Genomic DNA, 60,948 nt, shown 5'->3' on the forward strand with positions numbered 1-60,948 from the left:
ATGGTTCAGCCTTGAGCAAAAAAGCTAAGAGAAATGGGAGGCCCTGATTTCAACCCTAGTACCAGCACACACACAAAAAAATTTTTTCCTCTAGAGGAAAACCCTGTTAATGGACAAATTCTACGTATGCTGATCAAGGAAAGTTCCTTTCCTGTACTACTTACTACTAAATTACCTATCATACCTAGGCCAGGCGCCAGTGGCTCACGCCTGTAATCCTAGCTACTCAGAAGGCTGAGGTCTGAGGATCACGGTTCAAAGCCAGCCTGGGCAGGAAAGTCCATGAGACTCTTATCTCCAATAAACCATTAGAAAACAAAGTGGCATTATGGCTCAGGTGCTAGAGTACTTGCCTTGACCTGAAGAGTACAGACAGTGCCCAAGCCCAGAATTCAAGCCCCACAACCAACAACAACAACAAAAAAACAGATCATACTCAGAATAAGACTAGGAATATCAGCATCTATACTTAAAATGAGAGGGCTTTTAAGAAATGCATGTTCCAGAGCCTCACCTCAGATCTACTATATTGTAATATGCACTATAAGAAGTTAATTTGGAGATGCATTCAAATTCTTAAGAAGCCATGCTTGTACAGTCAGATATCCTTTCCTATTCCTAAATTGCTACAAATTGTATCCACAAAGTATGGCTGAGATACAGCTTCTATTATGAAATATGGGTTCTTATCCAAGTTATACTTAAGATACTTGAACAAAATATGATCAGGTCACTTAACCAAATTTTATATAAAATGAAAAATAAGCCACTTTGTAAAGTGAATACAACAGGTATCTGGCCAAAGCCATGAAAAAAAAAAATAACACATGGCTGATGACACAATGGTTTTACAATAACTTAATGGAGCCAAACAAAATTATATGGTTAAGGCTGAAAATGAAGACTTGACTGTTATTCCTACTATATGGGATTTTGTTTTATTTAAGACAACTTACCTTTGAAAGATTTACTAGACTACAAAAAGGAGCAGACTTTCTGGGGTCTGAAGGGATTTGTACTTGAAGATACTCCAGTCAGCAGTGGATCATGTTGAGCATTCTGCAGACAGAATTGTTTCAAGTCTGCAGCTGCCTGAGAAACCTATACATAAGAGAAGGGAAATACCAGTTGGTAAAGTTTAATGGTTTCCCCAAGTACTTTCAATAAGACTTGAGTTATAGTATGTTTTCTTTTCTCATTAGAAGCCATCATGTGATTCAGTACAAAGTACTATTATTACATTTATCTACACAGCACAGCAACATCTTGCTTAATAGGCTATTCAAGTGCATCTTGTTTTTTGATTTTTTTTTATCTTAAAGATGCTGTACCGAACGGTTATAGTTACATCTTTTTTTTCATCAAAAGCAGTACATGATAGTAGAGGTTAAACAAAAAATGTTAAATTCCAGTAAACTTGCTTCAAAGTAATATTGTGATGTTGCTACTGTGAATAACTAATGTAGAATTTAGAATTCTTAACACTGAAATAATCCAATTATACTCTTCTTCAAATTTATACAAACTCAAGCAGTCATTCACATAAACATCTATTATTTGTATACATTCTGGTTAGATTATGCAGGTTACAAGCAAGATAACCAGAAGACCATAGCAATGCCTTAAGATCCTACGTAAATAGCAATGCATACATATGTGAACATCACTGAATCACAGTTAGGCAAGTACAGTTTCTGAAAGACAGTCTTGATCACCCAGAAAGGGTCTTAAGATTTGCTAATTAACCTTTCAAGAATGTGACATGCTACTCAGGAAGCCGAGATCTGAGGATCAAGATTCAAAGCCAGCCTAGGCAAGCAAGGAGACTCTTATCTCCAATAAACCACCAGAAAACCGGAAGTAGTGATGTGGCTCGAGCTGTAGAGCTGAGGGGCCCAGAGTTCAAGCTCCACAAACAACCAAAAAATAGAAAGAGAAAAGAATGTAACACGGAGTAGACAGCTGTCACTGTTTACAGTTTTGTAAACAGATGATGGTACCTTAATACCAAAACAATGAATTCAGTGATTTGATGTTTACCATGAATGACTTAAAAATATACCAATGACATCAAATATCTTCATCATTTGCTTTAATATTAGCCATCCCTAAAAGAGAATCACCACATATTTACAAACCCCTGCCTACTATATGGACTTCTTACAAGAATATTTTCTATTAGTATTATTTTCCAGACTTAATAAAAGAATCTTGCTACCCTGAGATGAATGTAACTATATGTAACTCTTGAAACTATGTGTTTAGCTCATACAGCAGTCAATTTCCACAGGTTAGTTAACTGTGGAAGGTCCCTGTATTTCAATACTTTTTTTTTTTGGTTTGTTTTTGGGTCCGATCGTGGGGCCTGAACTCTGGGCCTGGGCACTATCCCTCAGCTCTTTAGCTCAAGGCTAGCGCTCTACCACCTGAGCCACAGCACCACTTCCGGCTTTTTTTTTCTTTTTGCTTATGTGGTGCTGAGGAATCGAACACAGGGCCTCAGGCATGCAAGGCAAGCGCTCTACCACTGAGCCACCTTCCCAGCCCTGTATTTCAATACTTGTACTCAGGAATTTTACAAAAACCTGGTCTCTAAAGACAGGGCCTAGTAGGAAATACTAGTTTTCATGATGTTGCAGTATTTTGTTCATTTACATTAACTGGCAATTTAAAAAATGCCTGTTAACTTTTTCCTTAAAATGTAAGCAATGCCCAAATGGAATCATTTTCCACAGACTTCTCAAATACCATTATGTGCCAGTTATCCTTTTAGGCACTAAGAATAAGGTAAAATGACTGCTGCTTAGTAGCTGGCAGTGCCTGCAAGAAGAGCAATTAGTTAAATAATGACTGACTAGGTGGCAACGTCAGAGAAAATGTCCGAGTTGACATTTTTAATGTTTTGGTACTGGTACTGCGGCCTGGGTGCTATTCCTGAGCTTTTTTTGCTCAAGGATGACACTCTACTACTTTATCGACAGCTCCATTTCCAGCTTTTTGCTGACTGTAGATAAGTCTCACAGACTTTCCTGACTACTGAATTTGAATTGCAACCCGCAGACCTCAGCCTCCTGAGTAGCTAGGATTACAGACATGAACCACCCAAACCGTTTGAGTTGACATTTTTGCTGGGATCACAATGACCAACATCTAGGGAAATAACTACCACTGAAAAACAGCAGGAAAACGGGACTCAAACAGGCTTAGCCACCATCCACAAGGTTGAATTTGTAACCTTGCACAGGTATTAATGACACTTTTCACTTAACTGCCCTGCCCATTTTTTTAAAAATCAGCAGTACTCAAACATAGTATAAACATAAGTGTGTAAGAGTGTGCTAATTTAAAAATACCTCAAAAAGCAGCTAGCACAAAGGCGTAAGTGAAATGGTACCTAACCATATCATAAGTGTGTGCAGACAAAACTCATTTAAAAACCCAAGTGGGATAGGATATCCTGTCCCTCTTACCTCAGCCCTAACATCAGGCAAATTCAGAGCTCGAAAGGTCAGGTCACTTATGATCATTTTAACCATCCCAACCAGAAGCCTAGAGAAGAGAGCTGGAGAAGAAAACAGTGTTTTCAAGGTGAAGGAAATCTAATGAGTCTTAGGCTTCAACTCATTTTCTTTGGCAACCCAGGAAAGCTAAATACCACCATAATTGTAATCACTGCTCTCATCATCATCCTAAACAGCCATTCTTTTTTTTCCTCTCCTAGCTTGCTTAAATCTACACTAGTGTCACTGTACGATAGAATAATGGTTAAGAAAAAGATTTCAAGTTGCACAGGTAAATCCAGCCAAGGCTGGACTTAGCCACTAGGATAAGGCAAGAATTTGTAGATTATAGAAATAGATTCCAAACCAAGACTGATAGGAATTTCCCTCTGGGGCACAATTAAGTTGGCTAGGTCCTACACACTACTAGTTAAGGAAGCTAAATCGGAGTTGTTACTCCACAAAACATTTCAAGAATTGAGACTAACCTGGGGAAGGTAAAATCAAAATCATCTTGGAGCATGGCTGCTTGTAGCAAAATTTGTGATTCACAGTTTCCTTTCACTTGTAACCTGACCTATTGCATCAGAAAGAAGCCAATCCTAAACAGACTTTGCAAGGTAAATCCAATCACTTGGAAAGGCGCTTGACTGAAGCTGTCATATCAATACCCACAAATGGCTTTCCCCCCAAAGTATCCCAAAGCAAGCGTAATCTTAACCAAACGCCAAAATGGGACCAAGATCGGCCAACCCCAATCACTTTCTCGAACGTGCGCGTCAGTAAATGGCCATCCTTGGGGTCAGTCGGAGCAAACAGTGCCCAGCTAAGTATGAAAGGCAGGCTTTGTTCTAGGCGCACGGGGCACTGGAAGGACCCCGCGGCTCCGGGACTTTCGCAAAAAGGTGCTTCTCGACGGAGTAAGTTATCCCAGAATCGCAAGTCGGTGTTCCGGGGCGACGGGAACGGAAGAATCGAGTCGTGGGAGAAGGTTCGGGAACGATCGGGTGACACGGAGAAACTCGTCGGTTCCGAATCGAAAGTTGGCGCTCACGCCGGGGGCAAGGACTTGGAAAGGTGCGGGCCGCGGGCGGGGCCGGAGGGGAAGGGCGTGACCCGCGCGCGGGCGGCGGGGCCGCGCCGGCCGAGCCCGGCCGAGGGAGGGGCGGCCCGGGCCAGGGGAGCGGGCCGCGGCTCAGCCCCGACGCCGGCCCGCCCAGGAAAGCCCGGAGGGGGGGGGGACGGAAGGGCGATGGCGCCCCCCGCCCCAGCCGCGGCGCCGTCCCGCGCGACAGTGATTCCAAAGCGGACGGCTCCGGGGCGGCGGCGGGCCTCGCGACGCGCGTCCTCCAGAAAAGCCAGGGCCGCCACGGGCCGCCGGACGGGTCCCGCCGTCCCCCCCAGCCCCCTCACCTTCACGCGGTTGAGCCCGGCCTCCATCCGGAGCTGCTGAACCACCTTCTTCATCGCGGCGACGCTGGAGGACCCAGACATGGCGCACGGGAGCCGAGGCTGACGCGTCGGAGCGAGGGGCGGCGGGCGGCGGAGCGGCGGGGCCAGACGAAGGGGCAGCGCGCGGCGGGGGCGGGGCTCCCAACTTTGTCTCTAAGTTTCCGGCCCGGTGTCTGGGACTCCACCCTGGGTGCGCATGCGCGCCGCTGCCGCCCCCGTCGGAGCTCGGGCCGGGGAAAGAGGAGGGTGAAGTGAAGGAGAGAGAGGGGCGGAGCTGTCGGTGGGGGCGGAGCCGTCGGTGAGCGCGGCGGCGGCAGAGGCAGTGGGCGTGTGCGGCCGCTCGCCGGTCCTCTCCGTCCTGGTGAGATGCTGGTTTGGGAGAGGTAAGGAAGGACCCTGGCGTCGTCCGCCCACCTCCGAGCGGGGCTTTGAAGGAAGACCTCGAAAGGAAATGAGATGCTCGAGGGAGTCGGGCTCCGGTGTCCGAGGGGTGGGGCGGCGGCGGGACGGCCGGCTGGACGGGGAGGACCCGGTCTGGTGAGTCACCCGCCCCCTGGAGGTTGGGACCAACCGGCGTCCTGCGGTGCGGGGCGCGGAGTGGAGGTAACGGCCCGGGGGGAGCGGGCCCGCGGGGCCGGCGAGGTCGCCTCGGGCCTCCCGGAGACGCCGTGCGGGAGTCGGTGTCGGCCGGCGGGGGCACCGCGTCCTGTGCGGGCGGAGCCCTCGCCGTACTTGTGTAAATGAAACCGTGTGTGTGTGTGTGTGTGTGTGTGTGTGTGTGTGTGTGTGTGTGTGTGTGTGTGTGTGTGTGTGTGTTTCGGGCACGTTGATTGGCGCGCTGGGGCGGTAGTGATTGTTTTGGAAGCCCGAAGCGGGTGTTGAGGCTCGGCAGGCTCTGGGATGTGATCCGGAGTGATGGAGGCCCAGCCAGTGTGTCTTTGACCCGCAGACACGCACCTTGAATCACAGTGCTGAAGTTTCCCGTGGCTGTTAGGTGAGTCCCGCCTCCCAATACCTTGGAGTTGTCCATGAGCTGCAATCATTTCATCGTAAATCATTTCAACAAACAAATGCATTATAAGAGGTTTGTGCAGTGGGGAAATCGCGCGATTTGCCCTGGATCCGCAAATCCCATTTACAGAACCGTTTCTATGAACTTACAAAAAAAAAAGGTGAACTTTAGTCATTCATCGGGTGGTTATAACGACTGGGATGAGAAAGCAGGGATTGAATTCTGGTCCTACTAATTCCTTGAATAGCCTTGAACACGCCCTTTAAAACTGTTAAACGTCTGCTTCCTCATTTCAAAATAAAATTTCAAAAACTTCCTGAAATTGTTTTTGAGATGAAATTCTGAGCGTAAAGAATATGAAAGAAAGCTCAATAAATATTTTTTTGTTTCCCCCGTAGTAATTTGAATTATTTCCTATCAGTGCTTTGACTATTTAAAATATGCTAAAACCTTGCTCATAATTTATATATTTGTAATTTTAAACACAAGTAGCTTTAGTAAAAGATTGTCTATTTTATAGTAGTTGTAGAATATACCCATAAACTCCTAAGGTGTTAACTGGGAATATCAAGGCTAGAAAGGAGTTAAAGGAATACATGGTCCAACCCTTCACCTCCCCTTTTGTGAGGAAAAGTATTGTTTTAAAGTTTTGTATTAGTTTTAAATAGTCTCAAAAATTGTTTTTATTTTTAAGTTTTATGGAATATATTGCTATCTTCAACACCAGATATTTTCATTTTTGTACCTGTGTGTCTTATAAAGGATGTGACTTGGGGTAAGAAAAAAAAGAAAATCTACAAAATGGGAGATAAATCTGCCAGTTATAAAATGAATAACAATAATCATACCCAAAATACACAAGAATCGCAGAACAACGGTCAATTGACAAATTGGACAGTCTTAGAAAAAGAAATACACATGGCTAATAAATACATGAAGAAATGCTAAATAAATAAAACAGAGCCCCTTTAATTTCAGTTGTGTCTGAAATGCTTAGTAACAAATGTAGTTCATGAATTACATATTTCCTAAATAAGCAAGTTTGGTTCTTTGACTTTCCACAATCTAAAACATTCCAAAGGTCTTATCAGAGTTCAGACCTTAAAGGAGTTAAAGACCTATAGACCATGCTATAAAGACAATTTGACACCAAGAGGATGTAAAATAATGGATAGCAAGAAAGAAATGTCATTATTTTTTGTCAGTTTAAATTTAAAATTTTCCTGAGATCTTCACCTTATTCAATTAGTACTCTGCTTTGTTAGTTCATAAGGTCTATGTTAGTATTTGAATTCAGAATGTATATGCCTTACTTTGTCATTTAACTAAAACCCAGATCTGTAGGGTAAAATTTAAAACAGAACTTCATGTTAATAACTCCTCTCTCAAATAGTGAAGTTATATTTTTTTCTTTTCGGGTCTGGTCGTGGGCCCGAACTCTGTGCCTGGGTGCTGTCCCTCAGCTCTTCAGCTCAAGGCTAGCGCTCTACCACTTGAGCCACAGCGCCACTTCCAGCTTTTTTTTTCTGCTTAAGTGGTGCTGAGGAATCGAACCCAAGGCCTCATGCATGCAAGGCAAGCACTCTACCACTGAGCCACCTTCCAAGCCCTTTTATAGTTGCTAAGGAAATTGAGGTTTGAAGAGAATGAATGACTTGCTTATGTCTATCACCTAGTTTTGGCAGAAGAGAAACTAAATTAATATTTACATCTCTTTTATTCTATTACATATACACTATGTTCTTTCCATGACACTGATCATATAACATAATAATAGTTTCCACATGTGAATGTAGAACTAGAAGGAAATCCAATTTGATGATACTGCAAAAAGTCAAGATATGCAACAATAGTATAGGTCATGTGACTTCATTGCATTTTTAGCTCAATAACCTATTTTTAGGCAATAAGCTAAATATCCTTACTAAATATCCTTACTCTAAAATATTATTCATTTACTGTATTAGTTCCCCAAAGGCCCATATACTAAAGACATGGTTATCATCCTATGATGTTATTTGAAGGTGGTAAAATCTGTAGTCAGGGGGCCTAGAAGAGTGACCTCAAAGAGGATATTATAAACCTAGTACTTTGTCTTTTACTTCCTACCTCCTCTGGCTTGCACTACTGTCAAGGAATACTGTGCTGCCACTGGCCCAACACAGCTGGCTAAGTAACTATAGATGGAAACCTTTGATATTGAACCAAAATAAATCTTATAAGTCGATTATCTCAGATTTCTTGTCATAATCAGAGAAAGCAGATTAACTCAGCTCAGTACTTATAACTCTTACAATCCCTTCCAAAAGGCTTCTCAAAAATTACATGAAGTGGTAAAAGTCAGTCACCAAACATGCTTCAAAAACTATATTCCTTCATAAGGAAATATGTTCTGTTTCAAGCAATAGAAGAATAAGATTAGGTTGGTTTTCTGTGTTCAAATGTATCCCTGAAGCTGATTTTCTTTCTTTCTTTTTGTTGATCACAGGGATTGATCTCAGGGCCTGTCCCAGAGCTCTTTTTGCTCAAGGCTAATGCTCTACCACTCTGAGCCCCAGCACTACTTCCTGAAGCTGATTTTCAGTCTTAAGCGTTTTCCATTTTTGGAATACAGACTTTGAGATACTCTTTTTTTAATTTAATTTTATTTTGTTGTAAAGGTAATGTATAGAGGAGTTACAGTTATATAAGTAAGTTAATGAGTACATTTCTTGTCGAAAATTGTAAGCTACCCTCCCCCCCCAGACATGCTTGTAACTAGGCATTCAAATACCTTTTAGGAAGCAGAGCATTATTGTAATGTGTGTTTGAGATTTCCTCAGGATATATTAAGACACTTTAGATGAAAGAGTGTCTCACAGCATAAAACAGGCTTTATGCAGAGCAAGATACTTCTGTCCCTTTAAAAACATAATTTTTTGTACTTAGGTGAACAGAAATTTGCTGAAAATATTCTCTTGATATTTTAGAATTATGAAAAACATTCTTAGTCAAAAGGTCTTGATGGCATATACCAAAAAATTCTAGTTCCTTTCTAACATAAATTCTAATTTTATACCTTTGTGTTATTCTCTATGAGACCCCGTTTTATCTAAAATTCCTTTTATATCCTGAGAAGATCCTAAGTCCAGCATGCCATTTTTGTCTACAATGAGACTTGTTTCAAGACAAATATGCCATTTTTGTTCACACTGGTATTTATATGAGAAATAGACTTATTTCTTCAATTGGTCTACAAGTCTTAAGACCCAAATATATGCAGGCTCTGCAGTGCCTGCAGGCATTTAAGGCAGTTCACCTAAAACCACCCTTTTCATGAATTAGAACTTTACTCATAGGTTAGCCATGACCTTGACAAAACAAATCTTTCAAGGCATAAGTAACCATTTATCTGATCAGACCTCTTTAATGATTTAAGAATCAGGATTATGAGCTAGGATGTAGCTCAGTGGCAAAGTGCTTCACAAGCAAATACAACTGTCTGGGTTCGATCCCCAGTTCCAAAAAAAAAAACAAACCAAATAGCTAAATCAGGATTATGTCAAGATCTACTCCTATCATCTGGTATCAAGTCGACTGTATTCTAATTTCTTTTTTCCCTATAATAAATAAATAAATAAAGACTATCCTTATCACTACTTTTCCATTCCCTGGCCAATCAAGCAATCGAAAATTTTAGAGCTGTAAAACATCAAGGTTGTTTTCTTGACAAAGCAATTGAATCAGTGACTTTTAGGGTACATAGGACTAGAAATCTGCTTTTCTGCTTCCCAAACCATATGATTAATATATATGAGATTCTACTATATTTGTAGGCTTAAATACAGACAATGTCAGGTTCCCAATTGAAATAATTATTTGGGATTTCAAAAGTTTATTAACCATCTCTTTGTATGCTCTATTATCAAATAAGGCAGGAACAAAATTAGCAGAATTTTTATTTCTAGGAAACAACATAATATCAAATATTCTTTTCTTTTCCTTTTGGTTGCTGGTACTAGGGCTTGAACTCAGGGCCTGGGTGATGTCCTTCAGCTTGTTTCCTCAGGCTAGTTGCCACATGAGCCACATCTCTACTTTGGCTTTTTGATGGTTAATTGGAGATGAATCTCACAGACTTTCCTACAGGGACTGGCTTTGAACCACAAAGCTCAGATCTCAGCTTTCTGAGTAGTTGGATTACAAGCATGAGCCGTTGGTGCTCAGCTCAAAATATTCTTAAATTTGATAGTTAGCTGTGCTACTGACCCTCAAACTCATCTTCACAAACCCATAGTTCATTATGATAAGCAAATGTGGCCTTGGAATCTGTGGTAGTTGATTTTTAGCATCAACTTAATTGGATTGAGAAGCATCTAGGAAATTAGATTAGGTACACCTATGGATATATCTGTGAGAATGTCTCCAGGGAACTTTAAGGGGGGTAGGGGAGCTCTTAATGTGGGTGGTCCCTTCCCACAGGCTGGTGATGTAGCTTACTGAATAGTGTAACTTATAACAGCACAGTCTACTAGAATATCAGCTATATACTCTTATAACTGAGTGTTATGGCCGCTATTGTTCCCCAGCATTACAAGGGTTATTAAATCACATATTTCTAGCCCTGGAAAAGTGAAAGTGAAGTCTGGTTTTGCTTTTATACTTATCATAAGTTGAGGATTACTTGTGGATTTATGTTCATTTTATTTCAATCACCAGCCTCCCCCAAGTTAATTCTTTTATTTCATTATTGTAAGATTCTATACATTCCAAAGTTTTTGTTCTGAGTCTTTTTAAAAATTTTATGTTTCTTTTCTTGAACAAATTACAGGTCAGAAATAAAGAGAATGCTATCTTAAGTAAAAAAAAAATCTATTACAACATTTGTTTAATACCACTTAAATGAAGAGAGAGAAAAAAACAACCAAAATTCCAATTGGTAATTATTCCATTCAGACACTGGAGACAATGTTACTCAATCCAAGTCGACCTTCCTCATCAGAGGTGAGAAAAAAATATTTTACTAGTTTTGAAAAGTTTTAATAAAGTGGTTTATTGTAACACTGTATGTATAGTGTTAGATGTTGGTCCCATCATTCTCTTCACCTTCTTTATCCTATCACCTGACTTACTACTTATATCTCTTGCACTCTTTCTTTGCTACTATATTTAGACTGCCAGTAAACTGATCTTTTCACTTAAAAAAAAAACTATCAACTGACTTTTCCATCTTGACTTAGGTTAAATCAATATTCCTTTGCTCTTATTCTCATTGCTTCATTGTACCCCTCTTTAAAACAGCAATCTTGGTTAATTCATTCTTCCTCCTATTCTGCTCTCCTGAGCAGCTGAATGTGGCTGGAGAAAAAGACATCAGCATAAGGACTTTCTTTAAATTCATCATTATCATTCTCAAGCAAAATCTTTGTTAGGCAGTCATATTAACTGTCACCTTTGCATATTCTTCCCCTTTCCAACACAAATATTTCATACCTTGTCACACTCCAAATACCTTTTCCCAATTCTGTCTTAAACTAGTTCCTATCAAGCTTTCATAGTTCATACAACTGCTGTTCTTAAACTCACCTCTTCATTACTCTGTTAGTTAATTCTTTCCCTAACTGTTCACCACAGTTGATACAGTCAACTTTTTTTCTTGATATAATTCTTTCACTTTGCAAATTGACTTGGATTTCTTTGTATATTCACTCTCAGTCTTTTTTTGCTGAATTGTTATCTTCCTAATTTCCCCTCCCTCTCTTTTATTGGTTATGGTGCCTGAACTCTGTGTCTGAGTGCTGTTCTTCATAAGGCAAGCGCTCTACCACTTGGGCCACAACACCACTTCTGGCTTCTTCTGCATAAGCAGGTGCTGAGGAATTGAAACCAGGGCCTCATGCATGCAAGACAAGCACTCTACCACTGAGCCACCTTCCCAGCCCTCATCTTCCTAATCACTTTATATTCAGGGTTCAGGTTTTTGCTTTTCTCTCTTTACTCATTCCTCAGGGATCTTCTAATAGATCCAGTCTAATAGATCTAAATACCAACTTTATGGTATTTCCACACTTTTATCCCAATCTCAGTCCTTTTTTCCAAACTCCAGATTCATATGTATATATCTATGTATGTATATATCTACATATATACATTTATATCTATATTTTGTCAACTGATATTTGACATCTCCATTTAGATGATCAATAAACTTCTCAAACTTAATATGAAATTGGGTTTTTCCCCTTTTCCAGAAAAGCTGTGGCTGTGATTTTTCCAGTTTCAGACAATGATAAATCTATCTTAAAGGTCAGATGCTTTAGAGTCAAGCTTGATTTTATTTTTTGTGAGTATGCTGGTCCTTAGGGCCTGGTCGCTGTCCCTGAGAACCTTTGTTCAAGGCTACTGCTCTACCACTTGAACCACAGCTCCACTTCCAACTTTTGTGGTGCTTAATTGGAGATAAGACTCTTACAGACTTTCTGCCTTAGGCTGATTTCAAACCTTGATCCTCGGGTCTCATCCTCCTGAATAGCTAGGATTATAGGCATGAACCACCAACACCTGGCTCATACTTGGATAATTTTTTGTATACTTGAGTCTTCTTATAAACTTCACTTCCAATACATTGATGTAGTTTTAGCATACAAAATAATGATTACTTCATATCATATCTACTATAGTCCACTGGTCTGAATCATTATCTCATACTTCAGTTATTCCAAAGCTTCATAGAAGTTTCTCTTTTCTGCTTTTTATAGTCTTTTCTTACAAGAGATATTTTGGTTCACATGTACGTATGTGAAAGCTATATAGACATATTCGTGTATGCATACATATACCTATGTACATTATTATGTATATCTATGTGCATAGAACACAAGACTAACTAAGGAACTCAAGAAGGGGAAGGCAAAAGGAAACAAGAAGATAGAAGACAAATAGTTGTGAGATATACACAACCATATATTAAAAACTGCAGAAAGACCCTCAATTAAAGCTATTGATCATTGGGAAGATGGGAGAGAAGGAATGTGACAGGTTTTGTTGTGGGCATGGATACTAGCAAGAGGGTGAAAAAGGATGAACTATCATTTAAATAGATGATCAGTATATGAAAATAAAACAAACCTGTTGAGATAGTTTTAGGAAGGAAGAGCAGATAAGAGAATAAAAAGGGGAGATCGATTGGATTACATTATATACATTCATGGAAATGTCCCAATGAACTCCCCTCTTGTATGATATATACTAATAAAAACATTTAAAAATTGTAATGATGTTAGAAAAATCCTTATTTTTAGAAGATGCATGTCAAAGTATTTAAGGTTATGTTATCATAATATGTGATTTACTTTGAATGTTCCACCAAGAAAGAGAAAGTAAACATGACAAATTGTCAACTTCTGAATTTAAACTGTAGATATTTGGGCATTCATAGTATTTTTATTTGCATACATAAATATAAAGATATATAGAAAGAGAATTTTCCAGATGAAACAGAAATGTAAGATTTTTGTCATACTTTTATTAAAACCCTGCACTTGCTTCCAGTCATACAAGATGAAAACTTTATTATGACCTGGAGGTCCTACCTAATTTGTGCTCCCTTTTTCTCCTTTTTCCTGGCTTTATCTCCTACTATTCTCTCCCTGATTTGTTCTGCTGGTCATACTGGCATGTATCCACATAAGGCTGTTCTTTATCTTTTCACGGACTCTTTCTCTCTAGTCCTCACTTAGCTTACTTTAATCTTTTAAGTCTTTACTCAGATTTTACCTCTTTTCTGAAACCAAGGCAACTATTCAATTTAAAATTGAAAACTTCTCCATCCCTCCTCCATCCTGTATCATCTCAATTTTTCTTATTTTTTTTTTTTTTAGGGAAGCTGCTAGTCCTGGGGTTTGAACTTATGGCCTGGGTCCTATCTCTGAGCTTTTCAGCTCAAGGCTAGTGCTGTAACACTTGAGCCACAGCTTTATTTACAGCTTTTTTATGGTTAGTTAAAGAGTCTTAATTGACTTTCCTGCCCCAGATTGGCTTTGAATTGTGATCCTCAGATCTCAGCCTCCTGTGTAGCTAGAATTAGAGGTGTGAGCTACTTATGCTCAACTTCTTACTCTGTTTGTAAACTTTTTTCAAGTGATTACCATGTTCACCACTTTCTAATATGCTATCTAACTTGTTAGTGTTTTTTATACTTACTGGTTTTTGTCTATAACCCTCATGAGGTCAGCAATAGTCTGAGGCAAATTGAGGTGCTTACTGTTGGTGTAAAATTAAAGTGGGCATCAAAAATTCAGCAAATAATCAAAATATTTTATGTAACACTTTGATGAATACATATATAACAGAAAATCCATATAATATCGATATTTTAAGTAGAAACAATTCAACAGTGCCTTGTTTAGCCATTTTGACACCTAAAAGAAAAATGTGTGTATCTGTGTATGTGCATTTATGTTTAATATAGTATATGTTTAATATAGTATACTCATGACTTTTTTCATTACCTTTTAATATATTGTACATTGTTTTGACAGAAATATTATTCATGAGTTTTTCTTCCATTAAAGTCAAGAATATAAGATTAAATTAGAGGTTGAATATTTAGTAAAATATTCAACCTTAAATTTGAAACTAAAATTTTCAGTATTTTCTTACTATCTTACTACTTTGAAATGAAACATTGAAAATACAAACTTTCAGAAACATGTGTACAATGTTTAGTTCAAGAAATATTTCCCTAAGTAATGTACTAATACACTTACATAAAGTCACATTTCTTTTTCTTTCTTCCTTTTGGAGGTACTGTGGTTTAAAATAGACCCTTTACTATTTGAGACATGCCTCAACCCTCAAATTTGTTAATATGATTTACTTAATAGTAAAGAACGAATCTTTTAAGTGTTGTTATTCAAAATGTAGCATATGGCAAGTATTCAATTTACTGGTTAATATTTTATCACCAAAGTACTGTACTTGGCATAAAACAAGCAAAACTAGCAGTTCAAGAACCAGCCTTATCTCATAAAATTACTAATTCTAATAATAGTGGGTCCTATTGAATCTTCTTAAGTTTTCTCAGATACTTAATGTTTCACGTACAGTATAATCATTTAATTCTTTCTAGTTTTAAGGACAGTGAATATCAGTCTTCCTCAAACTAACTAAAAGATGAGGTTTGATTTGCCATAATTATTTCTGTCATGACCACCTAAATAAATAGGAGTATACAGTTATTACAAAACATTAAATAAAAGTAGGTGTTTTTAAAAAAAAAAAAAAAGACAATATATGCTAGCAGACGTGCCCTAATACAACAATAAGTGCTTCCTGAAATTCTGGGGCACAAACAGTCTTCCCAAACAGTTTTGCAATTGCTGGGAGCCTGCATCACTCACAACTCTAGTGGAGAGACACTATACAAAGGGTAGGATTCCACAAGACCATGCAAATGGAATTAAGAATGTTGAGGGGGAGGGGGAAGAAGGTTGGTAAGAAGAAAACTGGTCTTTTCCGTGTAGTATTTCTACTAGAGGCTACAGAAAGAACACCACTAATCAGAGGTGTGGGATGATGTAGGATCCACACTTTATCTATGTCATGATTTCCAAGAGAACTGTACCCAAGTGCCAAAAACTAACAACAGATTTGGAGGGCTTCATTTTCTTTTTTTGTTTGTTTAAGGGGAGGCATATGACTCCTATTTAGTTCAATTGTGTTTAGTAAATTTAAATTTCTATTGGACATTTTATTTCATTGTAGGAATATTTTAACTAATGTTTTTTTCATTTAGTTGGTGGAACTTCATGTTTTTTATGTCCCTGAAGGATCATGGAACTATAACTTAAATACTGTTTCACTAGAGGTTATTAATGAATTTGTTTCTGCTGGATTTATAAGGTAAATTTATTTTGTGGCCATGTAATAAGATACCTAATGTTTGTTTTTTTCTGAAAAGAAGTATGTTATCTGGCAATTATAAATAAAAATTTTCAAAAATTATTAAAAGTATAAGTGAAAAATATTTTTCCATGTGATAGAGCCATACTTAATTTAATACATACTAGAAGTAAATAGCATTATGTAACAGTTAAGCCAAACATTGTGTAGGAACAGTTGTCACTTAGCTATATAATACCATCACCTAGAAAATAGTGGATAGCTTAGCTGTATATTACTAACTTTATACACTAAAGGATTTTAGAGACGTTAGCTGGACATAGTGGTGCACTCCCAGCACTAGGGAAACAGAGGCAGGAAGATCATGAGTTCAAGGCCAGCCTCAGCCACATAGTGAGGCTCCAACTGGGAAAAAAAAAAAAAGGAATTTAGAGAAAACTTTGTTATTAAAAACTTGTTTGAGAACTAAAACATATACATATGTGTGTTGTTTGTATTTATTCGTATGCATGTATTTTGATATTCACAGAAACACACAGAACTTCACATAGTCGACCATCTGTTATTTCTTTTACTAGAAATTCAATCCACTGAACTTAATATCAATCCATAAATAATGAGGTCAGGGTTTTGGAGAAAACAAATGAAGGTTTATTAATTTTGCCAGGCCAAAATGAGGACTGCTTGAGCTATAATCTCAGAATGAGGTATAGTCCTAAAAGGAGAAGATGTTTTAAAAAAAAAAAAAAAAGGCCTAGGAGCCTGGGCTTCCTGATATATGCACTGGGGCATGGCTTTGGGCCAGATAATAGCCTTCCCATGTGCTGGTGTTGATCTTCAGATTTGTATTCCTTGCTGTGCCAATTGTCTTTCACTACTGTCATCAGCAAGGTAAAGAGAGGAACACGGTAGCCCTGCCTGGATCTGTTCTTTCACGTGAGAGGTAGTGGGAGAGGGAATGGAAGAGATCAGAGAGCAACGAAGAAAAAGAGAAATGTCTTTTAAAGACTTGTATATTGAGTTAAAATATATTTGTTAGCATATTTTTGACTATTTGGTTGATTTCTGTATTACCATCCCTTGGAATAAAATTTAACGCATGATAGATGCTTGATAAATGTTTGTTGTTTCAACATTGGTTCAATGAACAAATTCTCTCATATTTTCCGGAAGATCCTAGACAAACAAGAGCCTAGAAAAAAAATCAGAAATGATGGCTCTACCTTTTAGACACTGAGGAATGTTCCTAGTGAGCAAAAGGATGCCTTACAGCTTTTGATCATTAAAGATATTCTTAGGACTAGCTTCTGCTAAATATCCATAATAAATGTCTATGGCTAACTCATTATTTTTGTATGTTTTTTATTGTAAAAATTCTGTACAGAGTGGTTAATGGTTTCTCTTATTTGCAATAACTAGTACATGTGTACAACAAGAGAGCAGGTTAAAAGCTATGTACATATGACCATTTAAGATGATGTTAAGGGAAATGAACCCCAAGATAGGGACACAAATATTTTTTTCTTTCTTGCTATAGTTTCTAACATATTTATAATGTACCCTGTAATTTTTTTGTTTCTTTGTATGTTCCTCCCCCACGGTATAACCCCTGCTTTCAATGTATTTGATGTCGGTGCCCTGCATCTTGTATATACACTTCTGTAATTCAGGGAGGGCTAACTCATTATTGAATACTGCTATAACAAAGCAGTACTCATATGCTATGAACAGCATATAAATTCCATGACAAAATTTTGTTCTAATTGAAAAACTTGGAGGTAATTTAGCAAAGAAATCATTTTTTCTTTTCAGTATAAAAAGGTCTTTCATAAGCAGTATGCATTTGTATAATTTTTGTGGAACTGGGGTTTGAATATAAAGCCTTCCATTTGTTGGGCAAGTGCTCTGTCACTTGAGGCATGCCTCTAGCTTATTTGTGTCACCTGAGTAGACTTTTAAATCACTTATTTGAAAAGTAGTTACTGCAGATCTAGGTGTCAAGTTCTGTATAAACATATTACATTAAGATACATCTGACACATAGCCAATTAAAATTATTGAATAATTAATACATGAAAATCGATTTACTTTTATATTGATGCATTTCATGATATTTCAGAGTATCTCCTCAACTTACCTTACAAGCTTTAAGGGAGCACCTTGGTGATTTTCTTGGTGAAGATGCTGTTGCAGAAAAATTTTTATTTCTGAAATGCATTGGAAACAATTTAGCTGTGGTAAGTTTTCCTTCTACTTAAAGGAAAGCATGCCTTATCAAATTGTGTCTCTTAAATGCTTATTAACTCAGTTCCTTAACACATGAGATGTGAAATCATAATGGAATGCAAATATCACTAAACATATAGATTATAAAAGATGAAGTTCATTAATATATTATTAGGCATTGAAATGATGGGATTGAGAATAAAAGGAAACATTTAAAATATGATTCTTTAATGTGATTCTATAGGAAATGTATTTTAAATTAATGTTTAAGCACTACTGGAAAATTTGTGCCTCCTAGGCAGGTGCTGTACTATTTGATTCATACTTTCAGCCCGTTTTGCTTTAGCTATTTTTCCAGATAGCGTTTCATATTTTTGTAGAGGCCAATCTCATACAACAGTTTTCCTACCTATGCCACCTGCATAGCTAGCATTACAAATGCTGACTTATTGGTTGAGAATGGAGTATAATTATTTTGCCCAACTGGCCTTGAGCTGTGATTATACTAATCTCCTGAGTAGCTGCGAATACAGAAATGTACCACAACTCTTCGCCCTAGAATTTTTAACTTGAAAGAGTAGTTTTTAAAAATACTTTATATGAATCCTTGTGTTCTAGAGAAAATGGTCTTATTTGCTTGGGCAACAGCTGGCTTTATTTATTTGTAGTTTTCTATAAAATTTGCTTAAGTTGAGAATATTCTTAGTGGAAATTTCCAATCTAACAAGCCACTATATCTCCGAGTCTCTGTGTTCTGTCATATTATATTTCTAATGAAATGAACTCTAGTGGAAACAAGACAGTTTGTTGTTTTCTTTTCTTTTTGTCTTTGTCCATTTACCTGCCCTTGGGAGGGTCATTTGCACTGTTATTATAGGCCAGGGAAAGTTAGAGAGCCCTATCTCAAATACAAAAGGAAACAAAATTTAAATGAAAAAATTATAAATAATAAATGAACTCTTAAGGTTTGATAAATAGGACATAAAGCACACAAATGGTCTCTGGAGTTAGATCAGTCAGATTCTTTGCTTCTGAGTCACCATTTGGGAAATCCCTAGTATAGCATCTTGGACAAGTTATTTAACTTTTCTTTGCTGCTTGTCCTCACCTATAAACAATAGATAATATTAGTGCCTATCACAAGAAATTCTAAGATTTAACTCAGCTAATATATGTAATATATATAGAATAGTGCCAAACACATGGTAACTTTCTTAAAAACAATTATCATAAAATAGAATTTCTATGTTTGCTACAGTAGATAGGATATAGGATTATATTCAGCACTCTGTAGAATCTAGCCATGGTTCTAGCTTTTAATTTGATGTGTATGACACATAGGTTAGATAGATAGATAGATAGATAGATAGATAGATAGATAGATAGATAGATAATGTGCCTTCTCTAGAGAAAAAACAAAGTAAAAATGAGTAGTAAATGTTAAAAAAACTTTTAATTTTTCTTATTTATTTCTAGGTGACGGAAAAGCAAGAATCAGAACTGAAACTGAAATCATTTGCTTCTCCATACGTATGACATATTAAATTTATGCTGATTTTAAGTTTTACTCTAGTTTTTAATTGTTGTAATTGTTTTCTTGTAATTTCTGGTGTGTTTTAGGCTCTTCAACCAGAATTATATTTGCTTCCTGTAATGGACCACTTAGGAAATGTTTATTCAGAGCCATCAACAATTACTTTAGAGGAGCAACAGATTAATAATGATATTGCTGAGGTTGATGAAACAATCCACCAACCAGTTAATGTAATTTTGTCAATGGATGAACCTAGAAGAGATCCCAGTTTCTTCGTAAACACTTTAAAAGACCTTAATGATTATCCAGAAGAAGGTGATTTCAATTAAAATTGTAAAGACAATGATGTTTTAGCAGTCAATCAATGAGCAAATTCTGTGGGCAAACCTAGCTTTACAATTTTCAGGAAGATAAAATAAAAGCTACAATTTAGGTTTTACAACTAGGAAATTTCAAACAAATTGCCATGTGGAAGAGAAAAACAACCTAACTAGAGAACTATGTTAAAATGAAAATAAAATCATAATAGTGACAGCACTTAAATTTACCACTTTTTATGGGAAGATAATTTCAAATAAAAGACTAAAAGAGAAATGAAGTACCCCATAAAACTATAGTGCTTGCTATTCAAGTACCAAAAAATTGGATTCAAAAAAAAGTATCAAGCCACAGCAAAATCGAATTTCATTTTGAGAAAGTATATATTTTGAAGAATTACAGAATTTTAATTTGATTGCACCTATGAATTTACTAATTATTTAAATGTTAAAAAGTGGCAAGTAGTTGGGTGCTAGTAGCTCATGCCTGTAATCGTAGCTACTTAGAAAGTGTAGATTTGAGGATCATGGTTCAAAGCCAGCCCAGACAGGAAAGTCTTCAAAACTATCTCCAATATAAATAAATAAATAAATAAGTAAATAAATAAAAAGTGGAACTGTGGCTCAAGTTGTAGAGTGCTAATCTTGAGCAGAAAACCTCCGGGATAGTGCCCAGGCCTTGAGTTCAAGCCCCAAGAAAAAAAAGTGTCTAGTAGCTAAAATGCTTCTATTAAAAGTAAACTTATAAAATATAAACAAAGCAGACTATAAGTATTAATAGAAAACAATTGAACATTTATAGCTTAGTACATAAATTGTGAGGGAAAATCAGGTATACTACATATATATAAATGAAATATTCCCACAAAATAACTTCTGTTACAATTACTAAATGTATTAGTTCCTATCTAATTGTATTCCTTTTCACTTAAATGTATGCTTTACCTGATCATGTCCCATACCTTATACTTTCTTTAATCTTAAGCACATTAGTACTTTGTCTATAATTGGCACTAGTGAAATGGTCAGTGAGATTCTTTTAACTTTTTATCTGAATTTCTCTCCTTTCCATTCATGGTAATTATTTAAAGTATAAAGGAGTGCTGAAGGCATAGCCCAACTGGTAAAGCACTTTCCTAGCAAGCATGAAATCCCAAGGTTCAATCCTCAGTACTGCAAAGAACATTTTTTAAACTAGGAATGACATATAAATGTCAAAATATACCTAAAAATCTGCTAAGTTTTACATTGTTTCTGGTTGGAGTTGGGTAGGGAAAGTAATATTTTAGTGTTTGTTTTAAATAGCTGGTATATCCAGTTTTGTTCATTTTACATTGAATGGATTATTTGCCAATGTAAAAAGAGAAATAAATATAGCAGTCAAACTAAAATTAGGTTAATATGGATTTTAACTTGTAATATATTTTGACGATCTTTATAGAATGACTTTCCAAATGTTAACTTGACTCAGTTTTTTTCTGAATGATTCCTACAGGGGAAATCTACATTAACACTATGGATCTTTTAAAGTGTATTGATCATGTGGAGCATTAGTTTGGTGTTTTAATGATGTAAAGTTTTCCTATATGAAAAATACTGCTAAAATGAAAGGAGATTTTATAAATGAAAATGTATGTGAAATAACAAAGGATAATTTACATTGTTTACGTTTCCTTAGACAGCTGTGTTTCAGAAGATGCTGTTGGAAAAACATCTCTGAAGACAGTTTCCCAATGTAGGCCTACATAAATCTACATAAAATTGATTTATTTTGCACATAAACAAAAAAATCCTGTAAGTGTGTGGTGATGGTGGTGGTGATTGTGTGTGTGTGTGTGTGTGTGTGTGTGTGTGTGTGTGTGTGTGTGTGTGTGTGTGTGTGTGTGTGTGTGTGTGTGTGTGTTTGTGTTCTCTCTTAGTATGGCTTAATTCAGTGTTTCCCAAACTAAATTCACTTAAGAATTTTCTGTTCATATAAACTAATATCTCATAAAATCTACTTTGGAAATTGTTGCTTTATATCTGTATAGTAAATGTCATAAGGATTCTGTCACATAGGACAAGATTATAATGTATAAGAATAAAAATAAATTTTATTTTGATATTTTCTTAACATTCTGAATTTTGTGTGCTGTTCATGAACATCAGCCTCAGCTGAGGAAAAAGTCACTGTAAAAGAAAATCAGACTGCAAAAAATCATATTGGAAATTTTGAAGTACCAGGCTCTTTGGAAGAGTCAAGTGATTACTGTAGCAACGAACAAAGGTGATTAACATAGATGCTGTTTTTATATAACATCATTTAGACCATAAGTAAAATGTGATATCCAGCGTTAATATATTAGAAAGACATTCTCGGGGAGAGGAGTTAAACTTAGAGTCTTGCACTTGGGTAAGCAAGCACTCTACCACTTATGCCAGTTTGTTTTTCAGGTAAGATTTCACCCATTTGTCCTGATTGGTCTCCAACTGAGAAATTTGTGTCTCCCCTGCAGTTACACTAGCATACCATCCAGTCTAGTCCTAGAAAGATTTCTAATTAGAACAAGAGCATGAGTGGTATTAGTGATACCGTTAATTAAAATTACCTTGATTATACTAACATTTTTCTAATATAATAAGGGATAGTTTATTACTTAAATATTTTCTGTTGATCTTTTTTCATCAAGGATATTTGATGACAGTGAAAGGTTCTTGTTAGAACTAATTCATATACCTCTTTAATTTTTGGCTATACATTAATCAATATGTTTTGAGTATTTCATTGGTATCATTAATTCAAAATGATAATATTTGTATATTTGCTTACAGTTGTTGGAAATTAGGACAAGATTTTTATTTAAAAAATTATTTATAGACTGGGTGTGTTGGCTCATGCTTGTTAATCCCAGCTACATGGAAGGCAGAGATCAGGCAGATCACAGTTGGAGACTACCCTGAGCAAACAGCTAGTGAAACATCTAGTGGTGGCACACATCTGTGATCCCAGCTACTGGGAGACATCAATAGGAGGACCATAGTCTCAAACCTTCAAAAATGTGAGAACCTACCTGAAAAGTAATGATTCAAATCGTAGAGCATGTACCAAGCAATCTAACCCCAATGCCACAAAAAAAAATTAAGGGAAATTATAAATTTTTAATCATTTATATTTGTCACAAATAGTAAACTATAATTAGAATTAATTGTAATATGATTTTATTACTCATAATAATTGTGATTCATACTGATCACTAATGAACTTAAAAGGAAATGTGATAATGGCCTCAGGCTGATTTTTTTAAGAGTCAGGGTCATTATGTTACTTAAACTCATCCTTAATTCTTGTCTCAAGTGATCCTCCTGCCTCAGCTTCCTGAGTAGTACAGGTATCTGATACCCCACTGGGTTTTTAGGCTGACTTTAAACATTTTTAATGTTATACTTGTGTTTGTAGAACATCAAAGAAAAGATCTAAAGTGTTCACAAATGAATATAAAAGCTAATATTAAAATCAGGTTTTATTGTGACTTTTTAATCTGTCATTTTCTTTAAAGTCAGTTACTTTGGAAAAACGAAGATGATATAACTATGGATAGCCAACAGATCAATCAGGTATGATATTAAAATTTTTAAGTGCACTGTTGAGACATAATACTTTTTCAGAAATTGAAGTTTTCTAGTTATGATACCAAAAGCATGTTGTTCTAATACCAATATTATCTCAATAGTGTCTGATTTTTGTTTTGCTTTTGTGACTGAACAAACAATATGCCAAAATGAGAGTGAGGAAAATGTTACCTATAGTAACTATCGGGATTATATGTTCAAATGCTACTACTAATTTTAGAGGTGCACTATTCTTAACTGGAAGCTGTAGCAGCTAATTTTTAATTTAACACATTAATACTGCCACTTAACTCAGGTCTTTAGGACATATTTCTCTAGTTTGTTGAGAGGAAGTAGTATACTAGTGCTTGAATTGTTTGTTGTCAGTCACTAGTTACTAATGGTGTGATCTTGGACATATTATCTAACTTGAATAACAGTAGTTAGAAGAGTTAATGACTATTATTCAAACTACCTATTTATTCTCAAGAACGTGTGGAGAGAGAATTTTGCAAATATTTGTGAGAAGAATTTAAGACATCCTTAAGATACTAACAATACTAGTTTTAAGAATAGCCAACAATGAACAAGTTAGATAGGAAGTATTAAACCTAGGATTAGATCTTAAGCAGTCTAGACTAGCTTCATAGTTCATGCTCTTAACCATTACAATTTCTCATTATTATTTAATAATATTTAATATTATTATAATGATAAATATATTATAATGCTTAATATATTAAATATATTAGTATTTATTGGTTGGGTAGGAGGCCCTGTTTCCAACTTCTAGTACTGCAAAATAATATACCAGTAACAGCATAACAATGATAGAACATTTATTGACCTGAGCACTACATTGTCTTATATGTATTGTTAAATTCAATAACTCTTTGATAAGATACCTTTTCCATCAGACAAGGAGACTAAAATACAGAACATTAACTTAAATTTTTTACACTTATTTGTCAAAACTCCAGCACTAGTTAACAGATAACTAACTTCAAATGAGTGTCCAGCTTTGCCCAAAAGTATTATATTACATTTTCCTGGAGCTATTACATCTCTTTTAGACAATTCTGTCATATTTTCTCCTCAGACCAAAACCTTCCTCATAGAATCTCAGTGGTAATTTCTCTTTGTGAAAATAGAAGCAATTTGAAGAGAACCATCACATCTCAGAGTGAAGTTCAGGGTGGTGCTCATTTTTGTTCTCAAATATCCATTGTACCCACACTATAAAGACTTTATTTTTTTTTGAAGAATTATTCAAAAATCAACTGTCTTGGGCAGTTTTTGGCCTGTTTTCCTCTTCAGTGACCATTTTATATCCTTAATCCAGTACATTTTCATTACTCGGACTTTATAGTACTTCTTGCTATCAAATAGTATAAGGCTTCCAAATGAAGTCAGCAAGTCAGTCTGTTGATGGGCCTCCAAGATAACAACTATATAAGAAGAAAAGTCATTTCAAGAAGCCATGCCTAAAACCTGGGCTTTTAATATTTCTGTTGCTTCTAATTTCCTTCATTCCTTCTCACTTAAACCTACACAGAACAGATTCAGGTTGCTTTACTCAGTCATTGTAGTGCAGTCCTGTAAGTCCATCTACTTGATAGGATTGAAGTTTTGAGTACAGCTCAGCCAAAAGTTAATGAAACCCTATTACAAAAAAACAATTGGGCATGGTGGTACAAATCTGTAACATCAGGTAGATAGAAGGAGGATTGTGGTCTGGAGTCAGTCCTGGACAAAAGTTAAGACCCTATCTTAAAAATAAAATTGAATAAAAGCAAAACTGGCTGGAGATGAAGCTCAAGTAGTAGAGTGTTTGCCTAGCAAGAACAAACCCTAGTACCAACCCTCCTCCCCCCAAAAGTGAGATGTGGGCAACAAAGTCCCAAAATGGAGAAAAATATTTATTACAACAGAACTGAAACACTTTGCTATTTACAGAAATATTATTGGGAATAAATTCAGACCAGCGATGATAATAGATATACCTGTTGAAGATTCTCGATTTAGTGTACTAGCTTCAGCAGCTGTGATAGGTGAAACAGTTTGCTCAATTAATAAGAACCAGCAAGATATAAGACTTCTGCTAACTAAATTTAAAATGCCAGAAAGCTCTTGGTAAAAAGGAGAGCAAGAAATCCAACTATTTCAAGAGATAAAAATGGCAAGTGAAGATTTATCACATACCATTCACTCCTTTAACCACTGAGGAATATATTGGATTGAAACCAGAAAATAAGAGCCCCTAAATAATGTCTCCCAGTAGCTGGGATCACATGTGTGTGCCACCACTAGATGTTTCACTAGGTGTTTGCTCAGGGTAGTCTCCAACTGTGATCTGCCTGATATCTGCCTTCCATGCAGCTGGGATTAACAAGCATGAGCCAGCACACCCAGCCTGTAAGTAATTTTTTTTAAACAAAAATCTTGTCTTAGTTTCACACAACTGTAAGCAAATATACAAATATTATAATTTTGAATTAATAATACCAATGAAATACTTAAAACAATGTCTCTTATGCAGCCTAGAATGTAGACAGGAATGTATTCCCTGAATTCCTTATGATAAAGGATCTAAGTGGCAGAATTTGTAGCAGTTTATTATATAATTAAAAGCTATCTCAAGATATCATAAGGATGTTTGATTATGAAGTCCTTGAGAATAGTTCATTGCCAAGATATACGTAAGATTAAGAGCTCACAGAATTCTGTTCCTTAGACTGAAATGGTTAAGCACACCAGTAAGTTCTTGGTGTGAGTCACCAAAAGTTAATATTTATTTTAGCAAATAGAGATCTATGTTGAATAACTCATGTAATTTGTTTGGAGGGAGGAGTCTGGATTTTTCCTTTTTATATATCAACATACTCTGCTTTTTTTTATTTGTATTTATTTGATAAAATCCTCATGTTCTTTTAAGTATGTCTCCTATGTACAGCCTAGAATTAGATTTTCCTCTGTCAACCTTCAAAAAGCCTTTTTACTTAGTAAATGTGTAATATCTATGTGCATTATTAATAGACTTTGTACATTTGACCTCAGATTTGTCATTTTTAATGTGACAGGTAGTGTGAGTCTAATACCATGTAATTTGTTTTTTCACTTGGTCCTAGTTTTCAGGAAGGTTTGAGGCTTTGTTCTATCTAATATTTACTTTGTTGGGTTTTTTTTTGTTTTTTGTTTTTGTTTTTTTGGGTCCAGTCATGGGGCCTGAACTCTGGGCCTGGGCACTGTCCCTCAGCTCTTCAGCTCAAGGCTAGCACTCTACCACTTGAGCCACAGCACCACTTCCGGCTTTTTTCTTTTTGTTTATGTGGTGCTGAGGAATCTAACCCAGGGCCTCATGCATGCAAGACAAGCGCTCTACCACTGAGCCACCTTCCCAGCCCTAATATTTACTTTTATAATAATAAAATTATGCTATTCGTCTTGACCCTTATTTTTTCTTTTTAAAAAATGTGTTCTTTGCTCTTTCCCAGCTCTCTCTCTTTCCCAGCTATCTCTTTCCCAGTTCTCTCTTCTCTTTCCCACCTCTCTTTCCCACCTCTCTTTTCCAGCTCTCTTTCCCACCTCTCTCTTTTCCACCACTCTTTCCCACCTCTCTATTTCCCAGCTCTCTTTCCCAGCTCTTTCCCAGGTTTAAAATTTTTTTTTAAATGTGTTCTTTTTAAATTTATTCCCTTTAGATTTGTTCCCTTCAAAATAGAACTCTGTTATTTTCAGAGTGATCTAAATTCATTTTTTAATTTACCTTTCTTATCCTTCCCTTTTATTTATTTCTAGTTGTGTTATTTCTGCTTTAAAAATACATCATTCCTGTGCTGTTCTTATATCCTATCCTCTTAACCTTTGTTTTGATCTCAGATCTCTAAATATATTTGACATGGAACTGCCATTTTCTTTTACAGAAGATGTGTTAATCATCTTTGGCTGGAGCATAGCTTCTAGTAGGGAAAGCTTCTGATTCTACTATTCCCTTTGTTCTTTGTATGCTTTAAACCTTTTCTAGAACAAAGAAGAGCAAATAAGCCTCTAGTCTGCTTAGTAAGTTACCCTAAAATGATTTTTACATTTAACAAAATACCTAAAAAAGCTGGGCACTGGTGCTCGTGCTTATAATCCTAGCTACTTGGTTTGCTCAGATCTAAGAATTGAAGTTTGAAGTGGCCTATGCAGAAAAATCAGTGAGACTCTAATCTACAGTTAACCAGCAAAAAGCTAGAAGTGAAGCTGTGACTCAAGTGGTAGAGTGCCAGTCTTGAGTGGAAAAAAACAAAAGCAAGAGTAAGAGACCCTGCCTGAGTTCAAGCCCCAGTAGTGGTGCACACAAAAATTCTTCAGAAGTGTGAGGCCAACTTTATTTTCTTTTCATTGTAAACTAGAATATCAAAAGATTCCTTTAATGTGTAACAGTTTTTTCAGACTCTGTATCAGTTGAGAATTCTAGATCAGGTTTTTTTTTTCTTCTAGGAACACACAGGACACTATTTTTTTCAGTGTGAAACACTGTTGGAAAATATTTTTCATAATTGTAATTTTAATGAGTACATCTATTTTGTTTTCCTCTTCCAGAGGTCACTGTTAGTGTTATCTTAGACCCTCTTCGCCTTTATATCACTTTCTTTCTGATCTATGTTTTTACTTTGTTTTATTTTCTTTTTATTTATATTCCTTATTATTCTTGATATAAATTTGATCATAGTTGTTTCCTCTTAAGACAACTGCTAATTTTTTTCTTTCTAAGATAGTTTTTTTTCTCTCATTTTTTCTTCCCTTCTCTCTTCCTTCCTCTTCCTCCCTTTTGCTCTATCCTCTTCTACCTTGTCTACTTTTTGGTGGTAACAGGTATTAAACTCAGGGTCTGGAACTTACTAGGCAGGCACTCTGACACTTGAGCTATGCCTATAGTCCAATTTCTTTCTTGATTTTGGCCAACTTCCATTTCACATTTTCCTGCTCTTTTTCCATTTTTATTCTAAGTTTTAATTTTTTTTTGGGGGGGGGGTCCGGTCGTGGGGCCTGAACTCTGCGCCTGGGCGCTGTCCCTCAGCTCTTCAGCTCAAGGCTAGCGCTCTACCGCTTGAGCCACAGCGCCACTTCTGGCTTTTTTGTTTTTGCTTAGGTGGTGCTGAGGAATCGAACCCAGGGCCTCATGCATGCAAGGCAAGTGCTCTACCACTGAGCCACCTTCCCAGCCCTGTTTTAAAATTTTTGTTTTGCAAAGTTCATAGGTATCTGCAAGTGCTTGCTTAATTATAGTTAATCTGTGTTTGGAATATTAGCACATTTTTCTCTGCTTCCAAGCTGTTTTTTCTTTAAAATTATTTTAGACTTAGTTTTGAGGTTTTCCTCAAAATTGAATGGTAAATTACTTTGTAGATACTGTTAATGTTTATTTTTGCTGAGATTTTTTTGTATCAGTAATAACAAGTGACACCAATTGCATATATATATGCATATACATATATATATGTTTTTATTGTAAAAATACTGTACAGAAGGGTTACAGTTACATGAGTAAGGTAAATGAGTACATTTCCTATCGAGCATTGTTACCTCCTCCTTTATTTTTCCCCTACCATCCCTTTCTTCCCCATCTCCCCAACTCCTCCTCCCCCCCACCCAAGTTGTAAAGTTCAAGACGAAGTTTCTTAAATATATTTCTTGTTGTTATTGTTGTTGTTGTTGTTATTGTTATTGGTCATGGGGCTTGAACTCCAGGCCACTGTCCCTCATCTCTTCAGCTCAAGGCGAATGCTCTTCCACTTGAGCAACAACGCCACTTCTGGTTTTCTGGTAGTTTATTGGAGATAAGAGTCTAATGGACTTTCCTTCCTGGAGCTGGCTTTGAACCGTGATACTCAGCTCTCAGCCTCTTAGTAGCTAGGATTACAGGCATGAACCACTGGCACCAGCCAAATATATTTCTTAAAGCAACAACACCCTTTTCTGTTGCTATAGTGACTTCCCACTCACTCTTTTATCAGTAATGAGACATTAAGGGGTAGGGGAAGAGATCTAGATTTGAAGAGATTCCTTTCTACTAATTTAAGGTACAGCTCTTACGTTGGCCACTTTCTTCTTTCTTTTTTCCATACTATCCCCCCAAGAGATAGTTCCCCTCCAAAATATTTTCTTCTCTCTCAGACACTGTTTTCCCATGATTACTGTCTCTGCCCCTAACCTACATTTTTCAAGCCCTCCCTTAGAAAGTGCGGTAATGTACTTTGCTGTCTATCCTTCACCACAATTGGGCCCATTCCTTCCTCACTGAATGGTGGTTCACGTTTCCTGTTTTCTATGTGTAGTTATGATACCTACTCCATATCTATCTGCTCCAAGGTAAATTCCTGATTATGCTCTGGTTAAGGGTTATATTTCTTTCTTACATGTAAATTGAATAGGTTCTGTGTCCTGCCTAATCTATAATCATAAGCTCTGTGTGATTTATCTTCCCTCCTTGGGTGGTATGTGGAGAGTTTTTTTCTAATTGAGGTAGAGTCCATCGCCTTGTGGAAACATGATTCTATAATAAAATAAAATAGTCTGGAAAAAGAATACTAAAGATCAAAGTAAGAAGTTGATGAATTAAAAGTAGAAACTAATGAGTTTATAGAAGTAAAAACAGCAGAGTTGAAAACAAGATCTATAAAATAGTAGTGAGAAAAACATCAACATGATAAGGTTTGAGGTAGTTTGTTAAAAGGTAGAAAATAAAAATTTTAAAAATATAAAGGTAATACAAACACAAACATGACAATAAGCATATAAGAATAAAATGTAAGACTGGAGGGGTGGCTCAAGTGGTGGAATGCCAGCAGAGCAAGCAAGCTCAAGTGATTACACAGCCCTGGGTTCAACCCATGTCACCAAACATAAATACATGAATAAATTAATACATAATACATAAATATACACATAAATAAAATGAAAACCTATGCTAAAACATGGAAAATATGGTGACTAATTATTAAATTTGACTCTGGATGAAAAAAAATAAAGCAGTATTAGAAAACTAAAAGTGATCCTATTAAGCCCATTCCAGCCAAGCATAAACTGAGGCCCTACCTTGAAAATAAACCAAAGTGGGACTAGTTTCATGGCACAGTAGTAGACAACCTATCTTACAAGAACAAGGCCCTAAATTCAACCCCCAGTACTAACCAAAAAGAAAGAAAAAGAATGTGTTCTTTATTAAAATTTTTAGTATGTAATATTTATAATTAATCATAAAATAGACAGGAGTATGAGGGAGAATCTGTAGCTATAAATACAAAATCAAAATCTATCAGTATGTAAATAAACACATTGCTGGTGTCCACTGACAAATAGTTTCAGACAAATGCAAAAAAATGTGTTGCCCTACCAGATCCAATTGATTTTCATGTTTTCTTACAGCTAGATGAAAAAGAGCACAACATCCTACCAGATCTCATTGACTTTCCTTCATTTCCTTTTCAACCTGTTCTTTCGTCAGGAATAACTGATAGTTCTTTATTACAAATGGAGAGTAAGTATTGTGACACTGGAAAATGGTTCTGTGGGATAAATGTGTTAATAAGGAGTTATTTAATGATCACACAGAGTTCCTAGTTCAGGAAAAGAAAAACATTCTGGAAAAAGTGGTAGTGCTGATTGTATAATATGTATATGCTTAATGTCACTGAACTATACTCTTAAATTAGGTGGCAGTGGCTCACACCGGTAATCTCAGCTACTACAAGGAACTGAGATTTGAGGATCTTGGTTCAAAGTTAGCCTGGACAGGAAAGTCTGTGAGACTCTGTGTCCAATTAACCACCAAAAAAGCTGGAAGTGGAGCTATGGCTCAAGTGGTAGAGCAGTAGTCTTGAACACAAAGGCTCAGGGACAGCACTTACACCCTAAGTTCAAGCCTCAGGGCTAGTATGGAAAAAGAAGATTAAAATATATAATTATTACAAAATTATATAATTATTAAAATATATATTTATCTATTTCATATATTTAGTTACTAATACTATTTTGTTCTAAAATATACATTCTCAGTGTAAGATGTTAGTTTAATAATTTTTCCCAACACATTTACCAAAACAGATAAGCATAAATTAATATTGTTTCTACATATATATGTAAATTCAAGAGATGCTATATTTTATTAATTCAGTATTAGAAACCAAAACATTCTCCATAATATTAAGAGCATAAAAAAGAAGGTTTTTGGTAAAAATTATTCTTGTTTTGTATATACTTTTAAGTATTACATTCTTTTAGGATATAAGCCATCTATTAGGCTTTAAGCATTAATGAGTATGGATTATAATTTCTTTAGGACAGAAGATTATTGAACAAATGAAACAAGTAAGGGAAGAAAGAAAATATCTGGAAAATGTTAGAGAAGAACTAAATAAAAAAGTTGAAAAGCTATTTGAACAAAGCAAATTGAAACGATACCAAGGTAAAGTTTATTACATAGACTTTATCACAGTGAAGAACACTTGTTTTAAAGAATATTTTTATTTTTGTTTTTTTTGTCGGTTGTGGGGCTTGAGCTCTGGGCCTGGGCACTGTCCCTCAGCTCTTCAGCTCAAGGCAAGCGCTCTACCACTTGAGCTACAGTGCCACTTCCGGTTTTCTGGTGGTTTATTGGAGATAGGAGTCTCACAGTCTCTCCTGCCTGGGCTGGCTTTGAACCGCGATCCTCAGATCTCAGCCTCCTGAGTAGCTAGGATTACAGGCGTGAGCCACCAGCGCCCGGCTAAGAATATTTTTAAAATAAATGACAGAGTTATCTTATAATTCTAGCTAGTTATCATACACTCCTCCTAGGCAGAAGGATTGTGAGTTGGAGACCAGCCCTGGAAAAGTTACTGAGATCTCAAAAATAAAATATAAATAATGGAGCTGGCAGCACAGCTCAAGTGGTGGAGTGTCTGCCCAGCATGTATAAGGCCTTTGTTTAATGCCCAGTACTGTAATAATGATAATAATAATTTTATATTACTATATTACTGTTATATTTTAAGTAATACCTGATTAGAATGATATAATATAGGAAAACCAGGTCAGTATTCAACTTTTTTGGGGGGTGGAGGGTCTGGTCGTGGGGCCTGAACTCTGGGCCTGGGCACTGTCCCTCAGCTCTTCAGCTCAAGGCTAGCGCTCTACCACTTGAGCCACAGCGCCACTTCTGGCTTTTTTCTTTTTGCTTATGTGGTGCTGAGGAATTGAACCCAGGGCCTCATGCATGCAAGGCAAGTGCTCTACCACTGAGCCCTGTCAGTATTCAGCAGAATTTGAAATCAAAACAAGTGAACTGCTTTTAGTAGGTTTCATTGTAATGGGGACATTATTAAGACAAATTTTGTAATGAAGGAATGAAGTGCAAAGAACCTGAAGCCTTATGTTGAGGGACTTTCTGAAAGAGTGCCGGTGGCTGCTGAGGAGCTGCTAGCACCAAAGTAAAATTGTTTGAGAGTCTTAGTTTGTCTTGGAGAATCATCTTAGATAAGACTATTGACACTACAATATATTGAAAATGCATTGAGGGATTCTATAGGAGATTTTTTAATTTATTTCACTCTAGCTTGTGCTACTGAAAAGCCTCCAACTAGCCATTTTTGTTTGTGGGATAAGTGCAAAGTTACACACAAAAGAACTGGAAGGCATGTATAGCACAAGAGGTACGGACTTGAGGTACCCATTTCATTGATGAAAAAAATTGAGCTAACATTTAAAAAGATGTTCCCCATCTACACCATACCATGTTGGATTTTTCTGCCACACAATGTTAAATAGTTATCCTAGGAGTAGTTAGTAGCAGTAACTCAGCCTTATGGTACTATAAGAGTAAATTTTTTATCAGCCAAGTTTGAACAATGGACTAGAAATGACAGGACCCAGATTAGCAACAGATCAGTCTTTTTCTCAGTCAAATTATTTCTCTTCCTATAGCTGGCACTTTGTTTATATATAAAATGGGATGATCACTCACCTTCTACTTCAAGGGGAGTGATTCAAGATTTTAAAAAAAGTATGTATCAACCAGATAGGAGCCTACTGCATACAAGGCATTGTCTTAAATGCTGCAGATACCAGCAATGGATAAAATAGAGCTGGCTTCACCCTTAAGAAGCTTGCTTGTAAGTTGGTGGAGGTGAACAATAAATAACTAAGATAGTACTAGCTACTGATTAGAGAAGCACTTATAAAGAGCCTAATAAAGAATGATATAGGACAGGAGAGGTTTCAGCTAGGGATTTCAAGGAAGATATCTCTGAACAGAGTTGCTTAATAAAGAGGCTGGCATATAAACAAGGTGAAAGCAATCTGAATAAAAAGTATACTGTCAAGGCCCAGGATGAAAATAAGAATTTAAAGAGGATTATAGGTAGAAAATAAAAATGATCAGCAAAGAGAAGATAGTCTGTCAGAGTTGGAGTGTTATTCTAAATAAGGTAAGGAGCCATCTGAGAATTTTAAGCTAGGGCTTAACTTGATTTTAAAAGTATTTTAGTGGCTGGGAGGGGGGAGGGGTTTGCTCAGTGACAGTAAACTTGCCTATCAACTGGTAGAGAGCTAACCTTGAGCTGAAGAGTGCAGGGAGAGTGCCCAGGCCCAGGGTTCAAGCCCCACGACCAACCAAAAAAAAAGAAAGAAAAGAAAAAAGAGAAGAAAATTTGCCTAGCAAGTGCTTCCCTGGGTTTGAGCTCTAGAACAATCTATCCATCCATCTGTCTGTCTATCATCTACTACTACATCTATTATTTAATCTGTTCAATTCTTAAAAAGTTCAATTCTTTAGCCATACTCAACTTTATAGCCTTTGGTTTTGTTTGTTTATGGTTTTTTAAATTATTGTAAAGGTGATGTACAGAGGAATTACCACTTCATAAGTCAGGTAATAAGTATATTTCTTCTTAGACAGTGTTCCCCACTTCCTTCACACTCTCACATTTTCCCCCTCCCTTTTCCACCCACAAGTTATATAGTTCATTTTCAACACAGTGTCTATGGAATACCACTACTGTATTTGTTCATCTATTGTCCCTCCATTTCTTTACTCCCCCTGACCCCAAAGACAGATAAACAAGACAAAAAGAAAAAGAGAACTCTTGTACAAATTTCCTAGAGTTCATTTAGTCTATGGTTTTGTTTTGTTTTCATTTTTTGCTTTTTGCTTTGTTTTTGTAGCCTGTGATAATTGGAAGAAAAAATACTTGGAAACAAAGAAAGTCACATCATCATTAGAAGAGGTTTTAACAAAACTTCGAGAAGATTTGGAACTTTACTATAAAAAATTGCTCATGCAACTTGAAGCCAGGGAGATCAAGATGAGACCAAAGAATCTGGCAAACATCTCAGACTCTAAGGTACTACATGTGCTGTCCTTCTATAAAAATGTTCTGTTCAGAAAACATGATTTTTGGTATTGTGAGATTTAAGATGCTTCAGACTATATAACAAAACTGACGGGGTGGGAGGAGATGGGAAGGGATGGGAAGGGGAGACAAAGGAGGAGGCAACAATGCTTGATAAATATACTCATTATCTTGCCCATGTAATTGCAACTCCTCTGTACGGTATTTTCACAATAAAAAAAAAAGGAAAAAAAACTGACTTAAATTTGCTTACACAGTAAAATTCTTGAACCATGTTATATAGATGGAAGGCTGCTGAAAGTTAACAGCAGATATGATGTCTTACGTGCTTCTGATATCTCCTCCCTATTAAGTGTTGGTTCATTATGATTGTTTTTACTAAGAGTAGAAGTAGAATTGCCAATTGTAATTAGGGTGGCATATCTCCAAAACAAAATAGAAACCTCTCCTTGAATCATGAAATATACAGATCTTTCATTTTATCCTGATAGGGGATCAACTAGAACTAACTCGAGATCAATAATTATTGCCAAAGAACACACTCACTCAATGTTATGCCTTAGATTAAATAGCATATGCTGCTATTCATATTTCCTAACATAAAGAAGATAGCACCTGATGAAGTAGTAGGGCAGAGTACTAACAATGTTCACTACAGTCTGTCTTTAAGGAGGTGTGGGGCATGATGGAACCTACAAAAATTTTTAGGGTATTGATATTATTGTGAAATTTTTAATGATTCTTTTTTTTCTTGAGATAGTCTTGAATCTTAGAGATTTAATTTTACCTTATTATTGACTAATCCCATCATATACTTAAACAGCAGACAAAATAATTCTAGAAGCCATCTAACATCTTAACTTTTGTTAGTTTGATTCCATTGATCCAGAAGATTTTAAAATACATTATTATTGATAGTAAAGATTTTTAATTTTTAAATTTTAATTTTTTATTTTGGATAAATTTAATATAAAATCCAATTAGCTTCAAATAATTATGTGTCCATATTAGTTGTTTTTTAAAAGCATACATATTTAATTAAGTTCCAGTTAGGACCTTTGCACAAAGGCAGTTCACAATTTAGTTTTAGTCTGTGTGTGCCAGCCCTGGGACTTGAATTCAGGATCTATGTGCTATCCCTGAGCTTTTGTGCTCAAAGCCAGGGTACTCCCTCTAGAGCCACAGCTCCACGGCCAGCTTTTTTGGTAGTAAATTGGAGATAAAAGTCTCACAGACTGGGCTGGCTTCGAACTTTGATCCTCAGATCCCTGCCTCCTAAGTAGTTAGCATTACAGGCATGAGCCACCAGTGGCCCAGTGGAAGTTTACAGTTCTTAAATAACTTATTCAAGCTGGGCGCTGGTGGCTCACGCCTATAATTGTAGCTACTCAGGAGGCTGAGATCTGAGGATCGAGGTTCAAAGCCAGCCCGGGCAGGAAAGTCCGAGAAACTCTTATCTCCAATAAACCACTAGAAAACCGGAAGTGGCCCTGTAACTCAAGCGGTAGAGCACTTGCCTTGAGCTGAAGAGCGCAAGGACAGCGCCCAAGCCCAGACTTCAAGCCCCACGACTTCCCTCCCAAAAATAAAAACAAACAAAAAGCTTATTCAGTGACAACCACTATACCTTATAAACTTCTCTGAATAAAAGGAACCAAAATGTCTTCTTAATTTTAAGTAGGATGTCTTAAATCGTTTCCTTTCTAACTATTTAAAAACTCTAATCTGATTCAGATAATAAAGCATTATGGCAATTTCTAATATCTTGCCATTGTCTTAAACCTGGGTTATTCCATTTGTAGTAGTAGTTACTGGTTTTTATAGGACTATTTTTATGGCAACTTATACAGATACCAATTTTTTAAAATAATAAATGAACAATGGTAGGACAGAAGAGATAGACCAGAAATCAACAGAAAGTCATAGTGATATATGCCAAAGCAATATTTATTTTATGGAATAGATTATGTTTTTGATTTTCTCATTTGACATTTACCATTTCAATTAATGCTGGCAAGGCACTTTATTCTAAAATGTATGGACATTATATTAAATAAATAAGTCTCTCTTTATATATCACACAGAATAATCTTATAATCCAGATCACTGAGGTACAGCATGCAATTGACCAACTTAAGAGAAAATTGGATACTGATAAAATGAAACTCATAATAGAAGTTAAGGTAACTTGTATTTCTCCTATTCAGATCCTATTCATCTTGAAATAAAATATTTTGATATTTTAATCAAATATATGTGTCACTAGTATAAGGGCCATCATGATTAACTTCTTAACATTGTTACTTTAACAATTAGGAGTATCAATTGGAGAAGAAAAATAATTGTTTATAATGATGCATGTTACAAGCCTGAGGGAAATTTAGTAAAATTTCACTAAAAATGACTTTAAAAAATGACCCTGTGTCAATACAGTTCTTAACGATTTGTTTTTTCCCTTCCCCACCACATACCAACATCAAATACAGTAAAAGCAGGGGTTATACCGTGGGGGAGGGACATACAAAGCAACAAAGAAATAATCTTATAAATATGTTAGAAACAATTGCATGAAAGAAAAAACATTTGAATACTTATCTTGGGGTTCATTTCACCTAACGTCAACTTATCTGACCTTTTCTGCTTGTCTCAGACATATACTAGTTATTGCAAATAAGGGAAACCATGGGACCTGTGTTTCTTTGGGCCTGGCTTACTTCACTTAATATAATTTTTTCCAAGTCTTTCCATTTCCTAACAAATGGGACAATGTCATTCTTTCTGATGGAGACATAGAATTCCATTGTGTATAAATACCACATTTTCTTGATCCATTCATCTACTGAGGGGCATCTGGGTTGGTTCCATATCTTAGCTATGGTAAATAATGCTGCAATAAACATGGTTGTGCTGGTAGCTTTAGTATGGTCTTGTTTGTGATCATTTGGGTAAATGCCCAAAAGTGGAATTGCTGGGTCATAGAGGAGCGATATATGGAGTCTTTTGAGGAACCTCCATACTACTTTCCAAAGTGGTTGAACAAGTTTACACTCCCACCAACACTACAGTAAGGTTCCCTTCTGTCCACATCCCCTCCAGCATCTGTTATTAGAGTTCTTGATTATAGCCATTCTAACTGGGGTAAAGTGTTGGGGGGGGGGGGGGAGATGGGAAGGGATGGGAAGGGGAAACAAAGGAGGAGGCAACAATGCTTGATAAGAAATGTACTCATTATCTTGCCCATGTAATTGTAACCCCTCTGTATGGTATTTTCACAATAAAAATATTTTAAAAGTACCTTTTCTATATTCATCAGTAAGTCTATAGAGTAGGAGTAGTCTAAGAGTAGGGAGTAAGTCTTAAGAGTAGGAGAAGAATTGCCATTGTAATTAGGATTACATATCTCCAAAACAAAATAGAAACATCTCCTTGAATCATGAAATGTACATATCTTTCATGTTAGCCTGGTGGGAGATCAACTAGACCTAACTCAAAACCAATAATTATTGTCAAAGAATGCACTTACACATGTTATGCCTTAAATTAAATAGCATATGTAGCTATTGATAAAGATTAGGGCCACATTTCCTAACATTAAGAAGGTAGTACCTGATGAAATAGGGTAGAGTACTAAAAATGTTCACTACAATATGTCTTTAAGGAGATGGGGCAATCAGAGCACTCCTCTGAAATCTAGATAAAATTTTCTCTTCTCTTTGGTAATTATCTCATTCTTTTGAGTTTTCATATGTATTTTATTTGTTTTTAATATGAATCATGGACTGTCAACTAGATGATAAGTTTACCTCAGGGAAAACTCTCCTTTAGCTGTGTTTCTCACATTGGATCTTTCATATAGTAGATGTTTAGTAGATGGTCTATGCATACTTATTTGACAAAATTGTACATAATTATTTCACCATAGAAACTTTCTCTCCAGTATAGATATTTACTTGCTAATTCTTCTCTCCTTCCTTCCTTCCTTCCTTCCTTCCTTCCTTCTCTTTTTCCTTCCTCCTTCCCTCCTTCCTTTCCTCCATCCTTCCCTTTCTTGCTGTCTTGTCTTTTTTTTTTTTTTCAGTGCTAGGGATGTAATCTGGGGCCTCATGCATGAGGCAAATTCTTAACCACTGAGCTACCCCAGCCCCTAATAAGTGTCTTTAAAAACTTTTTGTTGAACAGAAAACAAGAAAAAAATATATTTTACACAAGTATATCTACACAGAACAGAAAAATAAGATCAGTAAGTATAGAAATGCTTGCATTTGCCTCACATGCATGAGGCCCTGGGTTCGATTCTTCAGCACCACATAAACAGAAAAAGCCGGAAGAGGCGCTTGTGGCTCTGGTGGTAGGGTGCTCGCTTTGAGCTGTAGAGCTGTAGAGCTGTAGAGTTGAGGGACAGCGTCTAGGCCCAGAGTTCCGGCCCCATGACCAACAAAAAAAAAAGAAAAGAAAGAAAGAAAGAAGAAAGAAAGGAAAGAAAGAAATGCTTGCCATTCACTCCTTATCAGAGATAGATTTAGAGCACAGAATACCCCTCCCACAATTAGCACTGTCCAATTGAACTTTCTATAAGGATGAGGTATTCTGCACTTCACCAACAGTAGTTTTAGCCACTACCACCTGTAGATGCCGAACACTTGAAATGTAACTTCAGGGACTGAGGAACTGAATTTTAAATTTAACTTAATTTAAATTTCATTAGCTATGGCATCTAGCTACTACTTGGATAATACAGGTCTAAATTTTTTATGTCACAGAATTTTTTAAGCTAAGCTTATTTTTTTGTTTTTGGGTTTTTTTTTTTTGTTTTTTTGTTTTTGGTTTTTGTTTGTGTTGGTCGTGGTGCTTGGTCTGGGCCTAGGCACTGCCCCTGAGCTCTACAGCTCAAAGCTAGTACTCTACTATTGGAGCCACAGCACCACTTCCAGTTTTCTGATGATTAATTGGAGATATAAGAGTCTCACAGACTTTCCTACCTGGGCTGGCTTTGAACCATGATCCTCAGATCTCAGTCTCCTGAGTAGCTAGAATTACAGGCGTGAGCCACCAGTGCCCAGCTAGCTTAAATTTTAAATACAGAAATCAAATGTCAGTGGGTGTGGGTGTGCGCACGTGCACACTGGTCTGGGGGCTTGAACTCAGGACCTGGGCACTGTCCCTTAACTACTTTTACTCAAGGCTAGCACTATACCACTTGAGCTACAGTTCTACTTCTGGCCTTTGTTCTGGTAGTTTGGTAGAGATATGAGTCTCACTGACTTTTCTTGCTGGGGCTGGCTTTAAACCCCAGTCCTTAGATCTTAGCCTCCTGAGTAGCTAAAATTATAAGCCTCCAGTGCTTGACTCCAGAGATCAATGTTTAACTCAATATGAATTACATATTCTTATATATTATACTGGAATCAACCTAGATGTCTCTCAGTGGACAAATGAAGCAAGAAAACATAGTATATACACAATGGAACTCTATGCTTCCATCAGAAAGAATACTGGAAAAAATTATATTAAGTGAAGTAAATCAGATCCAAATAAACATAGGTTGCATGATTTCCCTCATTTGTAGTAATTAAAATGTGCCTCTAAATCTACAAGTAAACACATAGAATGTAAAAGACAAAAAAAATTGCACTTGGACCTGATAAATTAAACAGGACTCTATAAACATTTACAGTGAGACCAAATGAGGATGGATATCCTTAGGAGAGGATCACAAAGGCTCAATAGCCATGTGCATATGATCGTATAAAATGATGTCTATTGAAATGAACTTCAAGAAATGGGAAGAAGAGCTTATATTTTTTTTCTCCTTTGTCACTTTTTTATTTCTGTACCTTTTGTATGTAAGTTTATCTGGGGGAGAGTAAAAGGAAGCACAGAAATGGTGGGACAAAGGTAGAACCAATGCAGCCGTGATATTCACTAGACACTGTGTTGAAAATGAACTTGTGGGGGAGAAGGGTTTGGAGGGAACAAACTGGGAGAAACTGAGGGAAGTGGTGACACAATTTTAAAAGAAATGTATTTACTACCTGACTTATGTAACTGTAACCCTTATGTAACTATGTAACTGAGCATCACCTTTACAATAAAAATAGGTAGATGATAGATAGATAGATAGATAGATAGATAGATAGATAGATAGATAGATAGATAGATAGATAGATAGATAGATAGATAGACAGGCAGGTATCATAACTGACAAATTTGCCTGTAATAAGTGTTAGGAATTAAAGTAAAAAAGCAAAGGAGGGAAAACAGTTAAAATAGTACAAAAAACAAAGTATACACAGAAGAGTAATTTGAAGGTAATTCTTTTTTGTTTTAGATGAGAAAACAAGCAATTTCTGACATAAGAACATTGAAAACTGAACTGGCCCAGAAGAAAATTAGTCCAGCTTTTCACTCTCAATTAGGTATGTTCATTTAGCTATTTCTTTAAGTTTTTAAATATTGCAGATTAAACCATTTTTCCTCTTTATAATATATTGATTAAAAGTTTTATGTATTGGTTAAAAAGTGAAGTAAAAATGGTGTATCTTTTTCTACTTTTCATGTGGGTATTAGAATGTTTTGGGAAATATTAGATGTAATATAAACCTAAATGGTGGCTCCTTTTTGTCTTTTACATTTTCAAGTCTAATGCATTGTACACGATTGTTGGATTTGAACCCATCTTTGAAAAATATTTTTAAAAAAATCAAGTCTGGAGCTGGGAATGTGGTTGACACATGAAGACCTAGGTTTGATCCCTCAATATAACATAAACAGAAACAGTGGCTCTGGGGCTCAGTGCTAGAGAGGCTTGTGCACAGAGAGACTTGGGGCCAGAGCCCAGCCCCTGAGTTCAAACCCCAGGACTGGCAAAAAGAAAAAAAGAGTGTATATATGTATAAATTCAAGTCTGTTCTATAATAGTATTTTGTTTTTATTTTTGGTAATTTTTAGTATGAACTATAAAATCTGATTACAAGTAAAATATAGTTTTAATAAATACCAGTATATCTGCATGAAAACAGATTTAATCACATCAATTATAATATAATCTATATTATCTATAATATAATGATATAGATTATGTAGGCAGTGTTATATCTATAGAATTTTATAGTATTATCTATAATTAGATTATATAACAATCGTATAGATTATATAATCTGTATGGAATATATATATATATAGATTTAATTACATATTTATAAAAGATATATGTGTGCATGTGTGTGTGTGTTTGTGAGTATATGTATGTCTGTGCCAGTCCTGCGGCCTGAATGCAGGGATGATGTCCATAAGCTATTTTGCTCAAGCCTAGTGCTCTATCACTTAAGCCACAACTATACTCTAGCTTGTTTGGTGGTTGAGATAAGAGACTCATGGACTTCCTTGTCTGAGCTGGCTTTGAGCCACAATCCTCAGATCTTAGCCTCCTGAGTAGGTAGGATTTTACAGGAGTGAGCCACTAGTACCTGGCTGCTCACTATATTTTGAGTAAAACTAATTTTATATAAATTATGATAGAAATTGTTATCTAAGAATTGAATTTCTATAATATGTTATAAATATAAAGATAATTTTAAAATGCAAAGAGATTGTTTTAGAAATTTAATTCAATAAATACCAAGGAAATCGTTCACTTTGTAGTCACATACAAATATATAAACAGAAAATAAGATGACTGAAATATTATTTATTCCAATATTAAGGAGGTTATGCAGAGAAGACAGGATTTATTTAAATTAGAGAGCAAGGATGCAAATTGTTTGTCTATATATTTTTAATCTGTATGTCTTAATAGACTTCTCTTTTAGAAAAATTATTTGCACAAAATTAATCATTTAGAAAAATTAGAATAGCTGAGAAAATACTATCTTTACATAATTAAAAGTAAATATATAGCTATAGAAAAAGAAAAATTAAGCTATGAAAAGCTACCTAAGAAATGGATATACAGTTGTTCACAAATAAATGAATATTTGGGTAACTAGTAGTATAAATAACATTGAAAAAAACAAGTTCAACACAAACATATTCCTATTGCAAAAAGCTTTACATGTAAACCTCATAAAATAACTTGGAAAATATGAGGTAGCTCTAATTTACAAATTCAGAATATTACTAAATTATCTTCTTAAATAAATCTGATCTTTTGCATTCCTTTTCCACCTCACTCTCTCAATGTCTTGAGGTGTAAATGACTGCAGGACACACTCAGAACGCGAGTACATACTATAAGGAGTCAGAAAGCCAAACTTTATTTTCACCAGTTAGATGATGTAAAGATGTAGAATTCCAGGTTTCAAATATAAGACTTATTGTGAAAGAAAGTACAAAAAACCCACTTCTCGATTTTACTTCAAACTATACATATTCTTTTTATTAGTACATATTAATTGTACAAAATGAGTGTCATTATGACGTGTTTATACATATGGACCTTTGATCATATTCACCCCTCCATTTCTGTGACATCTCCAGATTCACATGTTTTATGAGTATGTCTGATATCAAGGGAAATGTTAGCATAGCAATTTTAGAAAGTGTTCCTATTTGTATTATAATGTTAGAACACAGAAGAATATTTATATAGTAAGTTGATGTATTTCTTACCATTTCTTCCTGGATACTTAAAAGGTGTAGTTTCTGAACTCAAAGTAGTTCTTATTTTTTATTTAGTTTTGAGTACACTAATAACTAAAGTTACAGCAATATGGCCAAAGTGTACACATTTTTTTCTCTTGAAGAATTTAGGTCTTTGATACAGAACATTTTTCTAAATCTTAGTAGTTAAACAAAAGATGTTCATCTCTGTCATAGCTTTGGCTTTAAGGCTTTCCACATTTCTTCAGTTTGCTGTTTGGCGACAGTATCTTTAGAGTAGTCAAGAGAGTTTGCATTCCACATACCAATGCCCTGTAAGTCATGGTTTTGGATATACGCTGCCTTTAAAGAAATGCTTTGAGGGTTATCATACCATACTTGATGAAAATGGCCAGCAGGATCCTACACAAGAAAATTAAAATGGAAACTTAAAGTATTCAGTACAGTGAGGAAAGAAAGTCCTTACATCCTATGATTCAGGAAGGATTCAGAAAAGATCCTATGATTCAAGAAAGGATTCTATGATTCAGAAAGGATCCTATGGTTCAGAAAGGCTGGGTGCCAGTGGCCCAGGCCTATAATCCTGACTACTCAGGAGGTGGTTCAAAGCCAGCCTGGGCAGGAAAATCCAAGAGATTTATCTCCACTTAATTAGCAAAAAGCCACAACTGGATCTATGGATCGAATGGCAGAGCACTAGCCTTGAGTGAAAAAGCTAAGATATCACTTAGGCCCTGAGTTCAAGCACCTGTATCATCATGTACAAACATACCACACAAAAGATTCAAGGAAATAATTAATGCTCACTGGCTAGCACTCTGTCACCTGAGTCATGCCTACAATCCAAGGGAGAAGCATTTTTTTAATGTCAGTACTGGAATTTGAACTCAGGGCCTGGGCATTGTCATTTAGCTTTTGCACCCAAAGTAGCACTCCACTACTTGAGCCACAGCTCCACTTCTTCTAGTATATTCTATTTAAGTTCCTTCTTATGTCCTAAGATTCTTTCCGTGATCTGATCTAAAGATTAGCAACCAAATGCACATCAGAATCATTGTAGACCTTTTAAAAGTACAGATTCCTTTGCTCCATACCACTTTAAACCTATCAAAGCAAAGCTAGGGGTGTGTGTGTGTGTGTGTGTGTGTGTGTGTGTGTGTGTGTGTGTGTGTGTGTGTGTGTGTGTGTGTGTGTGTGTGTGTGTGTGTGTGTGTGTGTGTGTGTGTGTGTGTGTGTGTGTGTGTGTGTGTGTGTGTGTGTGTGTGTGTGTGTGTGTGTGTGTGTGTGTGTGTGTGTGTGTGTTGTAATGTTCTATTAGGTGATTCTGAAATGCAATGAAAGTTCGGAATCACTATTGTGATCCACTAAAACCAGTGTTTTGTATTTTCTGCAGTTCCTGGAAGTGTGCCTAGCTAGGGGCTTCAGGAATGATTTTTATCTATGATGAATCAGCCAAAGGTAATGGGAATGGGGGAGGAAAGACTCTCATTTTGTCAGTCTTACAAAATTGATTCTTTTTAAAAGACTACTACAAGTGACTCCATCAGTGACTTTAGAACCATAAACTCTAGAACCATAAACTAGATAATGGTACCTTCTACCCTATAAAAACCTCCTCGCCGGACAAGAGATAAAAGACAACCAGGGTCTGGTTGCTCACACCTGTAATCCTAGCAACTCAGGAGACTGAGATCTGAGGATGAAGGTTTAAAGCCAGCCCAAGCAAGAAAGTCTGTGAGACTCTTATCTCCAGTTAGCCACCAAAATGCCAAAAGGATCAAAATATACCAAGACCAAAGTGGATCTGTGGCTAAAGTTGTAGAGTGCTAGCCTTGAGCAAAAAAAAAGCTCAGGGACAGTGCCCAGGCCCGGAGTTCAAGTGCCAGAATCAACACCCCTACCTTCAATAAAGGTAAGTAGGTAGGTAGGCAGGTAGGAAGGTAGGCAGGTAGGCAAGTAGGGAGGTAGGTAGGTAGGTAGGTAGGTAAGTAGGAAGGAAGAAGGGAGGAAGGGAGGGAGGAAGGGAAGGAAGGGAAGGAAGGAGGGAGGGAGGGAGGGAGGGAGGAAGGAAGGAAGGAAGGAAGGAAGGAAGGAAGGAAGGAAGGAAGGAAGGAAGGAAGGAAGGAAGGAAAAAAAGAAAAGACTGACTAAAGATAATTTTCTGATTTTATATACATTTGAGACTACTGAAGGACAACACTAAATGAATGCCAGTAATATATTGTATTGGACTGACTAGAGTTTGAACTCAAGGCTTCATGCCTGCTATGCAGGCACTCTCCTGCTTGAGCCATGCATCCAGCCCAAATGCCAGTAATGTTTAATGGTAGAACTTGGTAAATGAATAAACTGTGGTATACTTTAATATGGTAGATTCCTTATATTCAAGAATATCTCATTTAAAAAACAATCTCATTTTATATCTTGTGCCCCATTCTCTTTTTTTGGTTTGGTTTGTGATTTATTTAGGCCAGGCTGACTTCAAACTCCATCCTGCTGTGTTAGCCTTTCAAGGGGTAGAATTAGACAAGTCACTACCACCACACCCAATTGTTATCCCATCCTTTAACATTTTTAGATGAAACCATGCATAATGCTCTAAAGTCTGTAAATAATATGAAAGATTTTTGAAGATTCAAAGGCAAACTCAAAGGTATACCCATTTTGAATATGCCATCATTCTAGCCAATAACTGAACATTTTTAATATTGTTAAGTGTCTCAAAATAGGGAATGATCAAACAGTAAATTGGTTGATTTAAGCATTATTAAAACATGCTTTCCAGAACATTGAGTCCAAGATGAAACTGCTATTGCAGAAGCAGAATGAATCTCTTCAAACAAAATGGAAACTGGATTTTTTTACTACTACATAATGAATAAAAAAGAGAAATGTAGCATTTATAAACGAGACTCTTTTCTAAAGTGCCATATTAAATGGCCTCCAATGCTCACTAGAATGTTTTCTTAATTCTTTGACCTCAGAGAATATGTTCTGGTTAGATTATAGTTACCAAAACACAGTCAGATAGAAGGAGTACATTCTGGTGTTTGAAAGTATAAAACAATAAGTATATAGTCCACAAAAACCTACTATGTATTTTATGAAGATTTAGAGGACAGAAGCCCAGAGGTGCCATACATAAATAAATCATGAAAGAGAAAAAGGCTAATTCAGTGCATGTTGTATGCATGGGTTGAAATATCACATTAAACTCCATTAATATGTACAATTTATATATTAATCAAAACATTTTTAAATGAAGAAATGTGTCTAAGAAATTAAATATATACACTTAATGTACACACTTAATAGAAACTAAAAGGGTGTGGTTATCAGAAGCCATAGGTGGGTGAATGTGTTATTGGCCAAAGGACACAGTACTTCAGATAAATATAAGAAATAAGTTCAAGGGATCATTTGTACATCATCATGACTACTGTTAACAGCAATGAACTACAGATGATAATTGCTGAACTTTTAAGTAAGCTCACCATAAAAATATGTGAAGTAATGTGTGTCAGCAGTTTGATTTAACCATTATTTCAGTGTATGCATATAAAAAACATTTGTACACTGTAAACATATATATACATATATAAATTTTTCTTGTTCATTAAAGTCTTTAGAAAAAATATATTCCTGCATCTTATAACTCATTAAAGAAAATAAGTCAGGGATAAGAAAAACCAGCATATTGAAGTATGGACTATCATTTCATGTTATTACATATTATAAATATAGCTATAGTAATTATGTTTTAAATTAAATGTAATTGAGTATCAAAGTTGTTATAAATTATACTCATGAAACACTATTCCCCTATGTGTTTCAGAGATAGCTATGATATTGGGGGTTCCATGTTAAATAATTAAGTGGCTTTATATATTATAGCACTTCTTAAATCCTTTAACAACTTAGAAATCTCTAAGACATATGGTATACAGTGTTTTCTAAATATTTTTGACCAAGGAATGTATGTGTGCATGTATATGTGCGTGTTTGTATGTGTGTATAATATTAACAATTCTCAGAAAAGAGGATTATAATACATCCTAATTTAACTAATAGGGTTATAATTTTGAATCTGAAGTTTGGAAGGCTGTATCTTTTTATTTTTTTGGTCGGTCGTGGGGCTTGAACTCTGGGCCTGGGCGCTGTCCCTCAGCTCTTCAGCTCAAGTCGAGCGCTCTACCACTTGAGCTACAGCGCCACTTCCAGTTTTCTGGTGGTTTATTGGAGATAGGAGTCTCACGATCTCTCCTGCCTGGGCTGGCTTTGAACCGCGATCCTCAGATCTCAGCCTCCTGAGTAGCTAAGATTACAGGCGTGAGCCACCAGTGCCCGGCTTATATATCTTATATAAGCTTAACATATATATCCTATGTAATTGATACATAGGCTCTATGTGTATATTAATTCTAATTTATTCTATATAGTAGTGTGTTGGTTGCCATATTTTATAAATGAGTATCAGATAATAAGTCAAAAACATTTATCTTGACCAGGTATCAGTGGCTCATGCCTACAATCCTTCATACTCAGGAGGCTGAGATCTGAGGATCTTGGTTCAAAATCAGTCTGAGCAAAAAAGTCCATGAGCCTCCGTCTCCAATTTTCCATCAAAAATTGCTGGACTCACCAAGCACAAGTAGCTTATGCCTATAATTTTAGCGAGGATCACAGGTTGAAGCCAGCTTGGATGAATAAATCTATCTCCAGGTTACCAGCAAAAACTTAGAACAGGAGGCATGGTTCAAGTGGAAGAATGCCATCCATGAGTGAAAAAGCTGAGAACATGAGGCCCTGAGTTCAATCCCTGACTCTGGTGCATACACACACACACACTAGAAATCTCTCCAGCATTAACTTATAGCATTTTAGGACAAGGAACATAATGTAAAATGCTCTGATTATTTGTACTTCAATCTTTAAGACTTGAAAATGTTTTTATGCTAAATGTTAATTTTGAGAATCAAACATTTCTTTGTCTATCTGGTATAGCATTTTAGTATTCAAAACTATAGCAATACAGTATTCAAATATTACCTGTCATAATCACTAATAGTTTACTGTATTTCTTCAGGCTTCCTTCTATATATTTCCCCCCACAAGACCAGAAGTCCAACTCAGTATCTGATGCTTTCACTCACTGACTGTATTCTACCACCTAAGCCATTTAATATTACATATAATCTTTAACATTACATATAAGTTATTTTAATAATTAATTTGAAAGGTAACAAGTTTTGCATTGTAAAGCCTATGATGATATTTCCTCTCAGCCTTATTCTGCCCTGAGTCTCATCAGAAGCTTTAGGCTACTTTGAAATGGAGTCATTTAGAACTAGTAACCTATTTTTGGCCTAAAGACCTTTCAAAAGATGACATCTTAACTGTCGACTATTGGGAAAGACCTGTTTATGATGTGCGTATTTTTATATTTCATCTAAAATGAAGTGGCCCAAGAAGGATGTTATATTATTAGCACAACTTGAATTGTTCCCCAGGAAACTAGAGTTCTTGATGACATACATTCATAGACAAGTTTACTCATGTTAACAGCATAACATATAGTTATGAAAATTAAGACAATATATCTTACTTTATAGTTATAATAAGGAGCCTGTTGATCTTTATTCCATTGACTTCCAGAAAAAGAACTATTTATTTGCTTCATGATGGTTTTATAGGGCACCTGACGTCCTGCAGCATCACTACAAGGAGCCCCCCGGAAAGGGACTTTTGCAATGGTACAAATGTGCTCCTAGAAAAAAAAATGTTTGTAAAGTAGACTATCAAGTAACTCTTAAGACCCAAACAGAAGAAAAATTAAAACCCATAGTTAGAAATTAAATAAAAGCTACAAATAGACAAACTATCTCTAAAGAATAAAAGTTAAATAATTCCTAACTGAAAAAAAGGTATAACATTCAGAAGCATCTATGGGACTAAATAATTAAAAACAAATATTTAGTCTCAACTTGTATTTCAAAATTTTTATATAAATTGGTTATATAGTCATAGAGATACAAAATATATAATTGTGGGGAATTAAATACAAACAACCTCTTCTTACCTCAGATAGATTCAGGCAGGTATAATCATAACCATACCAGGGAACACCCATTACAAGTTTCTTAGGGTTAATGCCCATCTTGATGTAGTCATTATATCCTAGTCAGAGGGATAGAAAAAACTTAGCTTACCCTTCCTATATCTATAAATGCATTCATACAAATTATGCAACCATTCGGAATTTTGGTTTGTAAACACAGGTACACTTATGCAAAATTCCAATTGTGTTTCTCTACTATGATATTATAAAAGTCAACACTGAAGAACTATAACTCCTGCTGGGAGTGTGGCTTGGTAGTAAATGTGAATCCCTAGCACATTTGATGCCTTGGGTTCAACCCACAGCATTTTGTGAGAATGAATGAATGAATGAAAAAAATTCAGTTTATTACATCTTTATTTCTAAAACGATTTCTTTTGAGTAAGATAAAACATCCAAAATAATTCTGATCATATTAAAACAAAATTCAGAAAATACAACTCTAGGGCTGGGAAGGTGGCTCAGTGGTAGAGCGCTTGCCTTGCATGCATGAGGCCCTGCGTTTGATTCCTCAGCACCACATAAGCAAAAAAAAAAAAAGCCGAAAGTGGCGCTGTGGCTCAAGTGGTAGAGCACTAGCCTTGAGCTGAAGAGCTGAGGGATAGCGCCCAGGCCCAGACTTCAGGCCCCACGATCAGACCCCCCCCAAAAAATACAACTCTAGAAAGAATGGCATCTTGATCTCATGAATAAGCTATAAAGATGATACATTTGTTTTATTAGATTCTAAAGTTTCAAACAAGTTCTATAAATCATATACTTCTTGGCAGCAATGCACTCAAAATTTCCAATTGAAAGCATAAATGCCCCATGTTTTACAAATATCACAGAAGTAAACAAAAAGAGAGATGAATAAATGCTAGACCTACCAATCCTTTTCCTGTCCAGTGCTGAAAACATGTTTTCCTACCATGAAATATTCCTTGACTATCCAGAGTGTTGAGTTAAATAAGTTTATTGTTTTTCAGAGCCTTTAATGTTACTTGCTCTGTTAAATATTTTAAAATAGGGATGGGGAATGCTTCATTTCCAAGCATATGTGAAAATTAACGTGTTATTTACAGTGTACAATATCTTTTCCATTGGGTGATACAGAGTTGGGATTCCTGAATTAAATAATTGCTTTATAATTATAAAGTTGTTATAAGTTATGATTTTCCGAATTTCAACAGAATATGTTTATGACCAGACTAATGTATCCAAACAATTAGGATATGATGAAAAATGAGGCCAGATTCTAACATTTCAATTTCTATATGAAAAAGAAAAAATATTTACATAACAAAAGTAACTGCTCTAGAAATTTCATCTAAGTTCAAAAGCCAGCAAACCATCTTTTATTCAATTGGTGGGAAATAACCCAATATGAATTTATTCTTTTTTCCAGTACTGGGGTTTGAACTCAGATCTTCCCATTTGCTATTCTTTGTGCTTTAGTTTACTTTTCAGAGTCACATTTTTGCCCAGAGTTGACCTTAGACTGAAAACTTCCTACCTATGCCTCCTGAGCTAACCCAAATTTTGTAGAGAAAAATACAAAGACCAAATCATATGAATGGGAGGTCATTGGTATTCTCAGTTCTAATAGTAATACAATATTTAATATGCTGCAAATACTAATATTGAATAATATAAAGTTGCTGGGCAGGATGGTGCACATTTGTAATTCTAACATTTGAGATGTTAAAATAGAATCAAGAGAGACCATACTAGGCTGCATAGTGAGAACTTGTCTCAAAATCAACACACACACACACACACACACACACACACACACACACACACACACACATCAAAATAACAAAAAGATAAAGCCAATTCTGTTCATCCGTGGTTGGTACTCATAATTATCTTTTCTCTTTAACTAAGGATTATTTTAACAAAAACATTCTGTCAGAGTCTAGATAAATATCTTCCTTAAGTGACTGCATGGCAAAAATGTTAGACTTGAAGTTGGAGTCCCAATATATAATACTTAATAGTTGTATAACCATCTATAATAGAGGGTTAGTGATAATATAGCTATCTCACAAGGTTATTACAAGAATTAAGTGAAAACTTCAAAGTTTTAAAACATTTTGTAACTATTAAAGCCCTCCAAACAAGTGATTTTTACGTTTCAAGTATGCTTTACATATAGAAAGGATATGCAAATAATTTAGGAGTATTAAAAGATACCTGATGTCTGCAGTTGTGGAGTTAATACAACTAATGATCATTCTGTAGATTCTTACCAGTTAATGTCTGATTATAGGGAGCATTGGCTGCTGCAACACATTCTGACCAGACCTGACTTTGTTCATCATAAGACATCACAAAAAGAAAGTCACAAGCATCTGCAATTCCAGTATAATTATAGCATCTTCTGTCTATGTTTTTTGGAGACCAAGCTACATCAAAGGTTACCTTTGAGAAACATAATATGTCACATAATATAATCAAACATGCATATAATAGCAGATGTTTTTATTATGTATTTTCTTGCTTCACACTACAGTAGGAAAAAAGAACTGCTTACAGTGCATGAATTTAAGATTTGACACTAAGAAATATATTTTTGACATCAGACTGGCCTATATGTGTGTATTTGGATGTACAATTGCCGGGAGAAAGACATTATACAGAAGAGGAGTTTTACACTCAATTATCTTCAGACCCTGGACTGGTAGTTCAGCTGATTAAAATAAGCAGGTTTAATGGCAAATGAAGAATAAAGACACAGTAAAAAATGCAAATATAAAAGTTATTAAAAGTAGTTGCCCGTCAAGTTGACACAACCTGGCTATAGTGTACCTGATTCACAATCATATTTCATGGCTTTGGTCTAATATTACAGTTAGAGAACTGTAGAGTTTTATGGTGCACAGTTACAAGCTTTTCAACTCAAAATGCTGAAAACACTCTTATTTTATGGAAATATTCTAATAAAACTTAAGTGACATATTATCTTTCAAATGAATGGTGACCAAGCATTCAGTAAGCCAAAGCTTCTTCAAAATATCTGTTTAGTGCTTTAACTAAATATTACTACACATTATTTTAATGTATGGAAGAAATTCTTTAAAATCCCAAAATTCTTTTAGTTAATATAATAAAAATTTGAGACACTTGAAGTAAAATTTTTATAATTGGCTAGTTTATCTTAGCAAAACTCTTTCGAGACTTTCTCAAAGTTCTCTTTATACTTCTTCAGGTATTACTTAAAAATAAGGTTACAAACCTTTCTTAGTTCTACACTAAAATAGGTTATAATACGAAATGTGTACATATTGGTCCCATCTGTCATTGTCTACAATTTAAAACAGAAGCTGTATTATAGTAATAGGAAAAATAAATGACTACCTCAAGCAGAGTTTCAACTATATTTTGTTATTCCATTTCAATTCCATTTTGTTATTCCATCCCTATCTCCTGAATACTAAGACTATCTTCCTGTCATAGTTGATCTTATATTAATGAGAAAGTAGCATATTATCTCATATTAGACAAGAAATCAAAGACTTAGATTATAGTCGTGGCTTGATTCTAGTCTTAGTCTTGGCTTAGATTCTAGTCTTAATGAAGTTCTTTTTATTTGTTTATTTGGTAGTACTAGGGTTTAAACTCAAAACCTGGCACTTGACTAATAGGTGCTCTACCACTTGAGCCACCAGCCTTCGGCTCCATTTTAATATGCTAAGTCACTTAAGGTATCTGTATATGAAATATGCAATATGAATATAAATATATGAATATAAAATGACAGTTTAGAAAGAAATCTTCAAGGAAGTTTTCAGCTCTTCTAGTTCACTTTTTTTCTGGTTGAGACTGAGACCCAAACTTGGTATCTGACATTTTTGCTTAGATACTGAGAAATACTAGGTAGCATATGAGCCATGCTTCCAACCCTTCTAGCTCTTTACTTCTGTGAATACAATTTTGTGAACATAAATAAGCCAACTTTCCCACTCCAGACTCCATTTTGGTCTTTTTTTCCTAGTCACCAGTTTAAGGACCAATGGACCATGTTCTGACTCTTTTCTTCCCTCAAACTTGATATGTAAAATGTTTAAGTTACAAAATGTAACTTCACATTTTCCTTTGAGTAGTTTTTCAAAAGTTATTCTTTCCCTTCCTTTTCACTAATCACTTCATACAACAAATACTTACTAAACATTTGTTGAGTGCTCAGATTATGGAATCCTCTCGTTCCATACTGTAAATCTCTACTTACTGGACAGTTGAATAAATACATTCTAGTCTTCCTTACTCAATTATTTATTTACTTATTTATTTGTTTATGTGGTTGTACATAGGGATTTCAGTATCAGAAGTGCACAATGCATCATGATCAATGTCACACTTTCTGTCATTCTCTCCATTTTCCCCATCCCATCTCTACCCTCAAATTATACAGTTCAATTTTTACATAATGTCAGTAAATATAATGGCTGTATTTGCTCACACTTTCTCCCTCCACTTGTTCTCTTCTGTCTTTGTATACTACTACAGAACCTCTCAAAACACTACTTTCCACACATAATCCATTACATACAGAATACTCCCCTACCCAGTATCCCAGTATCATGCCTATAATCCTAGTTACTCAGAAAGCTGCTATCTGAGGATTGTGGCTCAAAGCCAGCAGCAGACATATCCAAAGATTCTTATTTCCAGCTAACCAGCAAAAAGCCAGAACTGGGGTATGACTTGTGGTACAGGGTCAGCTATGAACAAAACAGCAGAGTCAGAGCTTAAGGCCCTGAGTTCAAGCCCCAGTGTTAGAACAACAACAACAAAAAAACCCCACAAAAACATAACCCCCCCCACACACACACACAAACACAGAGGAAACAAAAGAGTATACTCAGATATTCTAGGTCTTTTACAATCTGTCCTGCATTTGCAATTGTTCCTTCCACTGATTAACCTAATATAAGCTTGGCATAGTTGTCTAAATTGTTTCACTAACCCTCAAATATGGAAATAGATATTCCTTCTCAAGGTCTCTTTATCTTGTCCTTGGAACTGGAAAATAGGCTGTTTTCCACATACCAATTCTAGCCTACTAGTAACAACTAGCTAAAAATCAAAAGTAAATTTTCTGAGATCAAAACTTGTGAAGAGAAGGGCAAAGTACATTGAATGTCAGGTGCTTGCTATTCTTCATCTGTGGTGTATTCATCTGAAAAGGTGAATTCCATAGTGACAGACCTCCCTACTCACCTAAAATCATATGTCCTTATGTCATTCTTATTATTCTACCTACAATTCTAAAATATATATGAACAACATACTAGAAACTGAAAATGCAGGTCTCTAGGCTCTATCCCAGACTCAAGCACAGTCAGCTGATTGTGAGACTGGGTTAAGAATAGCGGCATTAGCTGGTTGCTAATGCTTGTAATCCTACGACTCAGGAAGCTGAGATCTGAGGACTACAGTTCAAAACCTGCCCAGGCAGGGAAGTCCATGAGACTCTTTTTTTTTGGGGGGGGGGGGGAGGTCCGGTCATGGGGGCCTGAACTCTGGGCCTGGGCGCTGTCCCTCAGCTCTTCAGCTCAAGGCTAGCACTCTACCACTTGAGCCACAGCACCACTTCCAGCTTTTTTTTTTTTTTTTGCTTATGTGGTGCTGAGGAATCAAACACAGGGCCTTATGTAACATGCAAGGCAAGCGCTCTACCACTGAGCCACCTTCCCAGCCCTCCATGAGACTCTTATGTTCAATTAACCACCAGAAAACTGGAAGTGGAGTTATGGCTCGTGTGTGTGTGTGTGTGTGTGTGTGTGTGTGTGTGTGTGTGTGTGTGTGTGTGTGTGTGTGTGTGTGTGTGTGTGTGTGTGTGTGTGTGTGTGTGTGTGTGTGTGTGTGTGTGTGTGTGTGTGTGTTATGGCTCGTGTGTGTGTGTGTGTGTGTTATGGCTCGTGTGTGTGTGTGTGTGTGTGTGTGTGTGTGTGTGTGTAATGGATTAAACTTTTTTTTCTGTTAGTACTTGGGATTGAACTAAGGGCCTTGTGTCTTGCCCAGACTAGCCTTGGATTGGGATCCTCATAGCTCTACTTTCTAATTACTGTGATTACAGGTAGGCACCCACCATGTCCAAGTATTTAATACTGATAACCCCGCTTTCAAGGAAAGTAAGTGAACAATCTAGTGTTTTATTTTTAGGTGAACAGAGTACAGACTTAGGACCATAAAATTACTTGAATAAGCATCAAAAGAGCAAAATAATGTTTAATGAATACATGCTGAAATCTTCGGTTACTATAAACTAGAATCAGATCTTCATAATCCATTTTGATATGGAAAAAATAGAGTTTTAAAAGAAAATGAGTGTTTTTTACCTGTGATCCCTCAATCTCACGATGGAAAGAGTCTGTGGTTTCTTTGACTAAAGCTGTTAATGCATCATATTCAGGTGATGAACAATTAACTTCTTGCTCTATGTCTAGATTAATCCCATCCATATACTGAGTTTTGGCCAATTTAACTTTCTGAGTTATCCAGGATGCTCTGAAAGTGGGATTAACAATATCCTTTAGGGATACATCTCCTGTGGATGAAATACATATCATCTGAACATATGCTTTTCAGTTAAATGCCATTTCTTTGTCACAGGCACATTTCCAAAGAAACCATGTCTTCAAAGATAATAATGTCATTATTTTTGCAACACTAAGCCTCCAGGTTTTCCAAGTAAAGAAATATTATACCAAATAATAGAAAGACATTGCTCACTAATCTCCAAAGTAACTATTATGATAAAAATATAAATTAGAAGCAGAAATTGATAAAGGTCTGCATGCCAATTAGTCACATTTTGTTCAAGCCAAACATAATTCTTTAAAATTATCCCTGATTTATGTAACTGTAACCCCCCTATACATCACCTTTATAATAACAATTAAAAATATATCTTTGTAAAATGAATTTTTTAGTATTTAAGAGATATTATTTAAGAAGCATTTAAAATGGGCGCCGGTGGCTCACGCCTGTAATCCTAGCTACTCAGGAGGCTGAGATCTGAGGATCACGGTTCAAAGCCAGCACGAGCAGGACAGCACCCAAGCCCAGAGTTCAAGCCCCACTACAAAAAAAAAAAAAAAAAAAAAAAAAAACTCAGTTAAAAAAAGACTTCTAAGTCAAGGACTATAGCAGTGATGCAGGTAAATTTATCAGGTTGCTGATCCATATATCTGACAAGAACATACCTTTTAGCACTATTCTGGCTCCTTTTGAATGGGCATAGCACATCAATTCCGCGTCGTATTTCCCAAAAGCTGCCACAGTTGTAATTTGTGACCAATCATAAGATTTCCAAGTTTTCTGTCCAACATCAAATACAAAGACCTGCCAGAACAACAGGGCAAAGAACCATCACCTAAATTCATATACTGCAAACCATCTGAATAAAGTTGCCACCAGCATATGCCAGGCACTTATGGTGAGTTCTGTTAGGGATTTCAATTTAATTAGTAAGAGGAATAATTAGCCCTGCGAAGTGGGGAAGGATGGACCAAGAAGAAATCATTCCAAGTGCCAACGCATGAAAGCAGAGTGTATATAGTTTTATAAATATTTAGTATGGCCAACATGTACATATTTAGAATGGAATTTGGAGAGCACAAGAAGTACCAGAGTGGTAAGTAGGGATTAAGTTATAAAAAGCCTTTATTCTGAAAGAAAGGGGGAGAACAAAAGCATCTTTTAAAAGAAAAAGGTATGCATTTGGAAAAATCCCTTCAACTGAAGAGGGAAATAGACCACAACTGGAATCAGAATAGGGGAATTGTTGGATAAATCCAAGGAAAAAACTGATGATTTCAAGTAAAACTGGAGTGTAAAAGTTTAAGTGACTAGATTTGAGGAAGTTCTAAGGAGGTAACAGAGCTTTGTTACTACTAAAGGCAAGAGAAAGAAGTTCGGTAATATTCAAGTTTCTAGCAGTTCCAGCTGGAGTTCAGTCTAATTCTAAAACAGTTGATGTTACCCTTCTCTGGCAATTTTTTCCCATAGATAATTCTAGAAGCATACAAGGGTCATATATAATTCTTCTATCCTGGGGCTATTTATATTGATTTGACAAATATTTTTGAGTTCTAGTCATATAGGAGTATTTTGCTAGCACTAAGAACAGAGAGGTAAACAGGAGAGGTAATAAAGGCACAGTAATCCTGATTGTGTGTGGAACCATAAAACAAGTTATGTGGTGACAAGATCCAGTGGTACTGCATAGACCATGGATTTATCTTAGGATCCATGGAACTCCATAAGCAGGAATGAGGTATAAGATTTGTATTGAGGGGCTGGGGAGTTGGCTCAGTGGTAGAGCGCTTGCCTTGCATGCCTGAGGCCCTGGGTTCGATTCCTCAGCACCACATAAGCAAAAAGGAAAAAGCTGGAAGTGGCGCTGTGGCTCCAGTGGTAGGGCACTAGCCTTGAGCTGAAGAGCTGAGGGACAGTGCTCAGGCCCAGAGTTCAGGCCCCACAACCGGACCCAAAAAAAAAAAAAGATTTGTATTGAAAAGACAGACATGAGGGCTGGGAATGTGGCTTAGTGGTAGAGTGCTTGCCTAGCATGCATAAAGCCCTGGGTTGATTCCTCAGTACCACATTAAAAAAAAAAAGCCAGAAGTGGCTCTTGGCTCAAGTATTGGGAGTGCTAGCTCAGGGACAGTGCCCAGGCCCTGGGTTCAAGCCCCAGGTCTGGCAAAAAAAGACAGGCTTGGGGGAACCACTATAAGAAGACTAGATGGAGATGAGGCAGTTTCAGCAGCCATTTCTGACTTTTCTTAATCTTACCCTCCTTCTTGTTCTTGCTTTTCAGAATTAACAAGGTAACTTACTTTTCTGCTATGCAACTGCCCAATGAAATAATTGCAGAATGGAAAATTGAATGTCCCACTGGATGCGTATTTTATTAAACCTTACCACTTATTCCAATTTTAGTTCTGATAAGATTGAATTCGTTAAACCAGGAGCTAGTAGCTTACACCTAACCACTCAAAAGGCTCAGATCTGAGAACCACAGTTCAAAGCCAACCCTGATAAAGTCCCTGGACTCTTGTTTCTAATCAACCACCCAAAAAAAGCCTGAACTGGAGCTATGGTTATAGTAGTAGAATGTCAGCCTTGAGCAGAATAAACTAAGGGAAAGCACCCAGGCCAGTTTAAGACCCAGTACTGGCATAATAAAAATAATAAAGATTCAATCTGATTAATACTAGAAGCTTGTGATATCACTGAAACCTTAACTGGATGAACCAACTAAAAATATAAAGGAAGTGGGGTTGAAAGGTCTGGGTTCAATCCACAGCAAAATCCTCAAACATGTACCTGTGTATAAATGGAGATCACATAATCTAGTATTGAAAAATATACAGGAAAATCCAGTAAAGGACCCATTGCTATAACATGAGCATAATTTTGCTGCTTTGTATAATTGATTTTCGAAATATTCACAAATACTCCTTCTGTGTATTACAATAAATATTGTAGCACAGTGTACAACAATAAATCTTCTGGATTATTAAAACAGATAAGCAAACTAAATGATGAATTGGAAGGCCATTAGACTGAAAGCAACAATGCCTTGGGTTTTTAAAGAGCAAACTAATTTTAACAGGAAAGTGCAATGTCAACTTTACTAGTCAGAATAACTCGCTTAAGTAGGGACTTTCCACAGATTGTACCCAAATAAGCCAAACGTATATCTAGAGCCAGTCAAGTTACTTGGCTTTCACTTCTGAGCCTCTAATCAAACTTTGTTTTTCTTTTAAAGTGACACTAGACAGATTCTCTGAAACATTTAACTTTTTTTTTTTTTTTTGCTGATCCTGGAGCTTGAACTCCAGCCTGGACACTGTCCCTGAGCTTTTTTATTTTCATTTATTTTGCTCCAGGCTAGCACTCTGCCACTTGACTCACAACTCCACTTTTGGCTTTTTTTTTTTTTTTTTTTTTGTACTTAATTGGAGCTAGGTTTACAGGGTCAGCCACCTGAGCCCAGCAATTAACCACTTTTATTTCTTCGCAAACAAGGCATACATACTTAAAAAAAAAAAAGACATCTCTATGTTCTTCCTTCAAAATTAATCTGCTGGATTAAGATCTAGGACCTGTTCCTAGTCTACAAAGTATTTTTTCTTCAGACTGAACCTTGACTTTGTCTGATTTCTGCAAGTCATCAAACTGCAGTCAGGTCCTCTTAATATTGCTTTCAAAAGGGTATCTGGTTAATTGTTACCCAAAGCTTTATAAACGGTTGTATTAGAATGAAAAATTACTGAGAGGCCTATTTTTGCTGAGGTGCCATAAAAGAAATGAATAATAGGTAATACAGATCTCTGATCTATATTACATGTATATGCTCTGGTGGCTCACGCCTGTAATCCTAGCTACTCTGGAGGCTGAGATCTGAGGATCGCGGTTCAAAGCCAGCCCTTAGCAGGAAAGACCGTGAGACTTAACTCCAATAAACCACCAGAAAACCGGAAGTGGCGCTGTGGCCCGGGGTAGTAGGAACTAGCCCTTCGCCAGAGAGCTCGGGTACGGCAACCAGGCCCCTGGTTCTACGGCTCAAGGCAGGCAGAACGCCAGTCCGGACGCCGGGCTCCTCCACAATGAGTCCCCACGGCTCGGGAAGGAGCTGGCGGGCTTCTGCGGCGCCGTGAGCGGGCGTCACGCAGCCCCGGAGCGCCCGCGAGGCGGAGGGCCCACGGCTCGGACTGCCGCTCGAGTCTGCACCCACCGCTCCGCTCCCAGCCCCTCGGCGGCCTGACCTCGAAGTCGGGGCGGTGGCGGACCGGGCGGCAGAGCGCGGGCTCCGAGCACGGGCAGCGGGCCCCGGCCACCAGCGGCAGCGCCAGCAGGCGCCACCACGTAGCGAGCCCGGACGTGGACATGCCGGCACCGGCGGCGCGACCCCAGTCCTCCGGCCGGGCTGCAGGGCGGGCCAGGGCGCGGGTCCTCAGCGCGGCGGGGCGGAGCAGGAAGGGGCAGGGCAGGAGCCCGCTCGGGTCTGGCGAGGAGCCCGGCGCTCCGAGGGAGGGGCGGAGCCTGCTGCTCACTAGGGAGGGGGCGGAGCCTGCTGCTCAGAAGGGAGGGGCGGAGCCTGCTGCTCACTAGGGAGGGGGCGGAGCCTTCCCCTGGAGGGCGCTTCTCTGGCCAATCCGTGACGTGCGCGGAGCATGGGTGAAGGTGGAAGACCTGGGGGGTCCGTCTCGTTTAGCTGCGACTCCCGGGACGCCCAGAAAGGAGGTGGTTAGCTTAGACAACCGTCATTCCTCCCAAGCGCCCTTGATCCCCCTCCGCCCTCCGAAGTCCTTGGCTCTGCGTCGTGATGCACACTCCTTGTGGACTCCC

General features: G+C 36.7%; 2 protein-coding genes across 10 annotated transcripts; one reads left to right on the forward strand and one right to left on the reverse strand.

The window, feature by feature from the left end:
* The first annotated feature begins 5,195 nt into the window (after positions 1–5,195).
* Spata1 (spermatogenesis associated 1) lies at positions 5,196–59,043 on the forward strand. Of its 9 annotated transcripts, none has more exons than XM_070007457.1 (18): positions 5,273–5,335; positions 5,902–5,946; positions 8,453–8,624; positions 10,775–10,947; positions 15,740–15,846; positions 17,966–18,083; positions 19,549–19,602; positions 19,693–19,921; positions 21,602–21,658; positions 22,072–22,189; positions 23,460–23,517; positions 30,925–31,036; positions 31,838–31,963; positions 34,699–34,877; positions 36,971–37,069; positions 41,215–41,302; positions 44,878–44,942; positions 51,857–52,985. In XM_070007457.1, the coding sequence occupies exons 4-17, from the start codon at positions 10,846–10,848 to the stop codon at positions 44,898–44,900; spliced, it is 1,470 nt and encodes a 489-aa protein (XP_069863558.1). In that variant the 5' UTR covers positions 5,273–5,335; positions 5,902–5,946; positions 8,453–8,624; positions 10,775–10,845; the 3' UTR covers positions 44,901–44,942; positions 51,857–52,985. The 9 variants fall into 9 exon arrangements, with proteins under 9 accessions (XP_069863561.1, XP_069863557.1, XP_069863558.1 ...); XM_070007455.1 differs by lacking the exon at positions 5,273–5,335 and adding an exon at positions 5,424–5,489; XM_070007456.1 differs by lacking the exon at positions 5,902–5,946 and having other exon boundaries at positions 5,240–5,335.
* On the reverse strand, positions 43,233–60,601 carry Ctbs (chitobiase). The gene is made up of 7 exons (XM_070007463.1): positions 60,366–60,601; positions 56,796–56,934; positions 55,929–56,137; positions 51,837–52,008; positions 49,564–49,661; positions 49,090–49,251; positions 43,233–43,886 (listed from the first exon to the last, which is right to left on the reverse strand). The coding sequence occupies exons 1-7, from the start codon at positions 60,486–60,488 to the stop codon at positions 43,695–43,697; spliced, it is 1,095 nt and encodes a 364-aa protein (XP_069863564.1). The 5' UTR covers positions 60,489–60,601; the 3' UTR covers positions 43,233–43,694.
* Between the last annotated feature and the right edge of the window lie 347 nt (positions 60,602–60,948).

Source organism: Dipodomys merriami, unplaced genomic scaffold (assembly GCF_024711535.1).
Source record: "Dipodomys merriami isolate MVZ:Mamm:240054 unplaced genomic scaffold, mDipMer1.0.p SCAF_7, whole genome shotgun sequence".
Taxonomy (NCBI): Eukaryota; Metazoa; Chordata; class Mammalia; order Rodentia; family Heteromyidae; genus Dipodomys; species Dipodomys merriami.

Coding starts and splice junctions, on each gene's coding strand:
- Spata1 (XM_070007460.1), top strand. CDS start 10,846: ATGAAGAGAGAGAAAAAAACAACCAAAATTCCAATTGGTAATTATTCC. Junction 19,922..21,601: donor TAATGATTATCCAGAAGAAG/GTGATTTCAATT, acceptor ACGTTTCCTTAG/ACAGCTGTGTTTCAGAAGAT. Junction 22,190..23,459: donor TACTGTAGCAACGAACAAAG/GTGATTAACATA, acceptor TTTTCTTTAAAG/TCAGTTACTTTGGAAAAACG.
- Ctbs (XM_070007463.1), bottom strand. CDS start 60,488: ATGTCCACGTCCGGGCTCGCTACGTGGTGGCGCCTGCTGGCGCTGCCG. Junction 49,662..51,836: donor CTATAATCAGACATTAACTG/GTAAGAATCTAC, acceptor CCCTCTGACTAG/GATATAATGACTACATCAAG. Junction 49,252..49,563: donor CCTGCCTGAATCTATCTGAG/GTAAGAAGAGGT, acceptor TTTTTTTTCTAG/GAGCACATTTGTACCATTGC.